The sequence below is a fragment of the Camellia sinensis genome, chromosome 13 (genome assembly GCF_055761805.1).
Source record: "Camellia sinensis isolate YWXY chromosome 13, ASM5576180v1, whole genome shotgun sequence".
Classification (NCBI taxonomy): Eukaryota; Viridiplantae; Streptophyta; class Magnoliopsida; order Ericales; family Theaceae; genus Camellia; species Camellia sinensis.
Genome location: NC_138973.1, coordinates 10,955,549 through 11,027,637, shown reverse-complemented (window position 1 = coordinate 11,027,637; position 72,089 = coordinate 10,955,549). Strand labels below are relative to the sequence as shown.

At 35.6% G+C, this 72,089-nt stretch overlaps 4 protein-coding genes and 1 long non-coding RNA gene across 9 annotated transcripts; 1 reads left to right on the top strand and 4 right to left on the bottom strand.

The window, feature by feature from the left end:
• Positions 1-20,984: 20,984 nt before the first annotated feature.
• LOC145805950 (uncharacterized) lies at positions 20,985-38,237 on the bottom strand. 4 transcript variants are annotated; one of them, XM_082901442.1, is made up of 19 exons: positions 38,034-38,237; positions 34,766-34,894; positions 34,581-34,691; positions 34,331-34,495; positions 34,002-34,124; positions 33,827-33,922; positions 33,514-33,711; positions 33,246-33,415; positions 32,443-32,626; positions 31,604-31,729; positions 31,437-31,518; positions 31,248-31,351; positions 31,066-31,170; positions 27,117-27,296; positions 26,800-26,928; positions 26,595-26,690; positions 26,250-26,459; positions 25,973-26,079; positions 20,985-21,390 (listed from the first exon to the last, which is right to left on the bottom strand). In XM_082901442.1, the coding sequence occupies exons 2-19, from the start codon at positions 34,889-34,891 to the stop codon at positions 21,171-21,173; spliced, it is 2,532 nt and encodes an 843-aa protein (XP_082757568.1). In that variant the 5' UTR covers positions 34,892-34,894; positions 38,034-38,237; the 3' UTR covers positions 20,985-21,170. The 4 variants fall into 4 exon arrangements, with proteins under 4 accessions (XP_082757568.1, XP_082757567.1, XP_082757570.1 ...); XM_082901441.1 differs by having other exon boundaries at positions 25,973-26,145; positions 38,034-38,236; XM_082901444.1 differs by lacking the exon at positions 27,117-27,296 and having other exon boundaries at positions 25,973-26,145.
• Positions 38,238-38,926: 689 nt separating this feature from the next.
• Positions 38,927-41,393, bottom strand: LOC114305467 (uncharacterized). Its single transcript, XR_014348301.1, has 3 exons — positions 40,773-41,393; positions 40,515-40,599; positions 38,927-40,425 (listed from the first exon to the last, which is right to left on the bottom strand). It is a non-coding gene; the product is annotated as an uncharacterized LOC114305467 (long non-coding RNA).
• A 2,704-nt stretch (positions 41,394-44,097) lies between these two features.
• Positions 44,098-49,700, bottom strand: LOC114305464 (protein TPR3). 2 transcript variants are annotated; one of them, XM_028250554.2, is made up of 15 exons: positions 49,453-49,700; positions 48,375-48,668; positions 48,099-48,278; positions 47,884-47,994; positions 47,652-47,780; positions 47,404-47,473; positions 47,198-47,317; positions 46,796-46,930; positions 46,611-46,721; positions 46,336-46,500; positions 45,997-46,125; positions 45,787-45,879; positions 45,471-45,671; positions 45,196-45,362; positions 44,098-44,492 (listed from the first exon to the last, which is right to left on the bottom strand). In XM_028250554.2, exons 2-15 carry the CDS (start codon positions 48,482-48,484, stop codon positions 44,276-44,278), a joined length of 1,938 nt encoding a protein of 645 aa, XP_028106355.2. In that variant the 5' UTR covers positions 48,485-48,668; positions 49,453-49,700; the 3' UTR covers positions 44,098-44,275. The 2 variants fall into 2 exon arrangements, with proteins under 2 accessions (XP_028106355.2, XP_082757566.1); XM_082901440.1 differs by lacking the exons at positions 48,375-48,668; positions 49,453-49,700 and having other exon boundaries at positions 47,884-47,971; positions 48,099-48,228.
• Positions 49,701-51,663: 1,963 nt separating this feature from the next.
• On the bottom strand, positions 51,664-56,092 carry LOC114305465 (putative F-box protein At5g50220). Its single transcript, XM_028250555.2, has 2 exons — positions 55,792-56,092; positions 51,664-53,208 (listed from the first exon to the last, which is right to left on the bottom strand). The coding sequence occupies exon 2, from the start codon at positions 53,203-53,205 to the stop codon at positions 51,961-51,963; it is 1,245 nt and encodes a 414-aa protein (XP_028106356.2). The 5' UTR covers positions 53,206-53,208; positions 55,792-56,092; the 3' UTR covers positions 51,664-51,960.
• Positions 56,093-61,369: 5,277 nt separating this feature from the next.
• LOC114305466 (uncharacterized) lies at positions 61,370-66,801 on the top strand. The gene is made up of 8 exons (XM_028250556.2): positions 61,370-61,462; positions 62,239-62,372; positions 62,787-62,931; positions 63,026-63,150; positions 64,488-64,559; positions 65,763-65,889; positions 66,010-66,134; positions 66,230-66,801. The coding sequence occupies exons 1-8, from the start codon at positions 61,387-61,389 to the stop codon at positions 66,308-66,310; spliced, it is 885 nt and encodes a 294-aa protein (XP_028106357.1). The 5' UTR covers positions 61,370-61,386; the 3' UTR covers positions 66,311-66,801.
• The last annotated feature ends 5,288 nt before the right edge of the window (positions 66,802-72,089 follow it).

Below are 72,089 nucleotides of genomic sequence, written 5' to 3'. Positions count from 1 at the left end.
CCCTTTTCAATTTCTCCCATACACTATGGTTACACACAAAAATAAAAAAAAGATAAGAATTTAGCTATAAATCTCAAAAAGATATAACCTCTAAATTTGAATTATGATTTAATAATATAATTATGTATTTTTTTTTATGTATATCTATCAAAATTTTAAATTACTTAATGGGAAAAATAAATCAATTTTCCAAAATTATTGATTTTTAATTTACAAAATAGATTAAAAAAAACCATTGACTGATTTATTTATTTAATAACAAAAATATTTCATAATCTCTCCCTCCTAATCTCTGTCACAAATTTTCAAAAAAAAATATTAAAACTTGCATTCTTTTTCTCTTTCCCAAAAAATCAGATAATATTTTTTTATTAAAGTTGTAGATATCTACCTATATTTTATATATTATATTATAACATAACAAAAAAAACTAAAAAACTAATTTTTTTTTTAAAAGTTAATCTAAATAAACTTTAAATCAATAAAATTCACATGTCTATCACATATCTAACTCACATCATAACTTATCTAAATAATAATAATTAATTTTTTGATTTAAAAAAAAAACTCAGTATTTATTGACTTCTCTCAACCCAACCTCAGCATTTATTGACTTCTCCCAACCCACAATCCTTTTTGACTTTTCTCATAATTATTGCAACACCCTTTTCAATTTCTCCCATACACTATGGTTACACAAAAAAAAAGAAGATAAGAATTTAGCTATAAATCTCAAAAAGATATAACATCTAAATTTGAATTATGATTTAATAATATAATTATGTTTTTTTTTTGTATATCTATCAAAATTTTAAATCACTTAATGGGAAAAATTAATCAATTTTTCAAAATTATTGATTTTTATTTTACAAAATAGATTAAAAAAAACTATTGACTGATTTATTTATTTAATAACAAAAATATTTCATAATCTCTCCCTTCTAATCTCTCTCACAAATTTTCAAAAAAAAAATTAAAACTTGCATTCTTTTTCTCTTCCCCAAAAAATCAGATAATATTTTTTATTAAAGTTGTAGATATCTACCTATATTTTATATATTATATTATAACATAACAAAAAATACTAAAAAACTAATTTTTTTTTAAAGTTTATTTAAGTAAACTTTAAATCAATAAAACTCACATGTCTATCACATATCTAACTCATATCATAACTTACCTAAATAATAATAATTAAAAACAAATGGAAACCATAGATAAATTAAATTTTAAAAAAAAAGGTACCCACAACCCCATCTTAAATAAATTGAAAAAAAAAATACCCGAATAGAAACCACACAAAAATAAAAATAAAAATAAAAAGATATATCTATCTATCTATCTATCTATCTATACTATATATTAAGCAAAAGAGGGTTTTTAACCCCAAGCCTTGTGGGAGCTCCAATCTTCCCAATATAAATTTCTTGATTTTTTGATTTAAAAAAAAAAATCTTAGCATTTATTAACTTCTCCCAACTCCCAAGTCTTACCATCATAATAACACTTTAATGCATTAAGAACAAGCAAAAAAAAAATATTTGAAATCTAACACATATAAATTCTTTGAAAAGTCCCAACACATATGATTATTATCCCTCATAATAACACATGAATGCATTAAGAACAAGCATAAAAAAAATTTCTTGAAAAATCCAACACATATGATTATTATCAAGATATTAAGCTTTAATATAATATAATAAAAAAAAGACATTTAATTCCTTGAAAAGTCCAACACATATGATTATTATCAAAATATTAAACTTTAATATAATATAAAAAAGAAAAAAAAGAAGACATTTGAAAAGGGGGTTTTTAACCCCCAAGGCTTGTGGGAGCTTCAATATCTCAATCTGAATTTTTAAAATTTTTTATTTGAAAAAAATACAGTATTTATTGATTTAGTCAAAATTCTCGGATCAACATTTATTAATTTTTTTCAATCCACATGTCTTTCCACATGCCTGCATTTATTGATTTGGTCAAAATTCCCTGATCAGCATTTAAAATACTCTCAAACAAATCTATACTATATATTAAGCAAAAGGGGTTTTTAACCCCAAGTCTTGTGGGAGCTCCAATCTCCCAATCTAATTTTTCTGATTTTTTGATTTAAAAAAAAAAAAACCTTAGCATTTATTAACTTCTCCCAACTTCCAAGTCCTACCCTCATAATAACACTTTAATGTATTAAAAACAAACATAAAAAAAATTCTTTGAAATCCAACACATATGAATTTCTTGAAAAGTCCCAATACATATGATTATTTTCCATCATAATAACACTTTACTGCATTAAGAACAAGCATAAAAAAAAATTCTTGAAAAGTCCAACACATATGATTATTATCAAAATATTAAACTTTAATATAATATAATAAAAAAAAAGACATTTAATTCCTTGAAAAGTCTAACACATATGATTATTATCAAAATATTAATGTAACGCCCTCAAAATAATAACATTAACCCATCAATATAGACATGCATTGATATATAAAAGTTCCACATTCTTCTATTCATCAGAGTTTCATTACAAAAAGTATTACATGTTAACGACAAAAGCAACTGCCCTAAAGGCTTACAGCTTTCCAAGTTAACACTTGGTTACAACAAAAGAGTACTAACTCATTTACATATTAAGCCCTTGGCTTGGATATACATGTAATACATCCAAAGAAATATGACAACAAAAGTGTGTCCGCCTCTAGCCTCCCAAGCTATGTCCTCGGAGGTGGCGTGCTACCTGTACCTGAAAATGATATTCCCATATAGGGTGAGCCACAGCCCAGTAGAAATACACTAAACCAAATATGAACAATGACTAAAAGATTAGCAGTTGATAGATGGCCAACACAGATACTTTTCCTTATCACACTTTACGATTTCATGACATACAAGTCCATATTACAGTCCATTTTCCATTTCTTTTCAATTCTCAATTTATAACCACGGCTCAGAACCTGGCCAAACAACTCATACGAGACAGTAACTCATATCAAACACTTCCCATTTCATAATAGATAAGCATACTAGCTATATCACACACCAACAGATAAGCATACAAGCTATATCATCACTTCCACAGATATGCATATGAGCACTATCACACTTCCAATGACAAGCATATGAGCTCTGTCAATACATCACTAGATAAGCATATGAGCTCTATCTACGGAGTCCATCCCCTATCTCCTCCCAACAACATCCGGTTTAGAGGTCTATCCCCTATCTTCCCCTAAACCGCGGAGTACATCCCCTATCTCCTCCAACACAACACAATGCATATAAACAACAATTATACACATCATCACACAATACATAAATTTAATGTACTCTTTCAATCGTCAATCTCAATGACACATTCCAGTGATTAGTTTCCGTTTGCCTAATCATCATGCATTGTCTACAACAATCAAGACTATCCTCCACCGATAGCCCAAAACAGTTATTTCTATACAGAAAATAAATGTAACAATGGATATATAATCAACATTCTAACTAGGTGAGTGATAAATAATCCAACTACACCCTTTTATCCCATGACTTCCCAAATCAATTCCTCATTTCTCATAATTAATTATGCAAATTAATTAACCAATGTAATTAGGGCATTTTCCATAATTTACATTACAACCCTTAGGTTCCATTTTCATTAATGTCTTAACATTAATTTCACATTTTTCCATGCCAAACATGCATCTAGGTTTTATATAGTTAAAACCCTAACTCTTGTAAATTTACACAAAAACTCCCAAACTTTCACAAATTACTAAACCAACCCCAACATCTCAAAATACTAAAATTTAAAGACAAAGCTCATAAAGAGGAGTAGGATATCCCTACCTCAAAGTTTGAGCTCCAATGGAGATGAAGACCAAAACCAAAATGCTTCAAATTCTGAAATTTTCAGATTAAAATGTAGCCTCGACGATCAACACAACTTTCGTAAAGACCAAAAGTGAGCAAACAACTCTTACTAGATCAAATCTAAGAGAGAAGGGCTGGTTTTAGAGTGAGAAGCTCTGAAAATGGCTTTTTGGAAAAGTAAGAGAGAGAAAAGATCTTGAAAAAGTGATACAAAAGTCGAATCTCGCTTTTAAATAAGAGTCGCCCCGCTCGAGCGTTAAACTCCCCGCTCGAGCGGCACTCACAAACTCCCGCTCGAGCGGCCAATCCCCCGCTCGAGCTCCGGATGCACACTCCCAGCACTTTTGCAGACAGGTCTCCCGCTCGAGCGAAACTCACACAATTCCGCTCGAGCGGCCAATCCTACGCTCGAGCGTCGAACACTGCACAGGAAATATTGGATGGGTGAAACTCCCGCTCGAGCGCCAAAACCCCCGCTCGAGCGGACAGGTCAAAATCTGGGCAACTAGTTTTGGTTTCTAATCTCAACCAACCAGTAACAAACCTGCCCAACACATCCTATAACTCAAATACAAAGTAAGAAAGGATGTACACCAGGTAATAATCAACTACTATCATCCACGGACACATGTCCGGATCACTGTACAACAAGGGTAAACCCGGGATCGCTATAATTAAACTTTAATATAATATAAAAAAAGAAAAAAAGAAGGCATTTAAAAAAAAAAAGACATTTAAAAATCGCAATTCATATATATAGATAATTGTAAACACAATCCGTTCATAGCACAGGTGATATGTTAGTACTATATATAAAAAAATCTTTGAAATCCAACACATGAATTTCTTGGAAAGTCCCAATACATATGATTATTATCCATCATAATAACACTTTAATGCATTAAGAACAAGCATAAAAAAAAATTCTTGAAAAGTCCAACACATATGATTATTTTCAAAATATTAAACTTTAATATAATATAATAAAAAAAAAAAGAAGACATTTAATTCCTTGAAAAGTCTAACACATATGATTATTATCAAAATATTAAACTTTAATATAATATAAAAAAAGAAAAAAAGAAGGCATTTAAAAAAAAAAGACATTTAAAAATCGCAATTCATATATATAGATAATTGTAAATACAATCCGTGCATAGCACGGGTGATATGTTAGTACTATATATAAAAAAATCTTTGAAATCCAACACATGAATTTCTTGAAAAGTCCCAATACATATGATTGTTATCCATCATAATAACACTTTAATGCATTAAGAACAAACATAAAAAAAATTCTTGAAAAGTCCAACGCATATGATTATTATCAAAATATTGAACTTTAATATAATATAATAAAATAAAAACATTTAATTCCTTGAAAAGTCTAACACATATGATTATTATCAAAATATTAAACTTTAATATAATATAAAAAATGAAAAAAAGAAGGCATTTAAAAAAAAGACATTTAAAAATCGCAATTCACATATATAGATACTTGTAAACACAATCCGTGCATAGCACGGGTGATATGCTAGAACTCCAATCACCCAATCACGGGTGATATTAAGCAAAATGAGATTTTTAACCCCAAGCCTTGTGAGAACTTCAATCACCTAATCTAAATTTCTTGATTTTTTTATTTAAAAAAAAAATCTTAGTATTTATTAACTTCTTCCAATTCCCAAGTCTTACTCTCATAATAACACTTTAATGCATTAAGAACAAGTATAAAAAAATTATTTGAAATCCAACACATATAAATTCCTTGAAAAGTCCCAACACATATGATTATTATCCCTCATAATAACACTTTAATGAATTAAGAATAAGCATAAAAAAAATTTCTTGAAAAGTCCAACACATCTATCTATATCTATATCTATACTATATATTAAGCAAAAGGAGATTTTTAACCCCAAGGCCTGTGGGAGCTTCAATATCCCAATATGAATTTTCTAAATTTTTTATTAAAAAAAAAACTCAGCATTTATTGATTTGGTCAAAATCCCCTGATTAGCATTTAAAATCCCCTCATACAAATAATTATAGATACAATCTGTGTATAGTTACTGCAGTATCCTTTTCAACTTCTCTCATACACTATGGTTAGTGATAAGATTGTTAAATTATTTTTATAAAAAATCTTAAAAAACATAATTTATATATTAAAAAAAAATCTAAAATAAAGATAATTATCTATAATTGTCCCATGCATAGCACGGGTGATATGCTATCTATACTATATATTAAGCAAAATGGGAGTTTTTAACTCGAAGCCTTGTGGGAGCTCCAATCTCCCAATCTAAATTTCTTGATTTTTTGATTTTTTTAAAAAAAAACCTTAGCATTTATTAACTTCTCCCAATCCCCAAGTCTTACTCTTATAATAACACTTTAATGCATTAAGAACAAGCATAAAACAAAAATTCTTTGAAATCCAACACATGAATTCCTTGAAAAGTCCCGATACATATGATTATTATCCCTCATAATAACACCTTAATGCGTTAAGAACAAGTATAAAAAAAATTTCTTGAAAAGTCCAACACATATGATTATTATTAAAATATTAAACTTTAATATAATATAATAAAAAAAAGAAGACATTTAATTCCCTAAAAATTCTAACACATATAATTATTATCAAAATATTAAACTTTAATATAATATAAAAAAGGAAAAAAAGAAGACATTTAAAAATTTTTAAAAAAAAACATTTAAAAATCGCAATTCACATATATAGATAATTGTAAATATATTAAGAAAAAGAGGGTTTCTAAACCCTAAGCCTTGTGGGAGCTCAAATCTCTCAATCTTAATTTTCTAAATTTTTGATTTAAAAAAAAAACCCTTAGTATTTATTGATTTGGTCAAAATCTCCTGATCAGCATTATTAACTTTTTCCAATTCATATGTCTGCATTTATTGATTTGGTCAAAATCCCTGATTAGCATTTAAAATCCCCTCATACAAATAATTATAGATACAGCCCGTGTATAGTTACTGCAGTAGCCTTTTTAATTTCTCCTATACACTATGATTAGTGATAAGATTGTTAAATTATTTTTATAAAAAAATCTTAAAAAACATAATTTATATATTAAAAATAAATTAAAACAAATATAAATATCTATACCTATCCCGTGCATAGCACGGGTGATATGCTAGTAAATTATAGATACAATCCGTGTATAGTTACTGCAGTACCCTTTTCAACTTCTCCCATACATTATGATTAGTGATAAGATTGTTAAATTATTTTTATAAAAAATCTTAAAAAACATAATTTATATATTAAAAAAAATCTAAAACAAATATAAATATCAATAATTATCCCGTGCATAGCACGGGTGATAGGCTGGTACTATATATTAAGCAAAAGGGGGTTTCTAACCCCCAAGGCTTGTGAGAGCTCTAATATGGCAATCCTAATTTTCTAATTTTTTGTTTTTTTAAAAAAAAAAATTAACCTCAGCATTTATTAACTTCTCTCAACCCACAAGACTTTTTGACTTCTCTCATAATTACTGCAGTACCTTTTCCAAAATAAATAATTGTATATTAAAAAAAATTTAAAACAAATATAAATATCTATATCTATATCTATATCTATCTATTTATTTATATCTGTCTCTAACCCACAAGTGTTGTAGGAGTTCCAATATCTGAACCTTAATTTCCTAATTTTTTTGATTTTTTTTTAAAAAAAACTTAATACTTATTAAATTCTTCCAAGTCTTTTAACTTCTCCAATACACACTAAACTCTAAACCCTAAACATAAACACTTACAAAGAAAAAAATATGATTGTAATGTGATGTGATTGTCGATTCCTGAGTGGAAATGGGAACACATCTCCATGGATTTCGTAGTGGGTTTGCCGAGGACGCAAAAAGGTATGGATTCCATTTGGGTTATAGTCGACAGGTTTACTAAGTCAGCTCACTTTTTGCCTGTCAAGACTACATTCAATGCCGACCGACTTGCCGAATTGTACATGAATGAGATCGTTAGGCTTCATGGTGTGCCGATGTCCATTGTGTCAGACCGAGATCCGAAGTTCGTTTCTAGATTTTGGCAGAGTCTACAAGGAGCCTTGGGAACAGAGTTGAGATTTAGCACAGCCTTTCACCCTCAGACCGACGGGCAGACAGAAAGAACGATTCAGACACTCGAAGACATGCTCAGACTGTGCGTGTTGGATTTCCAAGGAAGTTGGGAATCACATTTGCCATTAGTAGAGTTCGCGTACAACAACAGTTATCAAGCCAGCATAGGCATGGCGCCGTATGAAGCTTTGTATGGAAGGGAGTGCAGATCGCCGATATGTTGGACTGAAGTAGGAGACAAAGCTCTAATTGGCCCCGAGTTGGTTCAGATGACAACTGAAAAGATCAAACTCATTCAGCAGAGGATTAAAACTGCACAGAGTCGACAGAAGTGTTATGCCGACCAAAGAAGGAGGGAGCTAGAATTTGAAATTGGGGATCATGTATTCTTGAAGGTCTCGCCGATGACAGGAGTTTCGAGATTTGGGAAGAAGGGTAAACTCGCACCCCGATATATTGGGCCGTTTGAAATTCTTGAGAAAGTTAACACCGTTGCTTACAGGCTCGCTTTGCCGCCAGATTTGAGCCAAGTCCACAGTGTGTTCCATGTTTCAATGCTGAGAAAATATATCCGAGACCCACTGCATGTAATAGATTACTCCGGGGTTGTAGTTAATGAAGACTTGGGCTACGAAGAGAAGCCGATGAGAATTATCGACAGGCAAGTGAGGCAGTTGAGAAACAAGTCGATATCAATGGTGAAAATCGAATGGGAAAAGCATTATGGCGAGGAGGCCACATGGGAAAAGGAAGAGGAGATGAAAATTTGTTACCCGGAGTTATTCGTAGGACAAGGTAACTTAAGTTTGGGGACCAAACTTCTTTAAGGAGGGTAGACTGTAGGAACCCACATTTTATGTCCTCATCATGTTCATGAGCATCGGTATGATTATGACTTGTTTAGCTTGCATGTGTATGTTGTGATTTGTTTCGCTTGAGCTAATGTGATCCATGCCTTGTTTTGAAGCCTTGTGATTTGTCTAAGTGTAGTATGCTTGTCTTGTTCCTTCCTTGATGTGAAACTTAGGTTACGCCTTGCCTAAGTTATGCTAGCCGATGTTGTTCCAAGCCGAGGTCATCCTTAGTCTAGTATTAGTATCTTGAAACCCCTTGTCGACCTCCGTCCTTGCCTTGACCACATTAGCCGAGATGTTACTTTGCACCCAAGTGATCTCGTCCTGGAGTGGTATGACCTAGGCCGAGGTGTGGCGCATCTAGGCCAAGATGTGGCACAGCTTAGTCAAGTGTCGTCCTTCCTAGCCGAGGTCATTGTCACCTTAGTTGCCGAAGTCCTTTGCTAGCCGATGTCATCCCTTGTCGGAGTGCCATTCCGTGTAGCTTGTTAGATACGCCTTACTGTTAGCCGATGTCATAGCCCGTCAGAGAGCCCATACCGCTTTGCTTGTTGAACACCCTTCCACCATGCTTTGTCTGGCCTGTCAGCCACCTTTTCAGGTAGAACCTAGCCAGTCGCCGCCACGTGTCTCAGCAGAGGGTTAACCCCAGAACCGGGTATAGAAAACTATTATTTGGTATCATAAACTTGCCTTTTAGAGAGAGAAACTCTAGGAGGAAGAAAGAGTTTTAGAGTGAGGAAGTAGATCTTCAAGCTTGATTCCTAAAGATCGAACCGTTAGATCCGTGTTCTAAGGTTAGATTCTTGATCCGCCCTTGTTGTTCTATATGTTCATGTTATTGCATTGCATGATCGGACATGATTTGTAAGCCATGCATCGTTTTGAAGTTCGATTTTAGAAAGAGAAAATGACATTCATGTGTTCTTCAAGAAAAGTCATGTTTTGATCCGAAAGCTTTTTGCCTAGACTCGTGTTTTGTGTTTGTTCTCGCATGATTTCCAAGTACGGGTACCCAGGTCCATGTTTTCAAACTCATAGCACGTAAATCCCAGATTTGTGATGGCAGATTATGATTGAGCATTCATATTTTTCATGTTTTCACACTCATGTTTTTCATGTTCATCAACAGAGGGAAACCCAGAGTTTCCCGACCTCTTTTCCTTGCATGTGGCCCTCGGGAACACACCTCGGCGAGGAGGTGTGGAACCTCGGCCCAGATCTGGTTGGTGCCCAGCATGTTTTCCGAAACCATTTGTGCACATACGAAACTTGTTTGAAAATGCATTCAATAGGCTTTGCCATGTGTTTGTAGGACTTGGGCTTGTCTCGACCCCGACGTGTGAAGAAACTATGTGAGTAGTATTTCTAATAAAGCTATGTTACACTTGCTTTCATAAATCTCGTCTTGCCTTGTTTTGAAAAGTATTTGATCTAGCATGAATGACTATCCCTACTTGTATATTAAACACTATCTTGTTTTGATGACATTTCTTGAAAGTCCTTAGTTGCAGGGGACTATAATGCAACTGCACTCTTGTCTTGAAAGTCCTTAGTTGTAGGGGACTATAATGCAACTGCACTCTTGTCTTGGAATTGTCATCACCCTCTTGTATTAAGTAGATGTAATAACATCCAAAGAACTTGAAAGGCCGGCAATGAACTTGATTTCCCTCTTGATTGTATGGTATGCTATGTATTGTTTTGAAAGAAACCTTGGATATCAATCATGCAAAACCTTTATTTCTAATATCATTCACTGAGTATCCAAGCTCACCCCCTCTATATATATGTAGGTGATGAACAAGAAGGCATTGAGGCCTAGACATGATTGCCGATGTGTTTTGGGTGCATTGCCGACATGTTTTGGATTAGCATTTTTGCACCATCTTGAAGATCATGCTTCTCGGCTTATTTTTCATTTGTACTTGTATATGTCGGCTTGAGAAGCCTTTTGGTCAAGATGTGTTTTTTACTTCGTTTCCTTCTTGTATTTAAGTTGTAAGACTTTACAAAGATGTATGTCATTTCATTGGACTTAAGCACGGCTCTCATGGACTATTTGATTCTGTATATACATATATTGCTTCCGCACTTGTAAGCCCCATATTTTATACTCTGATTGTGTGTGATTTTGAAAGTTGGCCTTCGATAATTACGGATTACTGGCCATCACGGCACCAAACTACTAGGGGCGGTTTGGGGGCGTGACAATAGCATTAGATTTTTGTATAACTAGATAAATTTAAAACTTTTAAATAACATTGTGTTCTTTATTTTTATTATCTTTCTATCATATTAGACCATTACTGCTATTTGTTAGTTTGTTAATTATAATTCAATTAATTGAAAATGAAAGCTTAATATAACTTTTTATACATATTATAGTTAATTTATTACAACTATAGTTGTATATAATAGCATAATATATAGGGATAATATCTAAATATAAGTTTTATTTTTTTATGTGATTAAAACAATCCATCTTAATAGTATATAGAAGAGTTAGATGATTTCTTTTATCTCTAAAAAACCCAATCTGTTTTTTTTTTACTTTTTAATTTTTTAAATTGAAATAGTCCATATTAATAGTATATAGAAGAGTTAAATGGTTTCTTTTATCTCTAAAAACCCCATCTATTTTTTTTTTTTACTTTTTAGTTTTTTAAATTGAAACATCAATTGCTTATGTCAATCAAACAAAACTAATAAACAAATATCAAAAAGCTACACTTTTTTTTTCTTTTTCTTTTTCTTTTCTTCATATTTTAATATGTAGGATATTTACAAATGAAAAATGTTTGACAACCTAAATTTTTTTTCACAATCCAACTTATAATGATGTAGTCATAAGTGTCAATTTTTATACAAATATAAGAAGAGAATTAATTAAATTATACATTTCAACCAACTACATGCTCAAATTTTGACTATTTCAAGATGTTATTTCACTATGATTCAAATTAAGAGAATCTTCAACCCTTAACATAATTTTTTTTATCAAATTATAAGATTGCTTGGTTAGAGTTTTCAAAAAACACTTTTCAGAAAATTCTACTTTCTTATTTTCTGTGTTTTTTTGTTTTTACTGAAATTTTTTAATATTTTAAGCAATTTTTTTTAATTTTTAAACATACCTAAAAAGTAAAAAAATTGTGAAAAAAAATCTTTTAAAAATTCACTAAATACCAAAAATACAAAAAAAAAATGAGAATTCAGTACATTTTTTGTATTTTTATGTATTTATTAATTTTTTAAAATATTTTTTCACAATTTTTTTACTTTTTAGATACATCTCGGTAAGGTGCATCTAAAAAAGTAAAAAAAATGTTGAAAATGTTAACAATATTCACTAAAAAAAAAACACGAAAACTAAAAAATTCAATTTTCAAAAAACTTAATCTAAAAAACTCAAACCAAACACATTTAATCAAAATTGGTGAAAGGAGAAAATATTGGTGAAAGAATGAAAGTTCTTTTAAAAATTAATAAAAAATTAAAGAAAAAGTTAAAATAATTTATATCAAATCAAAATTTTTATTCACATTTAGATAAAAAAAAAATAGATAAAAAGAAAATGATGAAATATAAAAAGAAAAGACTAGAAAATGATGAAAAAAAAAAATCAAATCAAATTAGATAAAAAAATAAAAAAAGAAAATGATGAAAGTTTGAAAATATTTTGAAACCTTCTTATTCATAAAGACTAGAAATTCGTGTGTGTATTATATTAGTATTGTGTTTTTAGTTATGAAATTGAAATCAAAAGAAATGTAACTTAAATTATTGGATTAATAATAGAAGGGATTTTTATTGATAAGTCCAATTTAGAAGTGTTTTAACCTAAGAAGTCCATGAAGGAAATTTTTAACCCATTTAGTCCCATATATGTATAGTTTTATTCCATAAAGTCCATTTTCTTGATTTATACTATTTTCTTGGACACTTATGCCCTTATATTCAATTTTGATACCCTTATAAATATTTTTTGAACGATTAGCAATTTAATGATGTGAACATTCATATTTTAAAATTCACAATGGTAAGAATGTAAAATTGACCCGTGGGCGGCCCGAAACCCGCCCGGCCCGTTGACAATGTGAATATTCACATTGACATGTTAACATTCACATTAATAGGAGTGTAAAATTGGCCCGCGTCCCGTGGCGGCGCGAAACCCGCTCGCGGCCCACGGATGGCTCGGGACGGGCCCGGTCCAGCCCATTGACAATGTGAATATTCACATTGACATGTTAACTTTCACATTGATAAGAGTATAAAGTTGGCCCGCGGCCCATGGGCGGCCAAAAGCCCACCCGCGGCACGGGAAGGGCCCGTCCCGATCCGTTGACAATGTGAATATTCACATTGACATGTTAACATTCACATTGATAGGAGTGTAAAATTAGCCCGCGCCTCGTGGCTGCCCGAAACCCGCCCACGGCCCATGGGTGGCCCGGGACGGGCTCGGCCCGGCCGATTGACAATGTGAATATTCACATTGATATGTTAACATTCACATTGATAAGAGTATAAAATTGGCCCGCGGCCCATGGGCGGCCAAAAGCCCGCCCGCGGCACGGGGAGGGCCCGGCCCGGTCCGTTGACAATGTGAATATTCACATTGACATGTTAACATTCACATTGATAGGAGTGTAAAATTAGCCCGCGCCTCGTGGTTGCCCGAAACCCGCCCACGGCCCGTGGGTGGCCCGGGGTGGGCTCGGCCCGGCCGGTTGACAATGTAAATATTCACATTGATATGTTAACATTCACATTGATAAGAGTATAAAATTGGTCTGCAGCCCAGGGCGGGCCCGACCCGGCCCGGCCCGTTGATAATGTGAATATTCACATTGACATGTTAACATTCACATTAATAGGAGTGTAAAATTGGCCCCCGTCCCGTGGCGGCGCGAAACCCGCCCGCGGCCCATGGGCAACCCGAGGCGGGCCCGGTTGTCACGACCCCAAACCGCCCCTAGTAGTTTGGTGCCGTGATGGCCAGTAATCCGTAATTACCGAAGGCCAACTTTCAAAAACTCAACAAAATCAGAGTATAATAAACGGGGCTCACAAATGCGAAAGCAATAATCTAAAATACAAGTGGTCCTTAAGAGCTGTGCATAGATCAAATGCAATGTCATTCATCTTACAATTTGAATACAACAAAACAAAATACGTATTACATCTTGATCAAAAGGCTTCTTGAGCCGACATATACAAAATACAGCAAATACAAGCCAAGAAGCATGATTTTCAAGATTCGCCGACATGAGATAAATGGCATCGCCGACGTGAATACAAAACAAAGCCGACATAATCATGAATCCAAATAAGCTTTCAAAAACAGTCTAGGCGTCGCCGACGTCCTGCTCATCACCTACATATATATAGAGAGGGTGAGCTTGGATACTCAGTGAATGGTACTAATAATAAAGGTTTGCATGAATATAGCCGGAGTCTTTCAAAACAAACGCATCAAACTTCATCAAGACAAGGGATGAACCGTATTCATCAATCAAATATTACAAGTATCAAGGGATGCTTACTGACATCGGCGAAACAAGGGATGAACCGTATTCATCAATCAATCTTACAAGTCTCAAGCTTTCCGAACAAACAAATGATGAACCGTATTCATCTGTCAAGTCATACAAGTCTCAAGCTTTCCGAACAAACAAAGGATGAACCGTATTCATCTGTCAAGTCATACAAGTCTCAAGGATGCTTACTGACATCGGCAAAACACATCAAGCTCATCAAAACAAGGGTTGTACGATCCGTAATTGTTTAGTCAAAGGTACTATGAAAGTTTATAGTCCTCCAGCACAAGGGACTTGTGTTACTTAGGCCCGTAGCCCGATTTAACATTATGGAACTTGTGTTACTTAGGCCCGTAGCCCGATTTAACAATATAGTCTTTTCAAGAAAGGACCGTATCCTTTTGTACTTAGGGCTGCGAAAGTTTAGAGTCCTCCAGCACAAGGGACTTGTGTTACTTAGGCCCGTAGCCCGATTTAACAAGGACCGTATCCTCTTATTGCTTAGTGCTACGAAAGTTTAGAGTCCTCCAGCACAAGGGACTTTCCAAGGTTAACATCAAACGAAGCTTATACTTGATACATCAAAACAGAGCTATTCATTCATGCTTGGCAAATACTTTCGTCAAAACAAAACAAAGCAAGATTCATCAAAAACAAGTGTAACATAGCTTTACTAGAAATACCACTCACATAGTTTTCCACGGGTGTAGGCTCAAAGTAAATATCAAGGACCTACAATCACATGGCAAATCACATTCTCAAAACAAGCTCATATACTCATGCGAATGATCTCGGCATTCTCGCCAAACCCAAGTCGATAACAAAGCAAAACATGTTGGGAGTTTAAACACTGCTCCCGTCTCATGAAAACACATTGGGTACCAACCAGGTCTTTGCCGAGGTCCCACACATCCTTGCCGAGGTGTGGTCCCGCTGGCCTTATTCAAAAGCAAAGTCGGGAAAACCCAGGTTTTCCCTTTGAAGAACATGTGAAGAACATGATGAACATGATCATGAGGAATATGAATGTAAGTTCAAAACTCGTTACAAAGATCTGAGGTTTCATGCCAAGAGTTCAAAACATGGACCTGGGTACCCATACAAGAAGGTCATGCAAGAACAAACATGAAAACATGGTTTTCGTTCCAAACTTTCGGATCAAAACGAGACTTTCTTCAAGAACACATGAAAACCGTTTTCTCTTTTCCAAAACCAACTTCAAATTGATGCATGACATGCAAAACAGATTCGATCATGCAATGTAGCTAGATGATCAATAACAACAACCAAAGTAGATCAAGATTCAAACCTCAAAACTCGGATCCAACGGTTCAAACCACGAAGATCAAGCTTGGAAGACTAGCTCTCACTCAAGAACTTCTCCTCCTCCTCTCCAGAGCTTCTCTCTCTAAAACAAAGATTTGAGACCCAAAATGATTTGTTTCTAAGTCTGCCGGCTGTCTTAACAACTAGCTCGGACACGTGGCGCTACCGGGTTGGCTCAACTCGAAAAGGTGATTGACAGATAAGACAAGTCTCTGACAAAGCGTATGCAGCAAGCTCGGGTAAGACACATCGGCAAGAAATGACTTCGGCTCAAATCAAGGATCCGGCAACAGGATAACAAAACATCGGCTAGGGAGGACGACACTTGACTAAGCTGTGCCACACCTTGGCCGGGGTGTGCCATATCTCGGCCTAGGCCATACCTGTCTGCGAACAAGGTTCACTAAATGCAAAACATCTCGGCAATAAATGCCCGAGGTGAAGGTGGGGGTCGACCAAGGTCTCCAAACAATTCTAAGTACAAGGGTTCAAAGGCGAACTAAGCTCAAGATGACCTCGGCCACACACACACACACACCGAACAAGAAACAAAACTACGCAAGCAATACAAACAAAACAAGGCAAACAAATCCTTCCAATTAACATAACATGGCAAGATCATGCAGGAATGTATGCAAGTATGACAATAGTAAGGTGAGGGTTGTTACACCGGTCCTGCCCGTTGACAATGTGAATATTCACATTGACATGTTAACATTCACATTGATAAGAGTATAGAATTGGCCTGCGGCCCATGGGCGGCCAAAAAGCCCGGCCCGGCCCGTTAACAATGTGAATATTCACATTGACATGTTCACATTCACATTGATAAGAGTGTAAAATTGGCCCGCAACCCGTGGGCGGCCCGAAGCCCGACCGAAGCCCGAAACGGGCTTGGCTCGACCCGTGACAATGTGAATATTCACATTGACATGTTAACATTCACATTAATAGGAGTGTAAAATTAGCACACGCCCCGTGGCTACCCAAAACCCGCCCACGGCCTGTGGGCGGCCCAGGGCGGGCCCAGCCCAACCTGTTGATAATGTGAATATTCACATTGACATGTTAACATTCACATTGATAGGAGTGTAAAATGGGCCCGCAGCCCGTGGGCGGCCTGAAGCCAAACCACAGCCCGAGGTGGGCTTGGCCCGACCCGTGACAATGTGAATATTCACATTGACATGTTAACATTAACATTGATAGGAGTGTAAAATTTGTCTGCTGCTCGAAGCTCGCTCGCAGCCCGCGGTAGGCCCGGACCCAAACCCGGGCCACCTCGGGCCGCCCATGGGACGCGAGTCAATTTTACACTCTTATCAATGTGAATGTTAACATGTCAATGTGAATATTCACATTGTCAACAAGCCGGGCCGGGCCCGCCTCGGGCCATCTACGGGCCGTGGGCGGGTTTCGGGCAGCCACGGGGCACGAGTTAATGTTACACTCTTGTCAATGTGAATGTTAACATGTCAATGTGAATATTCACGTTGTCAACGGGCCGGGACCGCCCCGGTCTAGGGTCGGGCTTTGGGTTGCCCATGGGTCACGGGCCAATTTTACACTGTTATCAATGTTAATGTTAATATGTCAATGTGAATATTCACATTGTCAACGGGCCGGGCCAGGCCCGCCCTGGGCAGCGGACAGGCTTCGGGCCGCCCACGGGCCAATTTTACACTCCTATCAATGTGAATGTTAATATGTCAATGTGAATATTCACATTGTCAACGGGCCGGGCCGGGCTCGCCCCGGGCCACCCACGGGCTTCGGGCCACCCATGGAGCACGAGTCAATTTTACACTCTTATCAATGTGAATGTTAGCATGTCAATGTGAATATTCACATTGTCAATAGGCCGGGCCGGGCCCGCCCCGGGCCGCCCACGGGCTGGTTTCAGGCAGCCACGGGCGCAGGTTAATTTTATACTCTTATCAATGTGAATGTTAACATGTCAATGTGAATATTCACATTATCAACGGGTCGTGCTAGGCCCGCCCAAGGCACCCCACGAGCTGCGGGCGGGTTTCAGGCCGGCCACAGGCCACGGGCTAATTTTACACTCCTATCAATGTGAATGTTAACATGTCAATGTGAATATTCACATTGTCAACGGGCCGAGCCCGGCCCGGTCCGGGCTTCGGGCTGCCCACGTGTCACGAGTTAATTTTACACTCTTATCAATGTTAATGTTAATATGTCAATGTGAATATTCACATTATGAACGGGCCGGCCCGGGGCGGCGGACTGGCTTCGGGCTGCCCACGGGCCGCTGGCCAATTTTACACTCCTATCAATGTGAATGTTAACTTGTCAATGTGAATATTCACATTATTAACGAGCCGGGCCGGGCCTTTTTTTTGGTTTGTGGGCCGGCCCGGCCCGACTCGAATTTTTCTGGGCACCCACGAGGATCGACATGGGCCGAGCCCCTACACATTGACGATATGAACATTCACATTGACGGTGTGAACATTCACATTAGGGGTATTTTGGTAATTATGTCACTCATAGGACTTATTGAAATATAAGAAAATAATGTGAACTAAATGGAACATAAGTAGATGAAAAGGGTATTTTGGTCTTCTTATCTCAAATTGGACCTAATGGAATAGTCAAAAAGAATATGGGTTGGATGGAATAAAGCTCTTAGAAAATGGATTTATCAAAAAAACTCCCATAATAGAAACATCATATTAATTATTGTTAAATATCACTTCACTTCATATTTAATAATAAAATTAAATATTGGTTTTAATTATAACTTTTAAATTTGTATATTTTCATAACAAGAAGAGGTATGTCATAACTCAGTTAATCTCATTTAATTAGGTTTAACTTTTTTTTAATACAAATTATCAAAATTACACTAAATATATTTATATATCTATATATATTTTAATTTTTTTAAACTAATAATTTAAAAAGTTATAAACATAAAAGTTAACTTATAAATTTCATGTATACCGCAATATAAAATATTAAATTATTTCAAGATAATTATAATGAATTTTTAAAAAAAATTATAAAATTCTGTACATAACACGAATTACCACTAGTTTAAAAAAAATAAAACTAAAAAAGAAAAAGGAAGGACATGGAGCAATGAGATGGGAAATTGGAATGGTTGTACCAATAGTCATTATGCACTTTTTTAAGTTCAAAACAAAGGCTTAGATTCTAGGAAAAAGTAATATTCTATTGTAACATCCAATACTTAATTATTATATGGGCCATGAATGAGACCCCTTCAATCACTAATCTCATCACTTTTACAGACATATGAGGGTTGGTGATTGGATCAAAAAAAAAAAATTGGCCAATGAGAGGCCTGTGGGGGTTGTGGGGGTGACCCCCAAAGGGGATTTGGATTTTTTTTTCCTTGTTATATAGAGGAAAATAGAGTCGTCTTTCCAATAGCTATCTGTTTAGAATAAGCAAAATACGGCAGGCAACACAGTTATATGGACCCCTTAAGCTAATATAGATGTAAGATGAGAAATAAATAAGTACTTGTTTAGAATGTGTTATATAAGTATATTTTTTGACTTTTTAATTAAAAAAGTAGAGAAAAAAATATTCACCTAGCTTGGTTTCTAGTTTTCCAAAACACTTTTCAGAAAATTCTACTTTCTTATTTTCCGTTTTTTTTGTTTTTACTGATTTTTTTTAATATTTTAAGCAATTTTTTTACTTTTTAGACACACCTAACATAAATACACCTAAAAAGTAAAAAAATTGTAAAAAAAATCTTTTAAAAAATCACTAAATACCAAAAATATAAAAAAATACAAGAATTCAGTACAATTTTTTGTATTTTTATGTATTTATTAATTTTTTAAAATATTTTTCACAAATTTTTTACTTTTTAGATACATCTAAGTAAGGTACATCTAAAAAAGTAAAAAAAATGTTTAAAATTTCAAAAATATTCACTAAAAACAAAAAAACACAAAAACCAAAAAAGTCAATTTTCAAAAAACTTAATTCAGAAAACTCAAACCAAACACAGTGATTTATGTTTGGGATAATTTTTTGACTTTTTATAAAAAGATGTGTAATAAAATTAAAATGATAATTTTATCCTTTTGACTTTATTGGTAGTTGAATTCAATAGTGGCTTCTCTCACAAGCTACCCTTAAATAGTATAAACTTTTTAACTTTTTGACTTTTTTTAATTTATCTCAAACAAAGCCTAAGTGTAATGAATATTAAGGGTAATTTTTAATATTTTAATATTATTATATTTAAAAAAAATTATATATATTATATATATATAAATATATTTAATAAATATAATCAGGGAGACACGGAGTAGAATAAGGCAAGGGAAGCAACACCCATAATAACTCATCCACGCCTTGCTTCCTCAGCAAGGTCGGGAGAATCAGGGTGGAGTAGAGCGGGAGAAATTGTCATCTCCACTTTCAAGTTATTTCCAAAGAAGATTTCAAGTCAAAACTCCGCAATCCCTCTAAAAGTTGGGCCGAAGTTGCTTTGCATAAGGCCCAGGAGTGCATACTTCTGCTGGGCCAGGCCCATCTTGATACAGGGCCACCTAGATCTGACATGGTGGTTAAGTATTAGTTGGCGGGGCTAGCCCACATAATTAATAAACTACTACTGTATACAACATTCTTAAAAAGTTTTTATTTTATTTATTTATTTATTTTCCACCAGAAGAAGAATTTGAATGTTTATATTCATGTTATGGTTCAAATCCCTTCATTGATTAAGCTCTGCAAATAACAAAGCTTGTGGGTTCATTTTATATTCAATGATAAAACACATTGATTCAGTGAGAATTTTTTTTAAAGAAACTGAAACAGACATTAAGTTATGGCTCAAGTCCGTCTTGAGATTGAGAGAGTGAATGTGATTCTTCCATGTTTTGTTGGGCCCATCTAAGTTTGGCTCCTCAACAAGTAGAGGCTCCTCTGGTAATTCAAAAGACGGATTGCTATGGTTTTTTTCCACCAGTAGACAAATAACTGTACAGATATATAATCAATCATAAAAAATAATCTTTGAGATAACAAAATGATGCTCTTCATCACAAACAACATTTTTTTTTTAAGAAGGTAAGAAAAAGATAAATGAAGATAAAAAGAAGTTATCATTTCTCTTTGCTTTTCTCTTCCGTCCACAAAATCCAAAATCCAAACACGAAAACGTAAAAATGCAATATAGTAAGATCCACCATGCTAGCAGCAAATTCCTTAGTTTTTCTCCAATTTTTTTTAGAAAAAATAAAAAGGAGGAGGCATTCTAAAGAAATTTTCAGCCCATTTGATCATGATACTATTGTATAACATACAACAGAATTTGACATAAGCAGATTCTGCTAAAAATTGCTTTGGTCTATGCCACTTGATGTGATTTGGAGAGTAAACTATACATTGTGTATTAAAATGACACTAAATCTAAGTTTAGTAACCAAACAAAGCCTCAATCAGGCTGATGGACGTTTGTCTGAACCAGAACCAACAATTTGTTGTGCAGTTGGAGTTTTGCTTCTTGTTGACTCATTCTCAACAGGTGGGAGCACAATCTTTTGTTGAGCTATAGATTCGGGTATCTCAATTACAATAACACTTCCATCTGTATATCCTAATGCAAACTGGCTGCGTTCTTGTGGATGTGCAGCAATTGCAAGTGGGCATTTATCAGAACTGCAGATAGAAGAAGAAGAAGAAGAAAGAGTAAGGGTCGTAGTTTAACAATCACGTCAGCAAAGCATATGATAATTTGACTTGAGTACTGCTAATGGATACAATATCTATATGCAGCATGCTTGCTTAAACTCATAGGTAACTTCAAGCACAATGAATGAATGAAAGCCAATTCCAAAAAGTTTTTAAAAAAAATTAACCCCAAAATTAGTATCATTTCAGACAATTTGGGTATTACATGATTATCTAGGACATGATCATGAAACATTGGGAAGAATGTTATAGAGAAGAAGAGGATTTTATCACGCTGGTTGGCAAATCATTCTGGAATTTCTGGAGTCATGAATTCCGAAATTACATCATCTCATAGAAATTTTATATAATGATATGCAAAAGCAAGCTTCTTCAGTGTAAGATATTATGTATATATTGATGTATTGAATGTTGCATTGAATTATTTCTTACAAGGGGAATGCATTCTCTTTTATAGAGAGAATTTGAGCATTGGATGCCCACCGAAAGTGTGATGCATTGTACATTATAAAATATAAAGCTAAAGCTATACACTAACAGACATAATCATACACTAGCTATATACTAACAGACATAATCATGCTAAAGCTAATCATACACTAACAGCCCCCCTCAAACTCAAGGAGGATAGGTACTAGCCAACTTGAGTTTGGAGACAGTAACAAAACAGGAAAGTAAACTGATAAATAAAATAAAATAGGATAGGAGACACGGTATGGTTGTGGCAAATCGTTGTTGAAGACACGGTATGGTCGTGTCGGACCGTTGTAGCAGGACAGTTTACGAGGTCATGCCAGACCGATGTAGCAGACACTGTGTGGTCGTGTCAGACCGTTGTTGTAGAAGCGAACCGGAATAAATGTCGGGACAGTTTACGGGGTCATGTCGGACCGATGTAAAAGCTGACCGGAATCAATGTCGGGACAGTTTACGGGGTCATGCCGGACCGATGTAGAAGCTGACCGGAATCAATGTCGGGACAGTTTACGGGGTCATGCCGGACCGTTGTAGCAGACACTGTGTGGTCGTGTCAGACCGATGTAGAAGACAGTTTATGGGGTCATGTCGGACCGTTGGAGAAGACAGTTTATGGGGTCATGTCGGACCGATGTAGAAGCTGACCGGAATCAATGTCGGGACAGTTTATGGGGTCATGTCGGACCATTGTAGAAGACAGTTTACGGGGTCATGTCGGACCGATGTAGCAGGACAGTTTACGGGGTCATGTCGGACCGTTGTAGAAGATTGTGGTGGTGCACCAAGGGGGCGACTTAGGGAGTGCGCCATGAGGTGGCTTGAACATGATACTGTGTATAACCCCCCCTCAAACTCAAATAGGTGTGAAGATAGAAACCTATTGGAGGTTGAAAAGGGATTTATAATGCTGACCGGTGGAGAAGACACTGTATGAGTGTGTATATAGGCTGCCCAAAAGATAGACATGTATGTAGATATCGAGCCCTCAAAAGTCGTGCCCTCAAAAGGTGTGCCCGCACCCTCAAAAGGCGTGCCATCAAAAGGCGAGCCATGAAAAGGCGTGCCAGTTTGTCGGCGAGAAGAGGCGCGCGATGCGCGTGGCTGCCTCGGCTATTTAACCAAGACAGAGCTGAGGCAGAGGCGAAGACAAACAATTGGCGAAAATCCTCTGAAAAACTCTTCGTTTTGCTGAGAAGGTTTTGCTGAGAAGATACTCTGTAACACTCTCTATAACACTCTGTTGCCCAGAAAAAAAAAAATGGCTTCGTCTTCCCGCGGGCTGCTTACCCTCTTTCCCGACCTCAACGAGTCCACAGGAGAGAGAACTGGGGCGGTGGCCAGTGAACCTCAACCAAACACCGCTGGGTTTGCTCCTCTGAACTTTCCGATGCGGTCTGTGGAGCAAAAAATGGCGGTGCAGTCGGATGTGGAGGCCAATCAGTATACGTTGAAGGCATGTGTGGAGTCCATGACGGCGGTCACAAACTTGTCGCACCGGCTGCAGAGTAGGACAAATGAGGTGCAGCAATTAAACTCCCAGCTGGCTCTGCTCCAACGCATGTATAAGGATGCGCGAGCAGAGATAAGCGTGCTAAGGGCAGAAAACAAGGAGCTGAAGCGGAAGGCCACCGTGATGTTCCGATTTGGAGGGCCGCCATATGCTGCAGTGGAGGAGCAGGGAGTAGTGATCATGCCCAGTGGAGTGGGAAACACGGAGGCAACACCGGCAAGGGCCGCCCAGGACGGAGGCAAGAAGAAAAGACCGGCGGAATAGGCGAAGAAGTGAGGGCGGTGGGTGGCCGTCTGCAGAAAAGAAAACAAATCTTGTTGTGTTTTTTTTTGTTTTTTTTTGGTTTGTTGTTATTGTTTGTTTTTTTGTTTTTTTTTTTTTTTTTTTTTTTTTTTTTTTTTTTTGGTGTACAATGATGATCGGGGGGAACCCCGACATGAATAAAATGAGTTTGGTGTGCAGGTCGTCTTCTGCTTCTGCTTCTTTTTTTTTTGTTTTTTTTTTTTTTTTTTGTTTTTTTTTTTTTTGTTTTTTTTTTTTTTTTTTTAATAGGTAGGTGATAAAATAAAAGAAATTAAAAAAGTAATGGGGAACAGGGTGGGAGAAGAAAAGTTTAAAAGAAATAATGGGAAATATGAAAATAAAGGTGGGATAAATGATGAGTGTAATGTGAGGATGATAAAAGAAAATAAAAAAATCATGAAGAGACATGCGAGGTGAGGTGAAGAATAAAAAATAAAAAAAAAAGAAAAAGCTGAAATATTAAAAAAAAATTATGGGTTTGAAAGTGGAGGTCCTTGTGAACAGAGCACTGAACCTACTATTGATGGAAAACGCATGAAAAGAATGGTTTCGAACAGGGAATCTGCTAGACGCTATTAAAAAAAGGAGTGTGGGAACGTTGTGTTGTTGGAATAATAATAATAATAATAATAATAATAATAATAATAATAATAATAAAATGTGTCTCTTTATGCATGTGCGTGTCGGCCGTGTGTGGGGATGTGGATCTGTGGCTTGCTTTTTTTCTTTTCTTTTCTTTTTTTTTTTTTTTTTTTTTTTTTTTTTTTTTTTTTTTTTTTTTTTTTTTTTTGGGACTGTCTTGGGACCCCAACACTGTCCATATACCCAGCAAAACACCACTGAGTTTTATAAGAATGAAATCTTGAAGAAACATCTGACTGAAGAAGAAAGCGTGCTGTTCGCCGGGAGTTGGAGGTTACCACTGACGAAGACGAGCATGCCGCCGGCGGGGCCGGAAGGCTGGCAATCGACGGTGGAGCTCGTGGCGGATGAGTTGGGAGCGCGGCAGGGCTTGGTGGATCTCCATGGACGCGCCGCCGTCGAATTCGGCCACCGAGTCGTAGTTGTGGAGTTCGATAAACAAGATGGCAACACCAAAGTCTCAATCTCGCCCCACGAATCTCGGTATCAGCCTCACCTCTCTGAGAGTCATGGCCAGGACCAGAGTCCCAGAGAGCTCGTCTGCAACGCTTTAGGCAACTGCAAGCACAAAGTTGCCACTGCACTCGGCAAAACCAAAGTTCTGGTCTCTGATAAGGCCCACGATGTCGAAGAACAAGCGGCAGAGACTGTTTCTGATGCTTTGGGTGAAGCGAAAGAGGCGGTGTCGCATAAAACTAGTCAGATCTCCGATAAGGCTCGCGAGGTCGAACAAGCTGCGAAAGAACCCGTCGGAGAAGTATCGGCAAAAGCGAAAGAGGCGGTTTCGGATAAAGCTCGACGAGTAGAAGGAGGTGTGAAAGAGATGGCTGCGAAAGCTAAGGGTGGTGCTGGTCGGAGTCTCTGCAAAGCGAGGGACTTGGGGCGAGTTCGAACACCAAGAGAGGACTGAGAGAGAGCCGTGGGCCTTGGTGATCGATGGCGCAAGTGGCGAAGCCGGACTTGGCGAAGAGGACGGAGGTGAGCTGAATGAGCCAGCTCGACTCGCCGGTGAAGCCGTGGACGACGGCAACTATTCCGATGATTCAGTTATGGGATTTGTGGCAGCGGATGGAAGGTATGTGTAGAGGTCCGGCGGGCGGCCAAGGCGAGGCTGCCGCCCGCCGGTGAAGCACAATGATTAGGTTGTTAACTTAGCTCTGATACCATGTAAGATATTATGTATATATTGATGTATTGAATGTTGCATTGAATTATTTCTTACAAGGGGAATGCATTCTCTTTTATAGAGAGAATTTGAGCATTGGATGCCCACCGAAAGTGTGATGCATTGTACATTATAAAATATAAAGCTAAAGCTATACACTAACAGACATAATCATACACTAGCTATATACTAACAGACATAATCATGCTAAAGCTAATCATACACTAACATTCAGAATGTCATATAAAAGAGACATTATGGGCCTGTCTGATTGTGTTTTTGTTTTCTGTTTTTGTTTTCTATTTTCTATTTTCATTTTCCAGAAAACACATGGGGGAACATGAAAAACTTTTGTCACATCTCAAGGTGAACAATGCTATTTCAACAGAGTAGCTATACGAAGGCACACATCTTAACAGAGTTTGGCAATGATACATAAAAAATTCAAATACCTGACATTGGATGGAAGATAAGCATAGCGACTAATCAAACATAGTCGTTCAAGATTTGAAGCAGAAAGCACGATAACAGTTCCATCCTCCAAGGCAATGTACACCAACTGGCCATCACATGAAAACGTTGCATGATTAATATTTGAAAAGAATTCTTGGAGCTGCTGGCAATTCTGAAATCCAAAAACAAAAGCATTAGATAACCTCAGAAACTCTACCTTCCTAGAAAACAGATTAAATTACAACCAGAATTACTGGTACTCCAAATGAAGAATACCTGCTTTTTACTTTCTGGCTCTGTTGTATTAAATATGGCGACTCTCCTTTCATTCACGGCAAGGAAGTGATTCTGATCTTGGTGAAACTGAACCCGGGTGTCTAACAGTCGTGATTTGGGTGCCCCTCTTCGTCCTCTTTCAAACTGCAAGACATTGATCTTCTTCTTTTGTATCCACTTTTCATCATCAATGTACTTCCAGACAATAATCTGAATTTAGCAATATTTTTTTTTTTAAATGTATACAAAATCAGAATCCACAACATCCAAAATAGGGGCTTACCATCACAACAATTAATAGCTTATATATGCGTCTACAGAAGAGGGGGAAAAAAAGCCTTATACCTCAGCATCTGCTGCAGAAGAAACAAGTACATTCAGCTTAGTGGAAAAGGCTAGGCCAGTGATTCTTCTAGAGTGACCCACAATCTTGAATTTAACCTACAAATATATATATATATTATTTTTTAAAAAAAATTCATTTCCGAACCAGCATGCTAGATTTTCTCTCCAACAATATAATTTCATGCATATACACATGATATCATACCTCATCCAATCGAATGTAGTATATCTGAATTGTTGCATCTTCCATGCCAGCAATAATGACATTGTTGTCTACAGAGTGGAATAGTAGGCATGTTGCTGCAGGTGGCGGGCGCATGAAATCTGCCAGTTTCTGTGTGAAATCCAACATTTGGGAATGGTCAGTCCAAGCCAAACAACATTAAAACTATCAATATGATTTTGATGCCAAAAACAAAATTCAATATGTTTTTGTTACATTTTTCTTTATACCCTCAGTAAAACAGAGGACGGTTAATTAAGCCACTCTCAAGCATCAGTTTAGTTAGTTTTGTTAAATACCTTAGAGTCTTTTGTGTTGAACAAGGTAACTGCCCCTCCAGTTGCTGACATGAGAAAATTATCGTTGTTGGACAAGGCAAAACAGTTGATGGGGTCTTTGGGTTCAATGTCAGGCAAGTCATTTTTCATTTTTTTTCTTGCTTCCGGCTCCCATAATTGAGGGGGATACATGGTTGTTGCCTGCACCATGTGACAGTTTCGTTTTTTTTTGTTTTTTCCAATTTTATTGGCCAAAAGATGAATAATTTCATATCAAAGATGTGAAGCCTTTACCTTTGTTAAAATTAATGTATATTATTGATTGATATTGATTGATGTATTGATTTACAAGATTGTTGTGTATATTGATATTTTTATCTGTATATTACAAGTCCTATATATAGAGAGGTTTTGGGAGTAGTAGGTGTAGAGTGGGTGGTGGTAGTAGGTATAGTGGAGGTGGTAGGTGGAGTGGGTGAGGAGTAGTGGAGGTGTGTAGTGGTAGTGGTAGGTTTTAGTGGTGTAGGAGGTGTACATTAACAGCCCCCCTCAAACTCAAGGAGGATAGGAACTAACCAACTTGAGTTTGAAGAGAGTAACAAAACAGAAAAATAAACTGATAAATAAAACAGGATAGGAGACACGGTATGGTCGTGTCAGACCGATGTAGCAGACAGTTTATGGGGTCATGTCGGACCGTTGTAGCAGACACTGTGTGGTCGTGTCAGACCGATGTAGAAGACAGTTTACGGGGTCATGTCGGACCGTTGTAGCAGGACAGTTTACGGGGTCATGTCGGACCGTTGTAGAAGACAGTTTACGGGGTCATGTCGGACCTGATGTAGCAGACACTGTGTGGTCGTGTCAGACCGATGTAGAAGACAGTTTACGGGGTCATGTCGGACCGTTGTAGCAGGACAGTTTACGGGGTCATGTCGGACCGTTGTAGAAGACAGTTTACGGGGTCATGTCGGACCTGATGTAGCAGACACTGTGTGGTCGTGTCAGACCGATGTAGAAGACAGTTTACGGGGTCATGTCGGACCGTTGTAGCAGGACAGTTTACGGGGTCATGTCGGACCGTTGTAGAAGACATTTTACGGGGTCATGTCGGACCGATGTAGCAGGACAGTTTACGGGGTCATGTCGGACCGTTGAAGCAGGACAGTTTATGGGGTCATGTCGGACCGATGTAGCAGGACAGTTTACGGGGTCATGTCGGACCGTTGTAGAAGACAGTTTACGGGGTCATGTCGGACCGATGTAGAAGCTGACCGGAATCAATGTCGGGACAGTTTATGGGGTCATGTCGGACCGTTGAAGATGGTGCACCCTCAAAAGGCGTGCCCAATTTTATCAAAAGGCGTGCCATCAAAAGGCGTGCCCACTTTATCAAAAGATGTGCCATGAAAAGGCGTGCCAGTTTGTCGGCTGGTGGGAAGAGGAGCGCGATGCGCGTGGCTGCTTCGGCTATAAGACGGAGGCTGAGGCTGAGGCAGAAGTTGAGACAGAAAAACTGAGAGAAATCTCTGAAAAATTCTTCGTTTGGCTGAGAAAGATACGCTGTTGCCCAGAAAAATGGCTTCATCGTCTTCCCGCGGGCTGCTCACCCTCTTTCCCGACCTCAACGAGTCAACGAGAGAGAGAACTGGTGCGGTGGCACTGGAAACTCAACCAAGCGCCCCGGAGTTTACTCCGTTGAACTTTCCGATGCGGTCGGTGGAGCAAAGAATGGCAGTGCTGTCAGATGTGGAGGCCAACCAGTATACTTTGAAGGCATGCGTGGAAAGCATGACGGCGGTCACAAACTTGTCGAACCGGCTGCAGAGCAGGACAAATGAGGTGCAGCAGTTAAATTCCCAGCTGGCTCTGCTCCAACGCATGTATAAGGATGCGCGAGCAGAGATAAGCGTGCTAAGGGCAGAAAACAAGGAGCTGAAGCGGAAGGCCACCGTGATGTTCCGATTTGGAGGGCCACCATATGTTGCAGTGGAGGAGCAGGGAGGAGGCAACTTGCTTGGTGGTCTAGGAAGCACGGAGGCAACACCGTCAAGGGCCGCCCAGGATGGAGGCAAAAAGAAGAGACCGGCGGCAGAGTAGAGAAGGGATACGGAAAAAAATCCTTTGGTTGTTGTGATGGTGGTCTTGGCTTTTTTTTTTGTTTTTTTTTTTTTTTTTTTGTAAGTGTGATCGGGGTTGAGCCCGGAGATGAATAAAATAAGGTAAAGTTTGGCGTGCCATTGTGTTTTGTTTTTTTTTTTTTTTGTTTTTTTTTTTTTTTTTTTTAAAAATACCCATGTTCAAAAGATGGAGTAAAAAAAATTGAGTGGGGAACATGAGTGTGTAAAAAAAATGAAAAAGAAAAAGGATGGGTTGGATTTGTATAAAATAATAATAAAATAAATGAGTGGAGGTGGTGTGTGTAAAACATGAATATATTGGAACCAAAAATATATTGATGAGGAAAATTGGAATCAACCCACGTGGGTGGAGGTGGTGTGTAAAACACTTTATGAAAAGATGTGGGTATTGTTTATTTTATGATGATAAATAAATAAGAAAAGATGTGTGTGCTGGTGTATGCATGATGGAGCAGTGTGCATAGCTATATATGTTTTATATTTTTGGTTTTTTTTTGTTTTTTTGTTTTTGTTTTTTTTTTTTTTTTTTTGTTTTTGTTTTTTTTTTTTTTTTGTATTGTATGGTGAAAAAGGGAACACAAAAAAAAAAAAAATAAGAGAAATAAATAAAAATTCTATTTTGTGGTGAAAGAGGTGTAAAAGGTGATTAAAAGAAATAAATAAAGAAAGTTTAATAAAATATGAGTGAGTGGGTATTCAATCCTGCCAAAAGGAAGAGAGAGAGAGAGAGATGGGGTGTCGTGATTGCCTCAGATCATCATGGATTAAAATATGAGTGAGTGGGTGTATGGTGGTTGTGGAATTTGACAAAGTAAAAAAAAATGAGAATCAGGAGAGGGGTGCAACTTTTCGCTCTCTGTGCGTCGTTATTCGCCGTAAGAGAGAGAGATCTCTGGCACCGACTTGATGCGGTGGCCGCGAGCCATGACGAGGGAGGGAACGGCGGAGCGGTTCTGGTTGATGGTGATGCGGCGGTGCCAGCGGTCGCCAGATCTTCGTCGGAGCGAACATGCGGCCGCCGCGACACATGGTTCCGAAGGCACCGGGGAGACGGCGTAGGGCTGGCGACTGTGCTTGGACATGTTGGTGTGGACGAAGGTGATGATATCGGGGCGGATCGAGGATTGCATGACGTCCGGCAAGGGGAGGGTGGTGGTGGCGCCGTCGGCGACGATGTCGGAGTCGAGGTTGTGAACGGAGACCCGAGGGCGGGCCGCGGCCATTGCTGGTGGCGGAGAGGGAAATGACGTCATCGCCGGAGAGAGAAAAATGGGTGTGCAGAAGTGGGGTGGGTGTGCATGAGGAAGTGAGAAGCTGAAGAAACCTCCATTTAACCAGAGAACAAGAGGCTTGGAAGGTGGATCTATTTCGGCTTCAACAAAATAGTAGAACATGACTTTCATTGTGAAGAAGATGGCATGACTTTCAGTAGTATAAAGAGGAAAGAGACTACAGAGAGAGAGACAGGAATTTGAAGGTATGTGTGGAAAATTCCAGCGGGCAGCAAAGGCAAAGTTGCCGGCCGGCTGCCCGCCGGTGGCAAAGAAATACAGGCTTAAATCTTATCTCTGCTCTGATACCATGTTAAAATTAATGTATATTATTGATTGATATTGATTGATGTATTGATTTACAAGATTGTTGTGTATATTGATATTTTTATCTGTATATTACAAGTCCTATATATAGAGAGGTTTTGGGAGTAGTAGGTGTAGAGTGGGTGGTGGTAGTAGGTATAGTGGAGGTGGTAGGTGGAGTGGGTGAGGAGTAGTGGAGGTGTGTAGTGGTAGTGGTAGGTTTTAGTGGTGTAGGAGGTGTACATTAACAACCTTGATGTCTATTTCATCTTTTCTCCACTTCCAGAGTAGATTAGTGTGCTTTGAGTCTAATGCTAGAAGGCCCATACCAGAATTCGTGTAGATCAACCTCATGATCTGCATTAATCAAGCGAAAACAAAATGAGAAGTAACTTTTTTCTTTGCATGAACAGTAAGGACCAATAAAGTCATACCGTGTTTGTTTTCAGAGGTTCAGAGACTGTCAAGGACCGAACTTGATTAGGACGCCTAAGCACTTCGAATCTTCCCCTCTTGTTGATTCTCATAAAAGGTGAACCTAAAACCAGGCAATGTGGTAAATTTAGAGTAGGTAATAATTCAAAATATTTAATTATTAGCAAGAAATCAGTGTTTTAGCTGACCTCCCTTCTGATTTATAGTTGGTAGATTACGCTGCTGCAAGCTCAAGGGATCTGGAACTGGTCTTGCAATGGTTTGCTGTGGCTGAAACGAAATGTAGTAGCAGTCTAAGCAATCCTTTGCACGAAAACTACCAAAAAGATATAGAATCAATTATTTAGGATCATACCTCAATTTGACAACCCGCGGGGACCAAATGAGAAGATTGCAATGCTAATCCACCACTCGTGATCTCGACGTTTGCATCAAAGGATGGACGACTGCTTCCAGCTTCACCAGGAGCTGGCAACATCGTCTACAAAATGTGCACATACAAAAGTAAACCGGACAATGTTTCTCCATTCTTTTTAGAAAAAAAATAAAACAAGGAATCATTCTGAAGAAATTGACAATAAATTTTTTTATCATGATACTACATAATTCGACATACAGAGATTCTGCTCAGAGTTGTATGGGTGTATGCCACTTGATGCAGATTTGGAGTACAATATACATGCAACCTTCTATGTGAACTGTTGTTAGTCACTCATGGCCAACAACTGTTTTCCTTTTATGTTTGGATCTTGGAATATTTGTGCAGTGACTTATTGAGGGTAAGTAAAAGGAAAGAGAAGATAAATGGAGATTCTTCTTTTTATTTGTCTTTTCTCTTTGCTTTTCTCTCCCTTCACAAATTAATCCAAACATAGCCTTAGAAAACATAAAAATGCAATATTATGGCAAGAACACTGAAACCACTTGGCTTGTAGAAGCTTAGATCCACCACATGCTAGCAGATTCTTTTAGATAAATAAAACTAGGCGAAGGCATTCTGAAGAAATTGACAGGCAATCAATTGATCATAATACTACATAATTTGACATACAGAGTTTTTGCTCAAAATTGTTTGATGTAGATTTGGAGTAAACTATACATGTAACCTTTTATATAAACTAATACTAAATCTAACTTGAATAACCAAACAAGGTCTTGATCAGGTTAATGGGGTTTATCTGAACTAGAACCTACCATTTGTTGTGCAGTATGAGTTTTGCTTCTTGTTGACTCACTCTCAACAGGTGAGGGCGCAACATGTTGTTGAGCTGTAGACTCAGGTAGCTCAATTACAATAACCCTTCCATCACTGAATCCTAATGCAATCTGGTTGCGTTTTTGCCGATGTGCAGCAATCACAATTGGGTATGCATGAGAACTGTAGGGAGAATAAGAAAGAAGAAGAAAAAAAAGAGTTAGGATTGTTGCCAACAATCACGTAAGCTACGCAATTTTGTAATTTGGCCCACATATTGCTTATGACCACATCATATATATATATGCTAGTTCAATCACCATGAATGCAGGCCAATCCCAAAACCATAACATATTGAAAAATGAAACAACCCTGATTCAAAATAATTTCAAAGGATATAGTATTATTTGATGATCTAGGACACCATCATGGAATGTTGGGAAATAATTGGCAAGAAGAAGATCCGGAGAAATATTGAAGATAGATAATGCACCAAAAGATTCTAGAGTGTATGTAATGTTATGGAGAAGGAAAGGCTTTTATCGCGGTTGTTTGGCAAATCATTTTGGAATTTCTAAAGCTGTGAATTACTACTAAATTACACCTCACAGAAATTTTTATCCAATGATTAAGACTAAAAAACTTTAACGAAACATGAATAGTTTTTTGTCACAATTACTAGCTTACAATCAGGCACTGAATGCTGATTGATGACCTATTTTAAACAGAATAGCTACACCGGTGAAGTGAGGACTGAGGACACACATCTTAACAGACACAGTTTGTTAAATACATCAAATACCTGATATTGGACGGAAGATAAGCATCACGAAGAATCTCACATAGTAGTTGGAGATTTGAAAAAGAAAACATGGCAACAGTTCCATTCTTAATCGCGATGTACACCAACTGACTATCACATGAAAATGTTGCATGGACAATCATTTTTGACAGATCCAATGGGAGACACCTCTGGCAATGCAGAAACAAAAGCATTTGATAACCTGGTATCGACCCCCGCACAGTTAAAATTATACCCACAATACCTGGTGTCCTTTAAATGAAGATACCTGGTTTTTACATTCTAGCTCTGTTGTATATATGGCAAATTTCAATTCAGTCACCACAAGGAAGTGTTTCTGATCTTGATGAAACTGAACCTGGGTGTCCCACAGTATTGATCTGAGTATGCTCTCATCTTGAAACCACAAGAAGCTGTGCTTCTTCATTTCTTTGAACTTACAGTCCCTGTACTCCCACACTATAATCTGGATTTAACAGATAAAAAAACATTTGATTGCAAAATCAAAATCCATGTCATTCAAATTAATAGCAGATTTAAATATGCATCTACAGAGCAAGATAAAAAATTAAATTTTGAACCTCAGCATCTGCTGCGGAAGAAACAAGTACATTCAGCTTAGTGGAAAAGGCTAGGTCAGTGATTCTTCTACAGTGACCCGCAAACTTGAATTTAACCTACAAAAGTTTTTATTTTTGGTTGTCCTCTTTGAACTAAAACAAATAACATTTCATGTTTATATACATAATATCATACCTTAGACAAATGCACATTAAATATCTGAATTGTTGAATCATCCATGCCTACAATAATGACATTGTTGTCTTCAGGGTGGAAAAGCAGACATGTTGCAGTTGCCGGGCAACTGAAACCCTTTGTCTGTGATCATCCAACATTTGGAAATGGTCAGTGTAACCAAACAAACAACGTAAGGGAAGATTTAAAGCACACTTCCAATATTTCTTCATGCCACAGGAAGAAACCAAATTGAAGGGAAGATTAACATTTTCTTGATACCACTAAATGTAAAACAGAGGACAGTTACACCACTCCCAAGCATCATTTTAGTTTGTTTTGTAGAATACCTCACAGCCTGTAGTGTCAAACAAGGCCATTGAGCCTCCAGATGCTAACATGAGAAAATTTTCATCGTTAGACAAGGCAAAACAGTTGATGCTGGAAAAGTCATTTCCCATTTGTTTTCCTGCACGTGGCTTCCACAATGATGGAAGGGGATGCACGGTTTTTGCCTGCACCATGAGACAGTTCATAATAATCATCACTTTTTATTTATGCTTTTTACAATTTTGCTTCATATAGATGGGAAACATGTACCTTGCTGTCTGGGTTTGTATCGGATTTTGGCAACTTCCTGAACATTTGAATGCCATTTGATGATAATGCTAGAAGAGCCATACCAGAATTTGTATAGATCAACCTTGTGATCTGCATTAGTCATGTGAGAAGAGAATAAGAAGTAAGTTTTCTTACATGAACAACAAGGTCCAATGAAATCATACCTTATCTGTTTCTGGAGGTTCAGAGACTATCAAGGACCGAATTTGATTAGGTCGACTAAGCACATTGAGCCTCATCCTCTTGTTTGGTGGGACTTCATCTAATCTAGGATTCACATTGTTCCTCATGTCCTGGTTTTGGATAATCAAATGAATTTGTTACTTCAAAAGTACTATCAAAACAATTTATGGATGAAGATTCTTGTCGATAAAATGTACAGGATAACAGAAAACTATGACCTGATACGCCAAAAGTTTTAAAAAGATAAATTTTGTCAAAACGCCAAACATATGGATTTACAGAATTTAGTGTAAGATTTCTGAATGTTTCTGTATATTCAATTGTATTTGTTTACAAAGAGCTCATCAGTTTATATAGCCCTAAATCTATATCTGAAAAAAGGAAATACAAAATTCCTATTTACACCAGAATCTTTCCTAATTCCTACGATACACATTCATGCCATATATCCAATATATTCTCACACCCCCGCTCAAACTCAAGGTATTTTAGCAGAAAATACTGAGAGTTTGCTAAGAAGAAACTGAAATCGAGCGGTAGTGTGAGTCTTAGTGAAGAAGTCCGCATGTTGCAAAGCTGAGGAGACGAAAGGAAGCGAGATAGAGCCAGACTGCAGACGCTGTTGGACAAAGTGATAATCAATCTCAATGTGTTTTGTCCGTTCATGGAAGATAGTATTGTGGGCAATTTGAATAGCACCGTGGTTGTCATAATAGACAGAGGTCGGAGAAGACTGAGGTACACCCAAATCAGAGAGAAGACGACAAAGCCAAATAAGCTCAGCAGTAGCATGAGCCATAACACAATACTCAACTTCAGCAGTAGAGCGAGCAACAACAGTTTGTTTCTTACTTTTTCAAGAGATCAAGGAATCGCCAAGAAACATACAAAAACCAGTGGTGGACTTACAATCATTAACATCACCAGCTCAATCAGAATCAACATAGGCCACCAAGTCTAAAGAGGAAATAGAGGACAACAGTAAGCCCTGAAAGATGGTATCCCGGAAATAGCGAAGAATGCGAACCAAAGCAATCCAATGGGTAGAGCGAGGATCAGAAACGAACTGACTAACCACATGAAGAGCATAAGCAAGATCAGGCCGAGTGATAGTCAGATAAACTAAACAACTCACAAGCTCGCGATATAAAGTGGGATTATCCAGAGGGACTCCATCAATAGAGGTGAGCTTCACATTAAGCTCAATAGGGGTATCAATAGGGGTATCAGAAACCTTAGTATCAGTAAGACCAGCACGGTGAATGACCTCATTAGCATACGTAGCCTGAGACAGAAAACAACCCTTTGGAGAAGAACAAACCTCAATACCAAGAAAATACCGCAATGGACCCAAATCCTTCATATTGAATGTGTGGAAAAGATGTTGCTTGACCTCGGAGATAGCAGAAGAGTCAGAGCCAATGATGATTATATAATCCACAGATAGTAAGAGAGCAACAAAGCCAGCCGAGGTATGTCTCAGAAACAAAGCAGAGTCGAAAGTAGAAAGATGAAATCCAAGATCAGTAACAGTAGTCTGAAAGCGATCATACCAAGCACGTGGAGATTGCTTCAGACCATATAGCGCAAGCCGAAGACGACAAACCTGTCCAGAGGAATGGTGAAGGCCAGGGAGAGGACGCATGTAACCTTCCTCAGCGAGATGAGCATTAAGAAAAGCATTCTTAACATCTATCTAATAAATAGGCCAATGGCGAACAGCAGCGACAGATATCAAAGTACGAACAATAATCATCTTGGCAACAGGAGCAAAGGTCTCCTCATAATCAATACCATACTCCTACAAAAAACCCTTGGCAACCAGGTGAGCCTTGTAGCGCTCAAGAAAACCATCAGAATGAGTCTTGACTTTGTAGACCCATTTGCAACCAATCAAATTCTTATCAGAAGGCAAAGGAACCAATTCTCAAGTACTAGTTTTCTGAAAAGTAGACAACTCATCCTCCATAGCTCAAACCCAATTGGGATCCTGACAGGCCTCCTTGTAAGACTGAGGTTCTAAAAAAGAATGAATAGTAGACAAAAAAATACGATAGGAAGTAGAAAAACATGTATTAGACCAACCCAACCTGTTTAGAGGACGACGTGCTTAAGTAGGATAGCAGTGTGCAGCAAGTTCAGAGTTTTCAGAAGCAGAAGAATGAACAACTAGGGCAGAGACAACTGGTGAATGGGGAGCCTTGCGATAAGAATAAACTAACAACGGAGGAAGAGATGTAACCAGAGGTGAAACAGGAGGAGCAGTAAGAATAGCTTGAGGGGGGGCAGTGGAGAGGTACTCAACATGAGGGGTGGAAGGTGGAGAAAGTGGAACAAGCTTAGAAGAAACAGTGGAGATGTACTCATCAGAAAGAACCTCAGAAGGAAATGAATCAATGTGAACCAAATCTTCTTTGAAAACTAGAGCAATGATAAGAGGAAGTTGAAAGTAAGGTAGACGTTCGAGAAAAGAAACATGACGGGAGACATAAAGACGATAGGAAACAAGGTCGTAACACCGATAGTCTTTCTAAGTAGGACTATAACCCAAAAAGACACAGAGGACAAACCGGGCGCTAAGTTTGGTTCTATCTTTGCAAGAAAAAAGGACAAAACAGGCAGATCCAAACACACGAAGGAGGGAGTAGTTAGGAATTTAGGAGAACAAAGCCTCATAAGGAGACCGACCAGAAAGAAGGGGAGTAGGCATGTGGTTGAGAAGAAAAGCAGCAATAAGAACTACCTCCTCCCAAAATGGAGCCGGAACTGAGGCAGAGAGAAGAAGAGACCTAGCCGTCTCAAGGAGATGACGGTATTTACGCTCAGCTCGACCATTTTGGACAGGTGTATCTATACAGGAAGTTTGGTGAATAGTACCCAAATTGGCCAAATACTCACAGAACTCGTTTTTAAAATATTCCCCACCCAAGTCAGACCATAACACTTTAATTGTAGACCCAAACTGGGTAGTAATCATAGACCAAAAGATACGGTATATCTGATAGAAATAGGATTTATGAGTCATAAGATAAACCCAAGTGTAATGGGTGCAGTCATCAACAAATGACACATAGTATGCAGAACCTCCTTTGGTGAGAATAGAAGAAGGACTCCAAACATCAGTATGAACTAAAGAAAACGGTGTATTAAATATAGAAGTGCTTTTACGAAAAGGTAAGGCTGTCATTTTGGCAAGTTTACACCCCCGACATTCAGTAAGTTCACTAGGAGAAACTTTACCCAATATACCTGACTGAACTAAAAATCGTAAGCGGTCAGCAGATAAGTGTCTTGATCTAGAATGCCACAAGTAGAAATGACTAGACAAAGAATCTAACTGAAAAGAGAAAAAAGCAGTTGGAGAGGTTGTCATAGGCAGATGCAAGCTCTCCACCATATAGAGGCTTCTAACTCTACGGCCAGTTCCAATCTGCTGCTTGGATATCCGATCCTGCACAGAACAGATAAAAGAAGAAAAGATAACATCAAAACCAAAGGTATCAAGCTTACTCATAGATAATAAACTGACAGATAATTTAGGAACATAAATGACAGATGGAATAGAGATAACAAACATAGTAGACGGTAAGACAGATCCAACAGATATAACAAGTATACCAGACCCATTAGCAGCATTAACAGTAATAGAAAAGAGAGGGGAGTACAATTTTGAAGTAAAAAGAGATGGAGAGTCATATGATGAGAGACACCAAGGTCAAAAAACTAGACAAACGAAGAGATACCTGAAGAAGATTCAAGCAAACCTGAATGAAGAGAGGAAACAACCGAAGCAAATGGGGAGGGCTAAGAGGTAGACAGAATATGCTGAAGCTGACCAATTTGAGCACTCAAGGAAGCCAAGTCAAGCTCACAAGACTGAGCAGATGCAGTATAACGGTAGGAGGAGCACGACACTGTTTCTGAGACTGTTGTAGGGACGAGGTAGGCAGACGTCCCTTCTTAGGACAGTGATCCTTCCAATGGCCTCTTTGATGACAAAAGGCACGCTCATCAATAGCAAGAGACATCATAATGACCAGACTAAGGGGTTTATGTGTAATAAACAAAAATTAGGGGTTCAAGTGTACTAATCCCAAAATAAAACCGAATATCTGGGACTCCAAGACGTCACTAGTGGTGTCAGATGAAGACGAATCAGAGTGAGAGAGATCGAGCAAGCGTCGCACGTCCAGAACCAAGTCGGCAACAGAGGAATCAAGTCGCGAACCAGGTAGGTTTCGATACGACGAAGGCAGATGCTGATCGAGATGTCAATTGCAACTCCGAGACCAGAGAGAGGTGTCGAACAAGTAGAACTTCAAACCAGAGAACTTCGCGATGCGAACCAGATGAGTCGTGAGTCAGAGGGAACAAGGTGGGTCGAACCAAACAAGCTATGATGCGAAGTCGTGAAGTGAAGCTGGTGGGTCACGAGTTGACGGGTCGCGATTTGAACTCAGATGAGTCGCACAAGCAAGACGAAGCAGAGGGTGAACTTGACCGTGATGATGGGTGGTGAACAGAACCAGAACAGAATCAAAGAGAACTTTGATCGAACTAAAGCTCAGAACCAGAGAACCAGTTGCGATTTCTGCTAGGGTGTCGCACTTGGCTCTGATACATGTAAGATTTCTGAATGTTCTTATATATTCAATTGTATTTGTTTACAAACAGTTCATCAGTTTATATAGCCCTAAATCTATATCTGCAAAAAGGAAATACAAAGTTCCTATTTTTTTTTTTATCGGCAAATGTTAGTTGTTAGAAAATCTCCCCACCTTGACAAAGCACATAAGTGTTTTCACTGCCTTAATTCAACTCCCTTGAACCTTAAACCTTAAGGGGAATTAAACCCATAATCTCCTTTAAACTAAGCCCTAAGAAAGGCAACGCCTAGTTGGTTATACAAAGTTCCTATTTACACCACAATCAGATACACAATCATGCCATATATACACAATCCTGCCATATATACAACATATTCTCACATTTAGTTGCAAAGTAAACTCGAGCTGTACCCAAAAGAATGCCTTTCTACAGGTTTTGGATTAAGATTCTTGTAGATGTGGAGATTTAGAAAACTGACCTTTTTTTTGGGTAAGTAGTAAACTGACCTTAGTCACAGTCTCGGGCCTAATTCTTGACAAAGTAGGGGTATCCTGATTAATTGTGCCGACAGAATTGGTGATCCCAGCGTTTGCATCAAAGAGTCTACGACTACTTCCATATTCACCAGGAGCTGGCAATATCCTCTACAAAATGTCCAGACACAAATGTAAAGCAGTGAAATGTTCCAAAAAATAAATAAATGAAATTGATAGCAGTGTAAAAAGTGGAAATGAAACACAAGTCAGAAAAAAGATTATGCCCTTTGCAGTTATATAGCTAGTATATGCCTTACTGTGTTTGAAATTCCAGAGAGGCGCGTGTTAGAGATGTCACAAAAATTATTGATGCTCGCCAAAGGTGCACCTAAACCAGGCAATGTGGTGAATTTTTTGAGTACTTAATAATTCAAATTTTTGTGTGCTTGTATAAAAAATCAGTGTAATAGCTTACCTCCCTGCTGATTTATGGTTGGTAGATTATTCTGCGGCAAGCTCAAGGGATCTGGAACTGGTCTTGCTATGGTTTGTAGTGGCTGAAACAAAATGTAGTAAGCAGTCTAAGCAATCCTTTGTGAGAAAACTGCAAAAAAGGATATAGAATCGATGATTTAGGATCGCATACCTCAACTTGACCCACCTCAATTTGACCCACTGGAACCAAATGTGTAGATTGCGAAGCCAAACTAGCATCAGAATAATTGGGACTTCTGCGTTTATCATTCACAAATAAGCATTCTCAGTTTAAGATCAGGACTGGGATTTCAACAAATCATACTAGAAATTACAAAGAGTATCAATCCAATTCAACTAAAACCAAAAAAAATAAAAACACAAATATCTAATCCTTTTTTTTTTTTTCCCCTAATGAAAAGCATACTACCCTTTGGGAAATTGATGTTTTAACGTTGAATCTGCTAAGGTAGGGAACTGCAGTTTTTCACTGATAATGGGATGGTTTATCAAAAGTTTATTGAACAACATTCCCATCAGATTCTTTCTTTGGATCTCCGTGTTAGCATGCCCTGTGAGTTGTCTATGTTCCCTACAAAAAGTCACAAACTAATTCCATCAAGTATCGGAAAAAATTACAAGATCTTTTTTTTTTTGAACTCATACCTTTTATTTTTTAATAGGTCAGTCATCTCCTTGGTTAATTCTTGATCAGACTCAGAAAAAACTTTCAGTTCGTTCATAAGAATATCGGTTGCTTCATGAAAATTGCACCTAATCAATTTCAGCAAATTAGGACAAACAAGATTCTGAGAAGACCAAAAAAACATGGCATATAAGAGAGGAAAAAACCTTCTATAAAATTCCTGAGAATTACCCACTCACTTGTCCAATGCCTCAAAGTATTTCTGCTTCTTGATTTCAAAAAACATTTTCATAGAATGACGGTTGTCGTCCCATTTGGTGAAGCAAGAAAGATATCTATCAGCCTCATCCCAATCCCCGTTAACCACCAGCTCCTCAAAATACTTGATGTCGAAGAAGAGGCCCGACTCACACTCGAACCTATCCGGAAAGAGAAAAAGGAAATAATGATTGATAAAATAAAAAAAAAGCTAACACTGGAAATTCAAAGATGAAGAAGAAATAATGATTTGGGGGAGGAATTTACTCGTGACGAGCTTTTTGGAAGTTCTTCTCAGTAAGGTATTTGAATACTGCTAACAGTTTTTCCCTAATCATTCCAGACTTAATGTCACCTGTTTCTTGATATGAACTCATTAGAATCGCTCCTTCTTGTCTCTGTATCAACAAAATTCAATCACAATAACCACTGCATGTAAAAAGTCTAGTTAGAATAAAAGAAACTTTTGTCTTAAGGAAAATGTTTCCACAAAAAGTCTTAAGAAAAAGAAACTAACTTTCCCATGTAACAAACAGAGGGGCTAGCATCCGAATTCAAATAAAAATGACAAGGATGATGCTTTGAGATCAAACATATTACCATGAAGTGTTGAAAAGTGGATACTACCAAAATGAAATATGTAAATACAAACCCGGTCTAGAATTATCACATGCAAATGAGTTCTTTATTTCTTCAAGATTGTTCAAAAACTAACAAGACTTGTTCCAAGGAAAAGACACTCTGCTTTCAAAAGATGTCAAAGGCCTCAAATTTTAATAGGCACTGTAGAGTAAGGCTTCATTTTAGCATTTAGCGTGAGGCCTCAAAAATTCTTGAGCCGCTAATATGTCATAGAAAATTATAGAAGGCACTCATGTTTGGACAATAAGTGTTTTCATGGAAAGTTTCTTGAGAAATAAAAAGTTAATATATCTGAAGCAAAATTCGCGCAAGAACTGATTTCTGTCAAACCAAACATAATTGGAACGAGTTGTTCGAAGAAAATAAAAGAAATGGACGCATTTAAGATTAAACAGAAGATAGAAAACCAAAACATGAAATCAAACTAATTACATATACAACTTCTCCACTTCTTCGACACTAATATATTGTCAAAAACCCAGAATTTTGTAAATGAAATATTAGGGTTTCACAGATAAAGAAACAGAGAAATGACTTCAACCCATTACAAATGTTGAGTGTCACATGGAAAAGAGAGAGAAAAATGATCTTTAAGTTAAACAAACCTGACAGAATTGAAAGAATAAGGTAGAACAACGAATGCATACCTGCAAAACAGAGAAGAACAGGAGAATGTATACCCTGAAACTGTGCTTTCTCTCTCTACTTTCTCTCAACTGAAACTCCTTGGTTCAAGAAATGCTTCTGATGTACTCTCTCTCTCTCCTCTCACCAAGAACATAGGAAATAGATGGAACAGAGAGTAAAACCAACCTCTCTCTCTAGACTCTGTTTCTCTGTTTTCTTTCTCTCCATAAGAGAACTTTCTGGGAAAAATTCTTAATGCTGTTTGGTTGGAGAATTTAGAAGGAATTTGAAAAGAAAAAAGAAAAATGTAAGTACATTTTATTTAATTTCACATATCTTTTTAAATCTCTTCCCAAATCTTTCATTTAAATATACATTTACACTAATTTATATAACAAGACATTCTGATCCAGTCAAGAAACTAGTACAACAACTTGATAAGAGCTGCTGCTTATACTAGTTGATAAGCAGTTGGTGACTTGTGTGAGCCAACGCATTAGTCCCATTCTCATTAAGAACGCGTGAAAAACACTTTCACATCCAAAATTATAAATGCAACCCTTTTTTTTCTTTTACTTTTTTTTGGCCAATTGTTTGACAAAATCAAATGCAAGGAGAAATTGGTGGGCGGGCGGGTTGGGGGGCTTACAACATTTCGTTGGGGCATTTTGTCGAACACCTTCAAGGTTGTCGCATTTTACGTAGAATCAAACAATATTTTTCAGAATATAATATTATTGTTTGTTAGGAATGTCATTAAAATGGTGGTGGGTGGTGGCAATGGTAGAGAGATGGGGAGAGTGGTGGTGATTGAGAAGTTATTTGGGTTTGAGCAATGTTTCACATGACACTTGTCATCTATAAATTATGTATTTTTTTTTATCTATTTAGTCATATATATATATATATATATATATATATATATATTTAACTCATAATTTAATTGAAAACAATTATACAAGTCAGTAACAATTAGAGTTTGATTCGATATGCAAAAAAATTTTAAAAGTTAAATAATTTAAATCATATAATTAAGAATTTATTTTTTTTACTATTTTATAACTAATTTGATGGGTGTTTGGTTAATATGGAAAAATTGTTTAAATTTTAAAATTACATTTTTTACCATCAAATTAAGTTTTTACGGTTGTTGATTTTGTACAATCATCTCTAATTGGATTACATAAACTAAAATTAAAAACTCTAAGAATTAAATAGATAAAATCGATAATTTAAAGATAAAATGAAAAAAATAGTGGCAGGTTAGAATATAAAAATAAATTAACCCACAGACAAGGAAGGAAATGAGGATAATAGGGTTATTTTCTTAGATTTTGGAGGTTGTTGATTTTTAAATTTCATAAGTTTTGAGTCCCTTTTTCCATGTGTTTATATACTTTATCTTCTCTCTTTGTTTTTTCCTCTCCATCCAAAATTTTAAAATCCAAGGGCACCTTCAAAAAAATTAAAAATACAATATAGAGCAAAAACACTTCAATCATTTGGCTTATACAAGCTTAGATCGACCATATGCTGGCAGATTCATTAATGTTTCTCCCATTCTTTTTAGAAAGAACAAAACTAGAAGATGGCATTCTGAATTATTTAATCATGATACTATAGAATTTGACATTCAGTGATTCTGCTCAAAATTGCTTTGGTCTATGCCACTTGATGTAGATTTGGTGAGAACTATACACATGTAACCTTCTATATAAACTGATACTAAATCTAACTTGAATAACCAAACAAGGCCTTAATCAATCTGAATCAGAATTATCTGAACCAGAATCAACCATTTGTAGTGTAGGACTTTTGCATCTTGTTGACTCATCCTCAACAATTGGGGGCACAACCTGTTGTTGAGCTAAAGATTCAGGCAACTCAATTACAATTACCCTTCCATCACTGAATCCTAATGCAATCTGGCGGCATTCTTGTGGATCTACAGCAATCACAAGTGGGTATGCTTGAGAACTGTAGAGAGAAGAAGAAGAGAAAGAAAGAAAGAAAAAGAGAGAGTTAGAATTGTTGCCAACAATCATGTAAGCTAAGGAAATATATAATTTGGCCCAATCACCATATATATATGCTAGTTCAATCACCATGAATGTAGGCCAAATCCAAAACCATAACATAGTAGTGAAAAATGAAGCAACCCTAATTCAACATAATTTCAAGGGATTTAGTATTATTTGATGATCTAGGACAACATCAAGGATTGGCAAGAGAAGAAGATCTGGCCGTGAAATGTTGAAGATAATGCCCAAGAAGATTGTAGAGTGTATGTAATGTTATGGAGAAGAAGCAGCTCTTATCGAGTTTTTTTGGAAAATCATTTTGGAATTACTAAATTACAACTCATTTAACTTTTATCAAATGATATATAAGACATCAAATTTAGGGGTGACCATTGGTTTAATGGTTAAGACTTGGCCTAATAACCTTGAGGTTATGGGTTCAAGTCTTAGGCCACCACTTTACGCTTTATGCCAAAGGTTAGGTGTGTACTGAATCTTTCCCCTCCCAAACACACATTAATGTGTACTTCTTGGGTCTTGTTTTTTATATAAGACATCAAATTTCATGACTACTAGCTTGTTATCTGCACTGAATGCTGATTGAACAAACTAAAAAAAGAAGCTTGGGAGTGACGCAGTTTGTCAGATACATCAAATACCTGATGTTGGACGAAAGATAAGCATCACGATTTAACAGAGATAGTAGTTGGAGATTTGAAGCAGAAAACACGGCTACAGTTCCTTCCTTAAACAAAGCATACACCAACTGGCTATCACATGAAAATGTTGCATGGACAATCACTTTTGACAATTCTACTGGGGACCACTGGCAATGCAGAAACAAAAGCATTAGATAACCTGGAAAGAAAATAGTATCTCCCTAAAAAAAACCCATATACTTCCACAATTCATTGTGTTTTTAAAATAAAGATACCTGATTTTTACATTCTAGCTCTGTTGTTTCGTATATGGCGAATTTCAATTCATTCACAGCAAGGAAGTGTTTCTGATCTTGGTGAAACTGAACATGAGTGTCCAACAGTAGTGATTCAAGTATCCTCCCATCTCGAAATTGCAACAAGCTAGTCTTCTTCTTTTCTATTAACTTACCAGCATTGTACCCCCACACTATAATCTGGATTTAACAAATAAAAACACATTTGTTTGCAAAATCAAAATCCATGTCATTAAAATTAATAGCAGGTTTAGATATGCATGTACAGACCAAGATAAACGATTAAATTTCAAACCTCAGAATTTGCTGCAGAAGAAACAAGTACATTCTGCTTAGTGGAAAAGCCTAGGCCAGTGATTCTTCTACAGTGACCAGCAATGACTTTATGCTGCAAAATAGTTTTGTTTGTTTGTTTGTTTGTTTGTTTTTTTTTCCTTGGGTTATCCTCTTTGAACCAAAATAAGTATATAAACAACATTTCATCTTTATATACATGATATCATACCTTAGACAAATGCACATTAAATATCTGAATTGTTGAATTATCCATGCCGATAAAAATGACATTGTTGTCCTGAGGGTGGAAAAGCAGACAAGTCGCTTTACATGCCGGGCACATGAAAACCTTTGTAGTCTGTGATTATCCAACATTTGGGGATGGTCCGTGTAAGCCAAACAAAACAATGTAAGGAAAGATTACAAGCACACTTCAATATGTTTTTATGCTAGAGGAAGAAACCAAATTGAAGGGAAGATTAACATTTTCTTGATACCACTCAATGTAAAACCAGAGGACAGTTAAGCCACTCCCAAGCTTCATGTTTTAGTTTGTTTTGTAAAATACCTCAGAGCCAGTAGTGTCGAACAAGGTCATTGACCCTCCAGATGCTAACATGAGAAAACTATCATTGTTCGTCAAGGCAAAACAGTTGATGCCAGGAAAGTCATTTTTCATTTGTTTTCCTGCTCCTGGCTCCCACAATTGAAGGGTGTACATGGTTGTTTTTGCCTGCACCATGAAACAGTTCTTCATAATATTCATCATTTTTTTTTAATGTTTTTTACAATTTTATTGGCCAAAAGAGGAATAATTTCAAATAAAAGATGGGAAATGTTTACCTTGTTGTCCGGGTTTGTATCATCTTTTTGCAACTTCCAGAGTATTTTAATGCCATTTGATGCTAATACTAGAAGGCCCATACCAGAATTTGTATAGATCAACCTTATGATCTGCATTTGTCAAGCGAGAAGAGAATAAGAAGTAATTTTCTTTACATGAGCAATAAGGACCAATGAAGTCATACCATGTTTGTTTCTGGAGGTTCAGACACTGTAATGGACCAAATTTGATTAGGCTGAGTAAGTGCGTTGAGCCTCATCCTCTTGCTTGGTCGAACTTCATCTAATCTAGGATTTACATTTTTCCTCACATCCTTGCTCTGGATAATCAAATGAATTTGGTTCTTCAAAAGTACTATCAAAATAATTTATGGATGAAGATTCTTGTTGATAAAATGTACAGGATAACAGAAAACTATGACCTGATAAGCCAAAAGTATGGGCTTACAAATTTTGGTTGTGAAAACGCCACAACGTATCACAGATTTTGGTTGCGAAAAGAAATCGAGCTGTACCCAAAAGAATTCGGTTCTACAGATTTTGGATTAAGATTCTTGAAGATCCAAGAGAAGATTTAGTAAACTGACCTTGGTCACAGTCTCGCGCCTAATTCTTGACAAGCAAGGGGGATCCTGATTTATAGTTCGTAGGTTTTTTAGCTGCCGGCTCAAGGGATCTGGAACTGGTTTTACTATGGTTAGTCGCGGCTGAAACAAAATGTAGAAGCAGTCCATTCAAACCTTTGCACGAAAACTACTAAAAGATATAGAATTAATGATTTAGGATCACATACCTCAATTTGACCTTCTGGGGCCAAATTTGCAGATTGTGATGCTAATCCAGCCTCAGAATTATTGGGATTTCTGAGTTTAGCATCCACAAATAAGCATTCTCAATTTAGGATCAGGACTGGGATTTCAACAAATCATACTAGAAATTGCGAAGAGCATCAATCCAATTCAACTAAAACAAAAAAGGACTAAGTTGTACATGAAAAACACAAATATCTATTCCCTTTTTTTTCTAATGAAAACATGTTACCCTTGGAGAAAGAGATGCTTTAGCTTTGAATATGCTAAGGTAGGGAAGTGTATTATGGGAAGTTCTTTCAAACACTTCTTGAACAACGTTCCCTTCAGATTCTTTCTTTGGATCTCCCTGTTAGCCAACCTAGTAAAAAGTTGATAATGTCATTCATACATACTAATTCCATCAAGTATCAGAAGAATTTTCTAGATCTCGTTTCTTTTTTTTTTAATGACTCATGTCGTACCTGAGATGACATTTTAATATCAAGGTCATCTCCTTCATTAATTCTTCATTAGACTCAGAAAAAACTTGTAGTTTGTTCGTAAGAATATCTGTGGCTTTGTGAAGATTGCACCTAATCAATTTCAACAAAATAGAATAAACAAGATTCTGAAGAAGACAAAAAAAAAAAAAAGGCATACAAGGTAGAAAAAAACTCCTATAAAATTCCTTACTTACTTGTCCAATGCCTCAAAGTACTTCCAGCTCCAGAAAATGAAATTAATGGTAGTAGAATGATGGTTGTCATCCCATTTGGTGAAGCCAGAAACGTATCTTGTGACCTCATCCCATTTTTTAGTAGCCACCAGCTCCTCAACATACTTGATGTCAATGAAGACACCTGACTCGCTCTCGAGCCTATAACAGAAAAAACAAATGATTGATACAATAAAACAAGCAATGGTGGAAATTCAGAGATGAAGAACAAACAATGGTTTAGGGGGAAGAATTTACACGCGATGAGTTTTTCTGAAGTTCATCTCAGTAAGGGACTGCAATACCAGTGACAGTTTTTCCCTATCAATTCCGGACATAATGTCACCTGTTTCTTGATCTGAATTCATTAGAATCGCTCGTTCTTGTCTCTATATTGACAAAATTCAATCACAATGACAACCACTGGATGGGAAAAAAAGTACAGTAAGAACGAAAAACCTTTTGTTTTGAAGGAAAATATTTCTAAAAAAAGAACTTTTAAAAGAAAAGGTAACTTTCCTCTGAAATTATTCACCCAAAAAAAACTTTCCCCTGAAACAAAACAGAGGGTTAGTATCCAAATTCAAAGAAAATATAAGGATGGAACTTTGAGATCAAACATATCACCAAGATTTCAGTGTCAAAAAGTGAGCTTTTTTATTTTTATATTTTATCAGCAACAAAAGTAATTTTACAAAGTGGTATTACAAAATGAAATATGTAAATACAAACAGAGTCTAGAATTATCACATGCAAATGAGTTCTTTATTTCTTCAAGATTGTTCAAAAACTAACAAAGCATGTTTTCAAGAAAAGACACACTTGTTTTGAACTGAGACTCTCTCTCTCTCTCCCTCTGCACTTCGTCCCCGGAGCACATTTTTTCAGAATATGTCATAGCAAATGATAAGACAGTCTGTTTTGACAAGAAATGTTTCATGGAAAATTTCTTGAGAATAAAAAGCTAATTTTTGCAGGAAAATTCTTGCGAGAAGAACAAATTTCTGTCAAAACAATGATAATTTAAACAAGATATTCCAAGAAAAGAAACAGATACATTCAAGATTAAACAGAAGATATGAACTAAAATATGAGATTGTACTAATTACATACAAGAACTTGTTTTCTTCTTCGAGACTAATATTATAAATATAAAAAAATAACCCAGCAATCTTGTAAAGGAAAATTTAGGGTTTTCCAGATGAAGAAACAGAGAAAAGTGACTTCAACCCATTAGAATTGTTGAGTGGAACATGGAAAAAGTGATGGAAAAGAGAAAGAAAATGATCTTTAACAGAAAGCTTTAAGTTAGAGTAGAACCATTATGAATGCAAACCTGAAAAACAAAGAACAGGGGAATGTATATCCCACAACTGTGCCTTCTCTCTCAACTGAAACTCCACGGTTCGAGAAGCGCTTCCATTGTACCAAGAACATAGAAAGTGGATGAAACAGAGAGAGTAGAAAGAAACCCACCTCTCTCTCTCTCTCCCTATAGACTCTGTTTCTTCTCTTTCTCACTCCCTCCAAAATATGTGGAAAAATTTCGCTGGCCGGTCAACATCTCGGTCGCCCAGCAGTTTGGAGTGGGTTGGCTTTTTCACTTTTTTAACTTGGGTTATTTTAGCCTGATTTGGGAAGGATTTTTTGGCTTTTGGATTTTTTAGCTTTTTACTTTTTTAACTTGGGTTATTTTAGCCTGATTTGGGAAGGATTTTTTGGCTTTTGGATTTTTTAGCTTTTTTTGTGAAAGATGATTGTAATGATTATGGGTTGAATTTGATGTTTTGTTTTTTGTGGTTAAAATAGCCTATTTTGTTTTTTGTGGCTATTTTAGCCAAAAAAGCCTGGCTTTTTTCTTTCCAAACGGATTATTTTGTTAAGAAAAATAAGTGAGAGCAGTAATTAGTGCTACCACTAATGATGTGACAGTGGGTCTCACCATGAATGATTTGATGTTTTGACTTTGGTGTTGCATTTTTTTTCTTTTTTTATTGAATGTCATGTCATTAGTGATCTTTTTAGAACTCTAAAATTAATGGTCTCTATCAATATTGTTTTGTTAAAATGTATAATATCAGATGAAATTTTTACTTGATTTAAAAAAGGTTAAACATCGTTCGGGCATTGTAAAAAAAGAAAAAGAAAATTTATCAATATGTTTTATTTTGCAAAGATAGATCTAAAAATAAAAATCAAAGGGCTTGTTTGGTTTGATTTTGGGAGATGAGTTTGGGAGATAAAAAGTACGAAAAGTTGTTTGGTTTGGTTTTTTTGGAAAGATGTTTTGGAAAATTATTTTGAGAGAGAGTTTTGAAAAAAGTGATTGATTTGATGTGTATGAGAGAGAGATTTGTTTGAAAAACTTGTTTGGTTTACAAGTTTTGGGAAATTTTTTTGGAAAAATTTGTTTGGTTTGAATTTTTCTGAAAACTCATTTGTAGAGAAATTTTCTCAAAATTTTTTGGGAAATTCAAACCAAACGAACCCGTAATATTCACATGGATGTATGCAGGAATTTATTATTATTATTATTATTTTGTAAACATGGGATCCACAAAAGATAAGTATTGTATATAACTTCTGATATTTTTTTGAGAACCGTTACATTGCTCTATATTTTTCTCAAGATTATTATTGAGTACTAATACTATACAAAAATGTTTTAGAGCTCTAATATAGGAGCTCTAATAGCTCTAATGGGAATGTGGGACCTATTCTGATGTGATGTTTGTGCCTTGCCTTGTTTTTTTTTTTTTTTTTTATTGCTTGGACACATCACTAGAGCTCAAATTAGAGCTCTAGATTTAGAGCTCTCTAGCATCTCCCTAATACTATAAACACGGATTGTTTGGCAACACAGTTTTTTTAGCTAAAAGAAAGAGTGAAAAAATCTGGTCACTCCCTAGTAATCCTGAGTGTCCTGCTCACACTTGACAATATGAAGGCCTTATTTGAGTATAGATTATTTTAATAATTTTTTATTTATTTTTGACTAAAATATTAAGTAAAAAAATTTAGTATGTTTTGGATGATTTTTTAATTTTTTTATGAAAAAATATACAAAAAGTGAGAGAAAAATTAATGTTTAACTTTTTAATATAAATTATTAAATTTTTAATTTTTTTGATAACTTTTTGACTAAAATCATCACTTGTAAAACGAGGTCTAATTCCCAATACCATAAATTGAGTGCTTTGTGTGCTTACATGCTACCTGCTAGTGATATATATATAGAGAGAGAGAGAGACAGAGAGAGCGAGAGAGAGAGAGAGGGGCTCAATCAAACACCAACCAGGGCCTTCATTACTGGCAGTCGCAAAACACAGGTTTACAGTATCAGTTACAGATCATGAATGTCCCAATGTGAGAGAGAGAGAGAGGGGGGGGGGGGGGGGGGGGGGCTCAATCAAACATCAACCAGGGCCTTCATTACTGGCAGTAGCAAAACAAGGGTTTACAGTATCAGTTACAGATCATGAATGTCCCAATGAAACCTTAGCAAACCATGCATATACATATATTAATGTATTAAAGAAAGCATCACTAAAAATGAAAAGATGGAAATTAGCTTCACAAAATAACACTACTAACTTTTGTACAACCTTCACTTCACCCAAGTGCCATGTCAAGTACACTACATAAGTCATATTTTTCACACCCCCCCCCCCCCCCCCCCCCCCCCCCAAAAAAAAAAAATAAAATAAAATAAAATTTGAAGAACCACATCCAAGACATCGTTCCCAAACAAGCCCTTGAGCTTGATTTATAAAGTTCATACTTCCAGAAACACTTCATTTGATTTACTATGAAAATGATAAATAAGCAAAGAAACAGTTGGCTTCTACCACAAGGCTGCGTTCCTTTCCCATGAAGCAAGGGTATTCACATGAGGGAGGTAAGAGCTGCGGTGCCTGTGAGGTTCTCCTTCCATCTCAACCTTTCTCATCACTTGAATTTCGATATCATAAGCATAAAAAGAGCCATCTCTGCATCCCTTGAAGACCATTTCTCTACCATGCCTCAATGTAGAAATGGGAATCAAATCCGTTATCTTATTGCTTGTGATAATATGTCGCTTTACCCATGATCCCCCTTGCAATACCTTCAAGATCCATACCTCTATTCGATTTAGTGTCACGTGAGTCACAAAGCTCAAAAATCCCCCAATCTCAAGTAGTCTGTCATTTACGCTGCTGCTAATAGGAAGAGCTCTAGTGTGAAATTTCTCATCATCAACGCTCAAAGATACAATGTAACTGCAACCATGTTTTGCGGGGAGCCAATGCAAGGCTCCAATGGCTGCAACAGGTTTGCGTATTAACTTCGTAAATAGTCCAAAAGACGGCCCATCCACTGCCCACCACGATCTAGTAGTAAGGCTCAGTATCTCACAACTAATATACCCACTTTCATCCCGAAACAAGTGTACCACTTTATATTCTCCAGTCAAGTGGCCGAACACAAAACCATATGACTCATCACGGGCATTAATAGTACCTAGAGGAAGTGCAACAAGCTTCCTAGTCACCGGATTTATCACAAGTAAGCCTCCATTCTGCTCGCATGTGGCCAAAATTAAACCATTACAGGTTGCTAGAATATCCTTTAAGCCACTTATTTGTGACTCGATTACCTTACTCTTTCCATCTTTCACCTCTAAGAAATTGATGTAAGATCTGGATGGTTCCCTTGTTAAAAAAATTGAGTGATATTCTGATAGACCGAGCTTGGCTTCAATAGAGAAAGTCTTGGGCCTTCTTTGGGAGACTAATTGCAGAAAGATGAAAACTGTTTCAGAATGACAAATATAAGCATCCGTGAAATTCGAGCTGTTAACCAAATTGAACCACGCCTTGCACACAAAACTTGATCTGTGAAGAGATTCGGCAGGAAGAAGAAGAAGAATCTTGAAAATCAAGTCATAAGGAAGATGTGCCACTTGACTCCACTTAATTTCTGGCAACCCATTCATGTGTTCCTTCTTTTCATTGGCAGAAGCCCTTAACAAGTGAGAAAGTTTGTCCTTTTGTAAAAGCTTGCACTGCTTGCTGCTTTCTCTCAGCTGGGTGTCCCTGGTCGCCCTCATGCCCTTGAAGAAAAAAAGATAATGAGATGATGGTGGGGTGAATAATAAATCAATAATAAAATATCAAAGAGTAAAAGAAATGCCCATCTCTAATGATACCAAATAACATGCATAAATTTTAAAAAACAAAATTTATTTCCTGGATTGAAATGAGATGTTTCAACTGCACTGTTTTGTAAAATGTGGAAGGACCGGCTTCTAAACATTCCTTCACAACCTAACAAAATAAAACCAGAATCCAGTTTTGCATTTTAAAATTATTATGTAGGTGTAAAAACAACCTCTTTTGAGAGCCCCAACACCAAATTGATATAGAAGAGAACCAGGAAACTCAAATATTGCTAACTATGAATGGTTTCATGAGGATCAGGGAAACTAAAAGCTGGCCAGTTTAGTGATGAAACAGGTAGAAAAGAGGATATATGCTTCATCAATTATATATGGCCTAGATTATCTTCTGAAACTTCAGAACAGTAGTTGCAGGAAAAATATAGAGAAGCAAAACACCAGGGAGAAGAAAACCAAGAGAAGTTTCAAAAATCATACCCACTCTAGTTGAAGAATTCTAAGCGTAAATATTACTGTAGAATATATCAAAAGACAATCAGACATCTTTGTCCACAGAACAACAAAGTTGAACCCCCTTTTTGCCAAAAAAGAACTGCTCAAATCCTGCTGAAGAGAGTTGGGCAGCCCTCAAATCTTCCGGTCGGCACCCTCTCATTCCATTCCATACGAAAAAGCATCCCAAAAATACCTAGAGATTTGTTTTATATAAAATAGCCCTATTTTCCCAAAAATAAAGAAAAATAGAACTAACTATTCTCAAAAAAACCTTTTGGAAAAAAGGGGTTATCAAAACGCTTCTTTTCACCAGCAAGCAAACTGTGTTCTTTGTTATATTTGCATCACATGGCCCCAAGAAAAAGTACCAACTGAAGCCATCTATAATCCCATATCAGAGCACTTTTAAACTTTCCTTCAAATATTTATATGGAAAATCATAATTTAAAATGCACATAGTTGACTAAAGTTTTCTTGCATTATCTATATCAATTTATCATGCTAAAGGGAGGGGGAAAAAAAGATTAGAAAAATCAGGCTTTCAATTGTATTACAATATCAACAAAAACTGAGGATTTTAATTGTTCGCACATTATCTATATCAATTTATCATGCTAGAGGAAAGACAAAAAAAAGATTCGAAACATTAGGCTTTCAATATAAAATAAAATTAAAAAATTGAGGATTTTAATTGTCTGAGTTGTTGTTGATCTACAATATATTTTTTCTTTTTTCTATGTTGTATTTGGAAGCTTGAAGCTTGAAGCTCCAATCCGAGATGGCAAGAGATGTCACTCATGCTAACAGCTTGATCTACAATAATTCAACTAAGGGTAAATTACACCGGCAGTCCTTAGATTTTAGCCCTTATGTAATTTTGGTCATTAGTAATTTCAATTTACTCAATTTTGATATGAATTTATAATTTTGTCTCAATTTAGTCCACTTGTTATAGTGGTTACTGTCTTTCAATGGTAGATACGCACATGAGCAGCATTTATCATGCTTTTTTTTTTTTGATTAAAAGCATTTGTCGTGCTTTTATAAGCAAAATTATAAACTTGTTCAACTCAACAAGTTAAATCAACCAACTCAGTTACCATTTTCCTTCAAAAACCTTAATCAACCTTTTTAATTAGATTAAATACAAAATTAAAATTAATAGTCAAAATCAACCTAATTGAAATTAGCAAATTGACACGTTTTCCCTTTAATTAAACAAGCATTAAAAAAGCATCATTTTTTTTTATTTTTTTTTATTTTGCACATATCTAGCCAATTTCATTCATTTCTTAATCCAAAATTAACACTCTGTTTGGATCGTGAGGTGATGTGAGAAAAGAAATGATTATGATTTCTCACTCAGATGAGAAAATAAAAGAAATTATTATACTTTCTCGCCATTATGTTTAGATGAATAAAAAAGAAGAAAATATGATTTCTCACCTATCTTATTTGATAACGTAAATAAGAGAAAAGAAAAGAAAGCATTCTATTTCATTTTACCAAAATAACCTTTCATATTAACAAGTTAAGTTTTTTCATAAGGGTAATTTCAATAATTTAGAAAACTTTCATTATACTCAATTCCTTTCCCACCAAATCTCACCATTGATGAGAAACAAAACATAGGTCTGGCAAGAATTTTTTGTCACCATCTCTCATTATTTTTCACCTATTTAATCATCTAAACAAGTGAGGGTTTCCTATTCTCAACGTTGCTTTTCTTTTTCTCACCAAACCCCTCCATCCAAACCGAGTGTAAGAAATTCTCAGCTAAAACCCAAATTAACAAAATTCTAATTCATTTTTCTAAACCGCCCTAAACTAAAGTAAAATTAAGGTATCACGTTTTGCACCCACGACAAGTAGTGATTCTATTTAAGTACAACAGACTAATTGAAACGGATGTGAAACAAAATTGTGATCATAAGATAGAATTTGATTCGATATTGGATTAGAATACGGATATAGAGACATCAAAGAAAAACAGACAAGAAGAAGAAAAGAGGAGAATCAGACCTTGGTTCTTCAGTGCAATTATCAAAATCCGAATTCTGGGATTTTGATTTTTGAGAACATGTTGACGATCAAGATCAAGATGGCAAGAGAGAGAGAGAGAGAGAGAGAGAGCGCACCAAGTGGCTTTTCAAGTGTAAAGTTGAGGGTGCTTCATAGAATTTTCAAGTGTCAAGTTGAGGGTGCTTCCTAGGTGAGAAAATTGGGAAATTCTATTTGGACTGTAGAATTTTTGAGTGTCAAGTTGAGGGTGCTTCCAAGGTGAGAAAATTGGGAAATTCTATTTGGACTATAGAAAATATCAATCCATTCCTATATAAATATTCAATAAACATCTCAAAATATTCAATAAACGTCTCAATTACATTAATTAATTAGTGCATTAATGACTGATGTGATATAATTTTAAAAATTTTAAAATTTTATAATTTATATAATGGGTAAAATTTATAATTTTAAAATGATAATATTATAACATATGTTAGTACATTAATTAATATATCAATTTGATATATGTAGCACCACTCATAAATATCAAAAGTCAAATATTAAGACAAAAATTTATAAATAAAAAGTAATTATTTAGATTAAATTACAAACATATTATTTTAGGTTTATTTCTTTTTAGATTTGAACTTTTTTTAAGTTTGTTTAAAATATAATTATTCTCTGTAATTTTAAAAATTTGTCTCTTTAAGTTTTTAATCATATAACAAATTAACTCTTTTATTAATAAATTATTAAATTAATTAATAGTCTCTAATGATATTATAAATATATTTCAATTAAAATGTTAAGTAGTTTTATTATTTTATAATAGAATAGTTATAAATTTAATTTTTTTTTGTTAGTTCGGTTAAATATTAAAAAAAAAATTGACAATGAAGTATTTGTAATTTTCAAAATCAAAAAGAATCATTCATATTTTTAACAAATCTCAAAAAAATATATTTATAATTTACTTTTCTATTTTTACATTTTCTTGTGAAATTTTGTTTAAAAAAATTTAAATATATAATTTTCTTCGCATTATATTTAATGGTAATTTACGTTGACTTCTCTCAGATTCTACAATTTTAACATAATTAAATCGAAAGTTAAATGAAGTGAAACTAATCTAAATTGTGTGAAAATATAAAAATAAACAATCTAAAGTATATATTTTTTAATATAATTAACAAATTATTAATAAAAAAGGTTAAGTATTATATGAATTAAAATATCAAACAAACGCAATATAATTATATCAAAATTATAAGACTTATTACATTTTCTTTAAATTTCAAAGAGATTAGTGTAATTTATCTTATTTTAATATATTAAAAATGATTGAACTTCTCTCATATTTATATTTTAATACAAGAGAGCTGTGGAGATCATCATGGGTTATGATCTATCGTTCATTTTATAGGACTATCAATGTATATCATTCATAAAAAAATTAAATTGATTCAATAATTATAGTCTTTCTATTTTATTGTATTTATTTTTGCATATATATTTATCGTATATTTTTTTTAGAATTAAACGTCATTAAATAAAAAAATTATGATTTTTAAATCAAATTATTTTTCCTTATGAATGATATATATTGAGTAATTAAAATGAGAGGCCCTACTTGGCAAGTAGTGATTTAAGCTAAAAAATAAAAAAGTCATTAAAAAAATTTTAAAACTTATAATATTTACCCTACAAACCTATACACAAGTATCAGGATCCTCTGAATTGTTGGCCCTGAAGTGATCCCTGAAGTGTGTGGATCCAATGGCTGAGAATGTAACTAACCAAAACGACTCGTTTTGGTTAGTAATTTCAAAAAAAAAAAAAAAAAAATAGAGTTGATTCAAAATTCCCAAATCATTCCCTCCAGTAAGCAAAGCTGTGTGGCGGGAATGCAAAAAAGAGAGAAGAAGACAGAGAGAGAAGAGAGACGGGAGTGTCGTCCAGCCATTGCCACCGTCGCCGCCGTCGCTGAGGTGTGGGAACATTTCATTCATCCCTTTTAACATTGTACAAATCTATACATATATACCCCAATCTCTGCACAATCCCCATAATTTTTTCAACTCAAATTTTTATGTATATGTATTGTTTAAAGTGTCCATTTTTCACAAATTCCACCGTTTAACTAAATGAATGATGATTGAGATTTAAGGTTCTTATAAAGTGAAATGTGTGTTTACATGAAAACAAAAATATGCTGCACCTGTATCTCAGTCAGAATGACGGAGAATGGAAAGGTAAAAGCAATGTCCCCCGAGTGCTTGAGCCACTAACCATATTTTTTTAGTAGTAGTAGAAGCTGGTACACCTCCAATGCTACCCTTTATGTTTCCATCTCCTGCAATTTTACATTCTTGAGCATCTTGGTTTGATTTCATTTTCAGAATCTGTTTTCTGGAAAATACTAAAAAACTAGTTTGCTGAAAATAAACACTAGAAAGATATCTTTGAATTTTCAATAACTATTTATGCACACAACCCCCAAAAAAAATTATGAGTATTTTCTATTTTTTCATTACCAAATTAGTTTTTCCTGTTTTCTGAAAATTATGAGTTTTTCCTGTTTTCAGAAAATTATGAGTTTTTCCTGTTTTCAGAAAACAGGAAAAACTAATTTGGTAATGAAAAAATAGAAAATACTCATAATTTTTTTTGGGGGTTGTGTGCATAAATAGTTATTGAAAATTCAAAGATATCTTTCTAGTGTTTATTTTCAGCAAACTAGTTTTTTAGTATTTTCCAGAAAACAGATTCTGAAAATGAAATCAAACCAAGATGCTCAAGAATGTAAAATTGCAGGAGATGGAAACATAAAGGGTAGCATTGGAGGTGTACCAGCTTCTACTACTACTAAAAAAATATGGTTAGTGGCTCAAGCACTCGGGGGACATTGCTTTTACCTTTCCATTCTCCGTCATTCTGACTGAGATACAGGTGCAGCATATTTTTGTTTTCATGTAAACACACATTTCACTTTATAAGAACCTTAAATCTCAATCATCATTCATTTAGTTAAACGGTGGAATTTGTGAAAAATGGACACTTTAAACAATACATATACATAAAAATTTGAGTTGAAAAAATTATGGGGATTGTGCAGAGATTGGGGTATATATGTATAGATTTGTACAATGTTAAAAGGGATGAATGAAATGTTCCCACACCTCAGCGACGGCGGCGACGGTGGCAATGGCTGGACGACACTCCCGCCTCTCTTCTCTCTCTGTCTTCTTCTCTCTTTTTTGCATTCCCGCCACACAGCTTTGCTTACTGGAGGGAATGATTTGGGAATTTTGAATCAACTCTATTTTTTTTTATTATTATTTTTTTAAATTACTAACCAAAACGACGTCGTTTTGGTTAGTTACATTCTCAGCCATTGGATCCACACACTTCAGAGATCACTTCAAGGCCAACAATTCAGAGGATCCTGATACGAAATTCTAAAGAAGGTTATCCCTATTCCTTCCTTCAGTCCTCAAGTCTCTCTTTCAATCACTCTTTTTCTCTAGATCGTCTTCAATATACATACATATATATATATATATATATATATATATTGTATTGTGAATCTAAGGTATTGTTTGGAATATTTTAAATAAATGTACTTTTTGATTTTTTTATGAAATATGAATTGAGATTGAAGTGTTGCAGTAAAAAGGTAATGTAACTTAAATAAGATGATTTGAATTAAATAAGGTGACTTTTTTACTTATAACTTTTTTAAGAGATGCCAAACAAGGCATAGATGTCATCTTTGATTCTTTGTGTAATCATTCTCTCCTAGCATCTCAAATTTCAATCTCTCTCACTCTGTGCCTATCTCATCTACACAACATACCCTCATTCGCATTGTCTTCAATTTGGGAATTAGTGATTTTAGGTTTTCAATAATATGTGTTCTTATTGACGAATTTCCCATGAGATCTTTCATTGTTAACTTGTGATTTCAAGTCATAGGAATATTGAAGGAGAAAAAGTATCAATTGTGGTTTGCATGTGTTCTGTTTTTTTGTTGAACAGAACAAGTTTATGAACAATTATATTATCCCCTCAAGCTTTATTAAGAACATTGATTGGTATGCACTAGGTTGATTTCTATTTATTGTTTTTAACGATGAGATTATGATATGATTGCAATGTAATGGTTTGATTCGGGTTGATCCAATGATTATCCTGCTGATTGTCAAGAATCTGTGTTTTAAAACATTAGACGAATTAAATTATGAATCTTGATAAAATAACACCAAGATATTTATAAGTACTAGTAGCACATGAAATTGTTTTAATGAAAAGTGAAAATAGGCATTGCTGGACTAGATGAAAAGACTTTTAACCAAATGAAATGCTATAAAGTTACAGCTGCCGTGTCAATTTGTTATTGTAAATATCTAGTATAATAATTTTATTAAATGTTATTAGGAATATTTAATTAATCACTGTATCAATCTATTGGAGCCATTAAGAATGCTATATATTTGTAGTTACCTCTGAAGGGCTAATTATTTTCTAATGCTGTGTTTGGTTGGGGTTTTTGGGATGGGATTTGGAAAAGGAATGAGAAATGTAATCCTATTTATGTTTGGTTATAATAAAAAATATATGGGAAAAGAAAGGGGGTGAGAAATAAATAAAGAAATAGGAGACCTTTTAGGACATCAATTCTATTTTATAACCAACACAACCAAACATAGTTGGGATTTGGAATTCTATTAATTCTTTCTCCTTTTCCTTTCATTTCCATTTCCCTTTCCATTTCCCTTCCTAAATCCCCTAACCAAACACAGCGTAAAAGTCTACACTTGTTTCCTGTAGATTTAAAGTAGTGTTGGTATAGATTTTACCATTTTTTGCATAAAATTTTAAAAGAATGGTAATTAATATTTATCCTTCAAAATAAAGACGAATGTTTTTTTTTTTTTTTTTTTAATATATAATAAGCTGAAGGGAATGAAAATATGATGAAGAAGATACATTGCAAGATATGGATATTATTATAGAAAAGCTACGGAAATGAATAAAAAAATTACATGCACAGCTTGAGGTTTTGAAATGCATGTAATATCCAAAATAGAGATACTGGAATGTCACATATTTTGTTCCATTCGTTGGTGTGCGAAAAATTATTGTATTTTGCAACTTCTTTTGTTTGCATCTTCCAAAATGCTTTTCAGCATTTTCCGAAGATGTTTACATTTGGAGCATCATATACATCCTGTTTTTGTTTGTTGCTTGACAAGAGTTAGCTTTCGCTGTTGTCATTTTAATAGTCCAATCCAAGGCTCAAGATGCAGTAACACAATAAAAAGAGGTGTTTATTAAAGTACATCACTAGATTTAGAAGAGGCACTTATGCTATTCAACTTGTATGTTGTTTCCCTTTCTTTTTCCCTTTTATCCCTTCCACATTTGACTTGGTTTCATGTTTTACCTGCTCTGCAATTCTAATTTCAAATGCCATTGACGTGGCCATAGATATTGTATATACGGCAGAGGCACTTGGCGACAATTTTTTATTCACTTCTACCATTGGGTTAAAATTATGATAATGAAATAAAATACATAATTCAAGTTTTATCACCATACAGATTGGAAATGATGTTCCGCCATGTGTTTTACAAGGCCAGCAGAGCACCAATGGCTCATTTCAAGAAGCTCCAAATATTTAAAGGTTGGGCCTGCAATATTAAAGACACTCCTTCACACTTCTGTCCTTGTCAAACTGGATGGGCCTTGTTGCTGAGAAATCTAAGGCCATGGAGCTACATTTAGTGCTCTGACATGATCATTGCACTCTTTCCTTATATAGACGAACTCCATTAGAAGATGATAGTGGCAAAGACTTCTTCTTCTTCTTTTTTTTTTTTTTTTGGTATGATGAGTAATTGCTATTGTTATTATTTCTTTCATCCACCTAAAGGGCTTCAAAATATAAAGTTTATTGGGGCATGGTATAGATTATGGAAATTGATTGATTAAACATGTACCTTATTGGAAGTAACACCCTTACCCTTGATGTTGTGGTCATGGAATGTCGTATGGTATTGTTACTTATCCATGACAGAGTTGTTGATTTGATTACCATGAAACAAAAGAGAGACTTTTCTCTTCTTGAGATTCGGGACATAATTAAGACAGACATTTTCCTCATTTGCCATACATGCATTTTGTTGTTGTGTCAATAATGAGTCATGACAACTCTTTGCGATATTTGCTATTATACAACCCCTAATTTACATTCTTATGTTTTTCATTTCGTTCCGCAGCATTGGACTTGGTCTTTTTCTCTGTGGATTATCTTGTCTAGCCACATATTAATTTGCTAGTTCTTATAAATAATTTATTCAAACTACATATAATTACCTCTATAGATCTTATCCACCACCTTCCTTTGTTTGAAAAGTCATTTGAGTGATCTTGTTTAAATTATGAGGTTCTTTATTGCAGGATTTTCAGGGATGTTAGAGGAAATGGTTGGGGACAGTGACCAGCGCATCACCTGTCTTCTCTTTTGCGGGCCTCATTTTCCAGCATCTCATAATTATATGAGAGAATATGTACAAAACTATCCATTTATCAAGGTATTTAACTTTCTTCATTCATTTCTTTTTTCCTTGATAAATGGATAGTTTTCCAGCTCTATTTTTCCATTTTGAGATTTATGGTTGTGTCGTTGATTAATAGTTATGACTATCCTCAATTCATGAAAGGTTGTTTTTGTAGTGGTAGTAGTTATTAGTTTTGCCAAATTGACTTATAGTACATTTCCTCTTTGGATATAAAAGTGTCGTCTCACCTTTGGAAGAAAATAGTTGTTATTTTTTCCAAATTGACTTATCTTGTATTACTCTCTCGTATTTCTTAATTCTTACTGAAAATTTTCCTTTCACACTGATTTCTCAAAATTGATGTTCTTCAATTGGAATAGACATCAGTTTAAGGGGTTATCGATGCTATAGTGCATCCCTTCAGTAGTTCTATCTTCTGTTTTGTAGGTTGATGATGTTCCATTTGATGATGTGCCTGCTGTTATTGGCAACTACGATATCTGTATTGTAAAAAACATGCAGCTAAATGCAGATGTTATCTCTTGTGCAAATAGGACAAAGCTTATAATGCAGTATGGTGTTGGGCTGGAAGGTTCTTTCTTTATTTTTGTTAAATACCATAAGCATAATATCTGTTAGACATTATTTCTTATATGCATATGGTCTCCATTTATCTTTACACGAAGGCGTTGACATCAATGCTGCTACAAAGCATGGAATCAAGTCGCTAGAATTCGGTGGTGTAACTGGAAATGCAGCTTCATGTGCTGAAATGGCCATATATCTAATGTTGGGCCTTCTTCGTAAGCAAGTCAGTTAAATTTAGTCCAATAATCTAGAATCAATATGCATTTCTCATTTTTTTTAGCTTATAAATTGGGAAGCTTCAACAACTTTTGGTGAATTAATTATTTTAAATTATGAAAATGCTGAAATAAATGGTTTATATACATTGATCCAAATTGCAATTTAGAAAAACGATAAATTTATGTTGTGCTATCTCTCCATGATATGTTGCTGATTTTCTCCTTTTTCCTATGTGAAATTTATGTGTTGAAGTTCAATTGATGAAAAGTCTTAGCCTAGTACCACTATATTGGAAAGTCCTTTGTTTTTTACTTTTTTCTTCCATAATTTTCTCAAACCTTGATAAATTTCACTGTGTTGATAAGAGCTTAACCAGAATTATGATTTAGCTCCTTTCTAAGAGTTTAGTTATTTATTTACATGTTTATTTATTAATTTTCATTACCTTGCAAGATCATTTTTTAATAACCTCACAAATAAAAAGTGATGTATTTTATCAGTATCACAATACAGGTGAGTGATATATTACTAGTCTTTTAACTTATAAAACTGTTGATTAGATTTACTCTCTTATCTATTACTGTATATTATTTTCATCGACGACTGTGTGCCTCGTAATTACTTTATTCTTTCTACCTCGCCTTCACTACAAAGCTTAAATTCATTAATCCCCAAAGGTACATGACATTGTTTTTGAGGGGTTCAAATTTGCTGCATTGTTGGGTCATTTTGGCATATAACCCTTCTATTTTACTTACTTTATTTTCTATCTTTCTATTCCCTCTTGATAGCCTTATCCACTCTAGACAAATTCCCACTATTTAGTGTTAGAAGTATGTAAATAATGTGCTCGCACTTGGTGTTTTTCACAGGGTGTTTCTCCTATTTACATATGAATTGGTTGCATGCAGAAATTCACTATTGCTTGAGCATTTGACATCATTTTGAGCACATTTTGTTATTAAGCTGATTAATCTGAGCACTTTTGTCTTTTATTTGTCATTATTGTTGAGATACCTTAAGAATCCATACACGTGGCTCGGTTTTCTCCATATCTCCCGACTTTCGTTGTTTATTGACAATATTTCAACTTTGCTTTTAGATTTAGGTCTTATTGTGGTAGTGCACATTCAATATGCATTTTATTTTTATTTTATATTTTTTGGGACTCTTTTGAAATACTGGATGTTTGGGATCTTAGGATTATATGGACAGGCATTACACCATTTCTTTTTCAAGACATTGTTCTTTGTATATGTGGTTATGTCATATATATAACACATATTTGTGTATGAAATTTAAGTCATGTTTACGTGAATTGGTTTTTTGTTATTACTGCAGAATGAGATGCACATTGCTGTAAAGCAGAAGGTGCTTGGAGAGCCAGTTGGCGAAACACTGCTAGGAAAAAAAGTGAGTTTCAATTATCTTGGTTTTTTTTCTACAAGTTTTCCTACAAATGCATTCGTGCATTTTGTGTTTTGTTTTCTTTTTTTCTTTCCATTGTTTTCTTTTTTTAATATCCTAGAATAACTTCATGTTGAACAAATGCTTCAAACAAATGATTTAATATCATTGCATATACTTAACCTGATATTTTAAAATAAGTTTGAATGGTATAATTTGATAAATGGAAAAATTTAATAGCCCTGTAAGGATGGTGAAACATATGAATTCAAAGCCATTTGTGTTAGAGTAGCTGAATGATGTAATATGATCTGTTCTGCCTATGCAAACGAAGTATAGCTGTCTTGCTTAAATTTACTTGGCAAGGATGCTTGCAGGGTTGTTTTTGTATTTCAACGAGTCAACCAGGATGGTTCCACCTCCTTTATGTTATCTGGTATACATGAAACCATGTAGAAGTTGGTCCAAGAGCAAACAGTGAAAACTGTTTTGGACGCCGCGCTAATCATATCAGTTGTGATCCAAAAAATAGTGATGCCTGGAGTGTGAGTTGCTCATATAGGAATCAAGTGAGATGGTTCTGAATATGATCATGATTATTATTTGCTTGCTACCACATCTAGACTTGCATGTGTGCATGCTTTGATGTAGCCTTCCATTTACTATTGACATTAATGTGATTTCTAGCAAATTATGTTCTATGCATATTGATGGTTTACTATATTAATTTAATTTAATCCAGTGTCTGAACGGCTAATGGATGCAAATATAGTAGATAGTTGAATCTTGATTGCTCCCTTAGCTATTAATATGAGATTTTGAGTGGTTAAAAAATATAAGCATTTTGATGTGTTCATAGAATCATAGATATGGAAGTGTGTTTTAGGTTTGCTTTTGCTTATTTATGCATATGGGCTGGAATTTAACCACACAAGGAAGCAAAACACAAGGCGTAAAATTTCATGTCTACCATTAACATTGAATTCTGCCTCGTGGAAGGGTTTCAAGTAACATTTTTCGAGAGAAGGGGTTCTCTAATATAGGAATTTGATCCATTATGGATGTTCTGTGACAGAGTTTAAAGCAATTTTCTACTAGTGCAGTTCTAAGCAAGAGGACTGAACACACTTGCCTCGCTGATGAGCAAAATGATTGTTGTTGCTCTACTGAATTTAGCACAAAACTTGATTATTCTTCTCACTCATGCAGGTGTTCATTATGGGATTTGGAAACATTGGGATTCAGTTGGCAAAACGCTTGCGCCCATTTGGTGTGAAAATCCTTGCTACAAAACGGAATTGGGACTCGTATTTGCAAAATTCATGCAAGTCCAATGGTACGTAAGGGCTTATAAACTAAAATAATAAATTTGTCAAAAAAAAAAAAAAAAAACTAAAATAATATAGCTGAATGATATGTAAGGTTTCATTTATTATTTTTGATGGTATGTCTTCAGCATCACCCACTCAAATTGGTATGAATGACGATTTGGTTGACGAGAAGGGCGGTCATGAAGATATCCATACTTTTGCAAGCAATGCTGACATAGTTGTTTGTTGCTTGTCGATGAACAGTGAAACGGTTAGGCTCCTCTCATTTCCATACATGCGCTTCTTCTGGGAGTGAAGTGCGTTATCTGCTATATGCTCACATTCTTTTGATACATTTGCTTTTAGGCTGGCATCGTAAACAAAACATTTATATCATCGATGAAAAAGGTTTGTTCCCAATCTGATAATGACATCTCAGAAGCGTAATGATATTTTTTTTTTTTTTTCAGTGATGAATCTACTTAATTCTCACAATTTACATTGATACACTTTATGAGAACTGGACTATTCTTTAGTATGATTTGGTTGCTATAACATTGATGAATCTACTTAATTGCTGTTGGTAGCCACTTGCTGCACACATTGCCTGGGGGACTCCATGGAGGTTGTGGCTTGTTGGGTCATGAGGGAGTGCTATTTAGGGGTTTCTGTTGCAAGGCCCTCGTCATTCCCACAAGTCAACACCTTTAGCTTAGTAGGGAATTGTTTGAGGAGATAATTGGAAAGAAGCCTATGACACATGCCCCCCTCTCATAGAAACAACTCAGTGGACACGTGTCCCTATCCTTATTGGTTTGCCCTTACTCTTGGTGCCAATGGTTTGCGTCTTTGCGTGTTTGTTGTTTGGTTTGTATTTCAGGGAGGCCTTTTGGTGAATATAGCACGAGGGGGTCTCTTGGACTATGAAGCTGTTCATTATCACCAAGGATCCTCTAGAGTGAAATTTTCCTAAAGTTTCCTAGAGTGCTACATTGTGTGGTTGAGATTTACTGGCAAGTCACATCAATTTTTCTGATGTGACTTGCCAATAAATCTCAACCACACAATGTAACACTTTAGGAAACTTTAGGAAAAAACCACTTTAGAGGATCCTTGCTCGTTCATTATCACCTTAAATCTGGCCACTTGGGAGGTTTAGGCATGGATGTTGCTTGGACAGAGCCATTTGATCCTGATGATCCAATTTTGAAACTCTCAAATGTCCTAATAACACCGCATGTTGCAGGTGTCACAGAACATTCTTATAGATCCACGGCTAAGTTATGAACCTCACTAAAACTGCTAGATTATTGTCAATTTTAGTATTATCTAGATTAAGCCCCATGTTAGACATTGTTACAAGTATGATAATGAAAGAGAAGGACAGAAAGAACAATAATTATAATTACAATGATGATGATGGTGAAAGGAAAGAATGGTTCATCAATAATAGATTGAACTACATCGACAAAAAACCCTGATGGCATATAGTGGTAACGAAAGTTAGCCTCACATGTTAAGTTTAGGCGAGCTAAACAGATGACCGCTTTGATTCAATAATGTGAGTTTTACCTTGGTTAATACTCACATTAGGGGGCAGATGCTTAACCAGATGACTGCATAACAATTGAATGTAAGTTACCTCAAAGTTAGTGTAATTGTCATTAGTTGTGGACAGAATGCCTATAAGGAGAACAAGGATTCTGTCAATTTCTAGATATAAGATTCGGAGGCCTTCATAATGCCCTCATATGAACTATCATACATGCTCTGGGCAAGTATGATACCTCCCAGTGATTTCTCACATTCACAAGATCACCAAGGTTATTCCAATCACAGACTTGATATCTGTCAGATTGATTGCTTGAATCTTTATCAAAATGTCGGTGCCTTGCAACGTGAGCTTTTAACGGGAAGAACCCATTGACATAACCCTTTGTGTTTGTTTATATATGGAGTGGGAGCTTGCTGTTAATCTGAGGCCAGACCTTGTTCCCTTACTTCAATGCAAATACACTTATTTATAGGTAAATAGCTACTAGAAGAATAAAAAAACTTTGGAGATGGATGGCTTGGTCTTTTTAATCATCCTGTGCACTGAGTATTTATGAATTTAGTCAACTGATGGGCTGCTCCATAAGTAATTGGATCATGAAAGCTCAGTTTAATTAAATGGTAGAAATTTATGTTGAACCGGCTTTGCTATTGATAGTTGAATCAATTCCTTTATAGAGCTGTACTGTTGGTGAATATTTACTTCAAAGTTGCAAGCCTTAGAAAAATACCCATGGATGATGGCTTTGAATTCTATGAATATAGAAACAACTTCCTAAGGGCTGTGTCAAGTTAGTGTCTTTAACAAGCAGATGCCTTTTTTTGTTACAATGTTGATGAATTCCTGTGTTGATTGTGGCGTTTTTGCCTTTGAAAATAACAGGTTGTTGGCGATGTGGCCAATTGATTTAGAGAAAGATTTTTTATTTTGGCTCCTTTTACTCATTTGAAAATTCAAAAAATTATGTGCTAGCAAGTGTTGTTTGGATGTATATCTATATTATTAAGGGACTGTTTGATATGCATTATAATATAAAATTCTTTAAATGGTTAGCATAATTAAATATGTACAACAATGCTTGATCTATCAGTGATAATGCTACAAAAAGCAAACTGTGAAAAAAAACAAAAAAATACCAGAAAGAATATGTGAAATTGATAAGTTGAAAATAGTTATGGAAACAATTTATAAATATTTTTTTCTTCTTGAAAATGTGGCAGTGTTTGGCCTAGCTCATACAGTTTATGTGATATAATATTGCTTAAATAAATTGAAAAGAGTTAATTATTGAAAGAACAAGGGTAAAATATTATTAATTTTTGTTTTATGATTATCAACTTTCAATTTATAAGTTGTACCAAATAAGCTTATGCTTATGTAATTATTTGAATATTATTCAGTGTTTAGGCTCAGAAAGTTTCTTAAGTAGTCTATTAAAAACTATTGGAATCCATGTAAGTAATCAATTTAATTTTTGAAAATTTTTGTGAAACTTCCTTCAATCTCAACTTTTCTTGCTAAAATATGATAAAAATACCCTTAACAGTTTATTTGGTTAGGAGATTTGGAAAAAGATAGATTTGCAAAAGAAAAATGAAAAGGTGTGTGAAATTATGTAAAATGTAAGTATAGAAGTATATGTTCGTGCTTAAAGACACGGTATAAATACTGTTGGGATCAAATACAATTATAATTTATATGTATCATGTTAAAATTTATGGAGCCTGTAACATTTTTTGATAAAAATATTAAAAAAATATAAATAAATATTATTTTTGTTATGAGTTAAAATGTAATTTATCTAATCTGCTATAAAAATAAAATAAAATTGAGATCAAAATATAAATAGATGGTCCGTTTGGTTTAGATTTTGGTCGTATATTTTAAAAATATTTTTTACAAATTTGAAATTCAAAACTTATTTAATTTTAGAGTTTTCAAAAATAATTTTTAAAATTTTAAGTTTGTATTTTATTATTTTTAATAAACTTTTTAAATATTTTAATAAACATTTTCTACTTTTAAGATCTATTCAATCTAAATCCACTTAAAAATTATAAAATTTAGAGTAATGCTATAAAATTTACACTTAAGAATTTGAAAAATAATATTTACAAATTTATAATAAAATTGTATAGTAAATAATACATTTTGCACCCCAGAGAGTGAGATGGCAACAAAACACACTTTGCACCCAAGAACCACACACGCATAAAATAAAGGCACGGTGTAAATACTTTAGTGTGTTTAGTTTCAATTTTTTGAATTTAATTTTTTAAAAATTGAGTTTTTTATTTTTTGAGTTTTTTTATTTTTAGTGAATATTTTAAAATTTTAAGCAATTTTTTTACTTTTTTAGATGCACCTTACTTAGATGTATCTAAAAATTAAAATATTTGTGAAAAAATATTTTAAAAAATTAATAAATACACAAAAAATACGAAAAATATATTGATTTTTTTGTATTTTTGGTATTTAGTGAATTTTGTATAGATTTTTTTCACGAAAATTATATTTTTAAATGTATTTATGTTAGGTGTGTCTAAAAATTTTAAAAAATACTTAAAATATTTAAAAAAATTCAGTAAAAACAAAAAAAATACTGAAAATAAGAAAGTAGAATATTTTAAAAAGTGTTTTCAAAAAATTGGAAACAAACATGGTGATCAAAATACAATTGTAATTCGTATGTATATCATGTTAAAATTTATGGAATCCGTAACATTTTTTGATAAAAATATTAAAAAAGTATAAAGAATTATTATTTTTATTATGGATTAAAATGTAATTTATCTAATTTGCTATAAATAAATAAGGGAAATTTACCAATAAATCCTAAATGTTGATCTTGTAATCCAATTAATCCCATATGTTTTCTACTGCACTGTTTAGTCCTATCTGTTGTGAAAGGACGCAATTACCATGTCACGACCCAAACCCGCCCCTATGGGTTTAGCACCGTAACCGGCCAGTAATCCGAAATTACCGAAGGCCTGCTTAACAGTAATACAGTAATACAGAGTACAGGGGCTGGCGAAAGCCAATACAGTAAATAAACAATGTCCAATGAGCTGTGACAGTCTGTATGCAAAAAGACTTTTCATTTAAATATATATAGTCAGACAAAACAGTATGCACATATATACAATCATTCAGTTCAGGGACCTAATCCCTATTAAACAGTACCGCAACAGTCTATACAGCCGTACAAAACAGATACAAAGACAGACGGAGAAATTAAAAACACCCCTAAGCCGTAGCTTGACAGGCTCGGAACCTCGCATTGAGGCACATAGGTTGGCTCGACAAAACTGGAGTTTATCCCGACACTTCTAGCTGCGGTCTGGTGCCTGTACACCTACATATATATATGAGCAGTGAGCTAAAGCCCATTGAATAACACAATGCGTAAAGGGGTTAAGAATGAATGTCCTTACAGTAATGAAAACAGTTCGTTAATTTAGTATATCAATCATTCAGTCATATGTGGTACATCCATTAGCATAACAGTACAGTAAACAGTTGGTCTTAAAAGACCGAACAGTAAATGATGGCCATCAATCAGTAACAGTAGTGGTTCTAACAAGGGAACCGACAGAGATCTCTGTAGCAGTAACAGTAAACAGTAGTTGCTAAGGATGCCACAATACAGTTCAGAATATAGGACATACATTCATTCAGTTAACAGTAATCAGTTCAGAAAGCAGTACAGTTCAGTTGTTCAGAAGATAATCATTTTGAACATATCTTTACACAGTTGTTACTCACAGAGTTCTGGGCTACAGTAAGCTAGAGTGCGTCCCCAGTCGCCAACCCTACACAGTTACAGATTGAACACACACTAAGCTACACAGTTGGGAAAGATAATAACTTAATCCCTAATTTGCCTCGGTGTGGTTCTACATCTATATCCTCATTAAGATGCCTTAAACTAGGCCTAATAATGCCTAGGATGAGATGAGGATGCAAAGATGCACTTTAAAAACATTTTCAGAATTTTCAGAAAACAGGGGTCACGCTCGAGCGTAGGTTACTCCGCTCGAGCGGACATGCAGACAAGGGTTTCCGCTCGAGTGTATACTTACCGGCTCGAGCGTTCTGCAAAACAGTCAAAAGTGCTGGATAGGTGAAAATCACGCTCGATTAGGCGCTCGACACCCGCTCGAGCATGAGACATAATGTCCTGCTCGAGCGTCAATTATTCCGCTCGAGTGGACTTCAAAACAGAACAAAATGCTGGGAGCACGATTTCCACGCTCAAGCGCCAGTCACCCCGCTCGAGCGTAAGTCCAAATTCTGAAAATTCCAGATTTGAACCTCAAGCTCAAAACCAAGTTTTTAAACCATAAATTCGATCCTCTTAGGCCAATTTTTCAAAAAACACATCAAAACTCCTACTTTAACATGATTCAAAGCTCAATTTGTAAAATCAAAGCCCAAGGGTGTTTCAAACAACTCAATTCAAACCAATTTTCATGAATATGGAGAACGTGCAAACATGCATGAATTTAAACCACTTCAAAGCTTTAAATACAAGCTCAAATGAGCCAACTCTTACAAAAACAAGATGAAAACATGGACTTGACATAACCATGAGCATGCATGTGACAATTCTCCATGGAATCAACTCAAAATTCAATAGTATAGGCATGCATGCATGAATTAAGCTAT

Bases quoted from the DNA above. Each gene is read 5' to 3' on its own strand.
- LOC114305466 (XM_028250556.2), top strand. From the start codon at position 61,387: ATGATGTTCCGCCATGTGTTTTACAAGGCCAGCAGAGCACCAATGGCT. The intron at 64,560-65,762 runs GTGAGTTTCAAT...TCACTCATGCAG, and splicing joins AAACACTGCTAGGAAAAAAA to GTGTTCATTATGGGATTTGG. The intron at 65,890-66,009 runs GTACGTAAGGGC...GTATGTCTTCAG, and splicing joins AAATTCATGCAAGTCCAATG to CATCACCCACTCAAATTGGT.
- LOC145805950 (XM_082901441.1), bottom strand. From the start codon at position 34,891: ATGAGGAACAATGTGAATCCTAGATTAGATGAAGTCCCACCAAACAAG. The intron at 34,496-34,580 runs GTACATGTTTCC...CTCATGGTGCAG, and splicing joins ATACAAACCCAGACAGCAAG to GCAAAAACCGTGCATCCCCT. The intron at 31,171-31,247 runs GTATGACTTTAT...TGATTAATGCAG, and splicing joins AACCTCTGAAAACAAACACG to ATCATGAGGTTGATCTACAC.
- LOC114305465 (XM_028250555.2), bottom strand. From the start codon at position 53,205: ATGAGGGCGACCAGGGACACCCAGCTGAGAGAAAGCAGCAAGCAGTGC.
- LOC114305464 (XM_028250554.2), bottom strand. From the start codon at position 48,484: ATGAATTCAGATCAAGAAACAGGTGACATTATGTCCGGAATTGATAGG. The intron at 46,722-46,795 runs GTATGACTTCAT...TGACAAATGCAG, and splicing joins AACCTCCAGAAACAAACATG to ATCATAAGGTTGATCTATAC. The intron at 45,363-45,470 runs GTATCTTTATTT...CTGCATTGCCAG, and splicing joins AGCTAGAATGTAAAAATCAG to TGGTCCCCAGTAGAATTGTC.